This window comes from Tupaia chinensis, unplaced genomic scaffold, assembly GCF_000334495.1.
Source record: "Tupaia chinensis unplaced genomic scaffold, TupChi_1.0 Scaffold000242_1, whole genome shotgun sequence".
Taxonomy (NCBI): domain Eukaryota; kingdom Metazoa; phylum Chordata; class Mammalia; order Scandentia; family Tupaiidae; genus Tupaia; species Tupaia belangeri.
Genome location: NW_006159720.1, coordinates 9,101 through 81,189, shown reverse-complemented (window position 1 = coordinate 81,189; position 72,089 = coordinate 9,101). Strand labels below are relative to the sequence as shown.

At 36.3% G+C, this 72,089-nt stretch overlaps 4 protein-coding genes, 1 non-coding gene and 3 pseudogenes across 6 annotated transcripts; 4 read left to right on the top strand and 4 right to left on the bottom strand.

Moving 5' to 3' along the window:
- Positions 1–8,577: 8,577 nt before the first annotated feature.
- LOC102477978 (olfactory receptor 8K3) lies at positions 8,578–9,549 on the bottom strand. The gene has a single exon (XM_006148735.2). It carries the CDS (start codon positions 9,547–9,549, stop codon positions 8,578–8,580), a length of 972 nt encoding a protein of 323 aa, XP_006148797.2.
- Positions 9,550–20,019: 10,470 nt separating this feature from the next.
- Positions 20,020–21,746, bottom strand: LOC102477545 (olfactory receptor 8K3-like). Of its 2 annotated transcripts, none has more exons than XM_027771962.1 (2): positions 21,046–21,746; positions 20,020–20,260 (listed from the first exon to the last, which is right to left on the bottom strand). In XM_027771962.1, the coding sequence occupies exons 1-2, from the start codon at positions 21,744–21,746 to the stop codon at positions 20,020–20,022; spliced, it is 942 nt and encodes a 313-aa protein (XP_027627763.1). The 2 variants fall into 2 exon arrangements, with proteins under 2 accessions (XP_027627763.1, XP_027627762.1); XM_027771961.1 differs by having other exon boundaries at positions 20,020–20,267; positions 21,050–21,746.
- Positions 21,747–36,929: 15,183 nt separating this feature from the next.
- Positions 36,930–39,003, top strand: LOC114007840 (signal peptidase complex catalytic subunit SEC11A pseudogene; annotated as a pseudogene).
- Positions 39,004–42,543: 3,540 nt separating this feature from the next.
- On the bottom strand, positions 42,544–43,491 carry LOC102477135 (olfactory receptor 8J2). Its single transcript, XM_006148733.2, is given in 1 exon segment — positions 42,544–43,491. A coding segment is annotated over 1 exon segment (948 nt).
- Positions 43,492–51,056: 7,565 nt separating this feature from the next.
- On the top strand, positions 51,057–51,628 carry LOC102476725 (chromobox protein homolog 3 pseudogene; annotated as a pseudogene).
- A 3,225-nt stretch (positions 51,629–54,853) lies between these two features.
- Positions 54,854–55,851, bottom strand: LOC102476309 (olfactory receptor 5T2). Its single transcript, XM_014587906.2, has one exon. It carries the CDS (start codon positions 55,784–55,786, stop codon positions 54,854–54,856), a length of 933 nt encoding a protein of 310 aa, XP_014443392.1. The 5' UTR covers positions 55,787–55,851.
- A 3,050-nt stretch (positions 55,852–58,901) lies between these two features.
- On the top strand, positions 58,902–59,008 carry LOC114007846 (U6 spliceosomal RNA). Its single transcript, XR_003549430.1, has one exon. It is a non-coding gene; the product is annotated as a U6 spliceosomal RNA (small nuclear RNA).
- A 9,067-nt stretch (positions 59,009–68,075) lies between these two features.
- Positions 68,076–68,603, top strand: LOC102470399 (ADP-ribosylation factor-like protein 1 pseudogene; annotated as a pseudogene).
- Positions 68,604–72,089: the final 3,486 nt, after the last annotated feature.

Sequence of the window (72,089 nt, the reverse complement as noted above, 5' to 3'; positions counted from 1 at the left end):
CCGGGACTCGAACCAGGGTCAACTACGTGAGAGTCCAGCGACATAGACATTACGCTAACTGCTGGTCCCAAAGGAGGACTTTTATTCATCAGCTTTATGATTTTATCCAAATTAACAAATTTACTCTTCATAGCTTACTTTCAAGGCTTATTATCTGATTCTTATATTTTTAAGCTGTACTCTTTCAGAAAATAATTTGTTTTCTGTTGAACGTTCCCCTGAAAATTGCTTGCCTTTCACATCTCAATGCAAGATGAAATCCTACATTGTTTCCTCAACTACAGATCAGGGGAAGAAATGGATGTTCATAATCTTACAAAAACATACATTAATGTGTTCATATGCTTTGAAAAATAAATATATAGGGTTTAGAGTCATTGAATGACTAAGGGTTTGGAAAGATATCAAATTACAAACAAAATACCTGAAACTTTGTAATTCTGCTACATATATGTCTTTAATTTTTGACTCCTTGGTTAAACTTTATTTACTCTCACTTTTCACTTCTATTATTTATATACTTAGCTATTTATTTAAAATATAAATGTTATATGAGCCATGTAGCAACAATATTCCAAAGTGTTTTATTAGCATTTGTAAAATGATGTGAAAAATTAATCTGAAGATAAAGAAGAGCAGCCCTTGCCCAACTGATATTATGCAGGGTGTAGGGAAGCTGCTATGTGATGCTATAGATCACATGGAAAGGCTTTGGGTGGTATGCATCTGAGGTCTACCCGAACAACTTCGGTATTTCCACCCAAGCCTGTGACAATCTCTGGCTGCAGGACTCAGGCAAAGATATTGACACAAACATTGGAATAATAATAATAATCGGGAAAAAAATGAAAAGCTATTGGATGATGAAATGGAGATTTTAATGTCTCTGTATTGACTGATATGCATGGTATTCCTTCTGGAAAAAGAAATGTAATACACTATAAAGTTATATGTGATTCAATGCAATATAAACAAGATTATGATTATAATTAATTAATTTTAAATATTGACACAGAGACTGTTGAGGTCACCTGTCTCTACCTCTTTTTGTCCCCTTTGCTCTCTGTCTCTCTGCCTTTTTCTATAAGGAAGTAAATAAGTAATACTTTAAAAAAGAGCATACCTAGGGCCAACAGGTGGCATAGTGTTTGAGGCACTAGCCTCTTAACATGGCCGACCACTGTTAAAGTCCCAGACCTGGTGGCTTACTTTCTCTCTCTCTCATCTCTGTCTCTCCTGTGAGCACATGTGCTCTATGGCAAGTTTAAAAAATGACAAAAATATGTTTTTAAAAAAATTGAATAAATAATTCTTGAAAAAGAAAGAGCACATCTATTTTCTTAGGTATTCTCAACTTCTAGAATGTATAGTGAAACGAATCAGAAATACTGTTATTTTGCAATGGCTTTGCCATAGAATCAGTTAAAGTGTTATTTGTTATATGTCACTAAGATTTTAGATATTTGGATATTGTCAACATATGGCATCACATGAAATAGAAATATTCTACCTTTACCTGTAATGAAGCCTTGACTTGATTTCTTCAGGAGCTTCTTAAAATGACATAGTGAGCCTCATTTATTTATTTTATCCCTAAGACTCTCCCTAAGGAGATTATTCAAATGCAGAAGGGTTTTTATTAATTTCCCAGAGCAATTTGTAATCAACAGAAAATGAGTAAGATTGATATGTTTGTCTGCTTATTGCATTCCTAAGAAGCTTTTACTCCTGGTTAACGTTCTTTCCTTTCTTTGTTTTTGTTTTCATCCACATTTTGATTATTTTCCCCCTTGAGTAAACTATTAGTGCCCAGTTGTTTGGTCAAGTATCAGTTTAATTGTTACTATGGAGGTATATTTTAGATGTGATTAGCAATATGTACAGTTTACTCATGTTGAAGTCCCCAGAATAAGAAGCTTCTTGCAGAGTGGAACATGGAAATTCTGCCTGAGTTTCACCTTTGTGCTCAAGACTCCACATCAATTCTTGCCTGAACATTCAATATGGCAGCCCGGCCCTCAGGTTGCTACCTTACGAGGCCCCACATTCACATGAACCATCTCCTTAAAGTCAGATATACATAATCCCAGAGAGAGGAGTCAGTTAAGCATCCTTCCCATTTCTCTTTTCTCATTGCATAGTGAACTGTTGTTATCTGTCTGTCGAGGACTTTGCTTTCGTCATATTTGTCTTTGTTGCCTTTTAGTATTTTTTGCATTTCCATAATGTTCATAGCCAGTTCAATTTTTTTTGCCCTTCTTGACACATACTCCCTGTGTTTGATACAAGGTCTGCATTACCACAATTGCCTAACCGAAATGTAATATTTTATGTGCAAGTTTTATTATACATGTTATTTGCTGTAAATGATATGGTTTAAATTTTAAGTAACTTTAATTATTTGGAAGTATCCATGTTGTGACTTTTTAATTTTTTCTTCTGTGTTACATGTGTACGTCTGTGTCTGTGTGCGTTTGTGTGTATGTGCGTGTACACAAATTTTACTGCTCTATTTTTATTGGCAGAGATTTTTGTCTATCACAAAACTGACTCTCCGTGTGTGCATACATGTCTACATATAGATATAGATATATCTACACTTTCATCCAAAGAGATGCCCACACAAGTGCAAATAATAATGAAATCCCTTGTACAGAGAGATAACATAGGAAACCATTTAGTTTAGTTAAATATTTCAGATTGGTTGTACCAAGGTCTCTTCATAGCGCTGAGAGGGTAGCTGAAATATTGGATATTATTTTAATGGAATATTAATGTTTCTATGTTGCATTTTACTTTTGTTTTGATTTTTTGATATGTTTGATAAATAAATCAACTATATTGAGATATTATTAAAAATAAACGTCCAAGACCAGCATGTGGTATGGAGGTTAAGATGGTTGGATCTTCCATGGTGACAGCAGTTGGAATCCTGGACTTAGGATGCCCCAAATCCCAAGAGAACAGAGGAGAGCAAACTATGGTATTGGAGAGTGATTTCCCCCTCCCTCTCTCTCTCTCTCTCTCATGCATGTGCATGCACCCTATACCAAACTAAAAACAAACAAAAAGACCCCCAAACCAAACAAATGAAAAATTTCACTTACATGAAATATAATTATTTACATGTGTGTGAAACAATGAGATAATTTTATTTATTTATTTATTTATTTTGAGAAATTTTTGCCATAGGGTGCATTCACTCACAGAAAAGAGAGACGGAAAGTGAGAAATCACCCGCAGGGGAAGATGGTCACACCACAATCCTTTCTCCTCCCTTCTCCTCTCAGGATTTGGGCATGCATGCACACAAGCTGGTGTGATTTTTAAGCTGCCAGGTTTGGTACTTGAACTCTGGCTGACTACTTGGGAGTCCAGTGATATAATCATTACAGCATCTGTTGGTCTCAAAGTCATTTCATATTTTTTAAAAATTTTAATTAGTTAGTTAATTTTTTAGAGAGATTTTTTGCAATAGGGCACGCATGCTAGCCAGAAAGAGGGAGAGACAGAGAGAAAGAATGCAAAAAATTGCCCCACAGGAGGGATGACCACAGTGCAATACCTCCTCCTCTGTTCTCTCCTTGGGATTTTTGGCACACATACACACATACTCAGTGTGAGTTTCAAGCCACTGGGTCCAGGACTCACACCTCGGTCAGCCATGTAGGATTTCAGCTACATAACCATTACTCCATCTGCTGGTCCCCATGTAATAATTTTTGTTTATTTTTTAAATCAAAATAGCTGACATACATATCCCTCTAAAGATTCTTACTGTGTTTGAACATCATCCTTCCACTCTAACACTTCCTGCTCCACATGTGCCAGACAGCCCGTGATTTGCATTTTGTTACTTTTATTTTGAAATACAAATTTACTAGAGGTTGCAAAAAAGTAGAACAGAGTTCCCATGTCCAATTAGTTTTTGCCAGAGGTAACAATTAGCATAAATATAGTACAATATAACATCTATGAAAAAAAAGAGAAATTAACATTAGCATAATCCCAAAATATTCATATGGCTAGGTTTACATGCACTTATTTGTGTGTGTTGTGTGTGTGTGTCTATGTGTGTGTGTGTGTGTGTATATATATATCTATATCTATATATATAGATATTTCATGCAATTTTATTGTTCGTGTACATTTGTGTACCTCCAACAATTGTCAGCATTCAGACCTGTTTCATCACTGCAGTTTCTTCTTGCCACTCATTTATAGTCACACCCCTTCCCTTCCTTTTGTTCCTGTGTTAAATCCCTGTCAACCACTCTTTTTTTTTTTTTTTTGGGAAGAGGGTTTTCTTTTACGGTGATTGCCCTCGTTTTTACTATAGGGTGCATGCACTTGCCAAACAGACAGCGAGAGACAGAGAGACAGAAAGCGAGAAATCACCCCCGGGGGGATGGCCACGCCACAATCCCTTCTCCTCCATTCTACTTTCCAGATCTTGGACACACACACACGCACACACACTCAGCGTGAGTTTAAGCCACCGGGTCCGGGACTCCAAGCGCAGCCAACTTCATGGGAGTCCAGCGACATAGCCATTACACTAACTGCTGGTCCCTCAACCACTCATTTTCTATCACAGAAATTTTATCAGCTTAACAAATGAAATACCAATTGGAACTTGTCGTGACTAATTCACCATACTACTTTTATGATCCACTACTGTGCTTTTGGGTATATATTTTTTTCTTCTAAATGAATTTGATTTAATTATTTAAATAAACCTAAAAGAAGTGAAATTACATAGAAGATACTATCTAACAAAAATGAATTAAACATCAATAAAAGAAAGATATCTAAAAATACCCACATATTTCTTAATTAAACTATACACATATAACCAAAAAGATATTACAAAGAAAATAAATCTACCACATAACACAATTTGTGAGATATAGCTAATGCCGTGCTTACGGCAAAATTGTGACCTTAAATGTTTTTTATCAAGAAAGAAAAAATGTTTCACTCAATAATGTAAGTATTTTACTTCATACACTGGGGAAAAATTAACAACAGGTCAAGCATAAGAAAGAAAAGATAAGCTAGAATTCTCTGACAATTTTAAAAATTAATAAGATTAGTTTGACTTCACAGAATTAAAATGTAAATGAAATAATCTGCTGAGGTTGAGAATAAAGAAGGAGATACCAGTATAGACCCTTCAACATTAAATGATAATACAGAAACATTATTAATTTTTTATGACAATAAATTCAGCAATTTAGTTAAAATTGGCAGCCTCCTTGGAAGTCACATATTACCATAGTGGATTTAAGAATTAAAACACAATTAATAACCTTAAATCTTTTGAAATGAACTTTAATTAGTGAAGCAAACTTAAAAACATTTTTTCCTCTGCTATTGCTAAGTAGTATTCTGCTTCATTGGTAATGCGTTTTGTCTGACTTTTGCTTACTGAAATACATATTGCCTTCAGTTTTTAACTATTGTGAATAAAGTTTTATTAGTATTAACACTAAGGTGATCGTGTGAATATCAGCTTTCTTTTCTGTGGATTACTGGCTAATAGTTTGATTGGTAGTTTGATCTCATTTTGATGAAATCTAATCTTTCACTTTGCACTTTTATGTCTCTTATTGCTAGTATTGTATCTATAAACTATGCTCAGCTCTAGGTCCTGCAAACAGATTTTTCTCCTGTGCTTTTGATAAAACTATGTATTTTTGCATTTATATTTGTGTCATGATCTGTTCTAACTTTTGTACAAGATTTACATCAACTTTCAGTCTTATTTTCTTCCTCCTTACATGAAGACGCTCAACTGTTTTAGCATTAAAAAAGTTATTCTTCTATTGAATTAACTTTTGCACTTTTATGAAAATTTTTTTTTACTGTTTTTGGAGAATTAATTTATTCTTCTCTTTTCTCTGTCATTGATTTGCACCAATGGTATCGAAATCAGTCTTTTTGTTTTCTTTTTCTTTCTTCCTTCTTCTTTCTTTTTGTTTTTAGTTTGCTTTAAATTTATTATTTCTCTACTTAATTAAATTCATACCCTAGTAAATACTTTGGTGTTCATGTATGCTTGGGTTTTTTCATGGTATTTCAGCAGGGTTTTATTGATCTATTTACTAACTTTCTGCCAATGTATTTAATGATGTTTACTTAAGCTTGTAAGTCTTCATGTTAGTATTTGTCTTCCAACTTCATTCTTTTTCTTAGTTGAGTCAGATATTTTAGGTCCTTTTCATTTCCTTATGAACTTTAGTTTCTGCTAATCAACTTCAAAAACAAAAACAACAAAAACTGAGACCAGCAGTTAGCGTAATGGCTATGTCACTGGACTCCCATGTAGTTGACCATGGTTTGAGTACTGGACCCAGTGGCTTGAACTCACGCTGGGTGCATGTGCGTGCATGCCCAAGATATAAAAAGGAAGATGGAGGAGAAGGGATTGTGGTGTGGCCATCCCCCCTGGGGGATGATTTCTCGTTTTCTGTCTCTCTGTCTCTCTCTTTCTCTCTGGCAAGCACACGTGCCCTATAGCAAAAACCTCTCCAAAAAAAAAAAAAAAGAAAGACTAACAACAACAACAAAAAAAACTGTTCAGGTTTTGGTCGTAATTGCATTGACTATGTGTATACATTCAGGGGAAAATTATATTGGAAGAGCTAAAATGTGTTATGCTACATATTGACTATTTAAATTAATGTCACATTAAAATCAGCATTTCCAAGATCACTTTGATCTTTGTGCTTTTCACAAATGCAGAAGAAATCCTTGTGTGAATATTACTCCCTGCACTAACAGGAATTCCTGTCCTTGGAGGACAAAAAGTTTAAATGGACGGCTACTGCACAAACATTGATACAACAACTATTTACCTTGTAAGTCTCCCCATATAATTTAGTCGTGATTTCACAGTTTACTATTTGTTTGATCTATTAGTAACTGGTTTTAACTGTTTATTTGGGGTCTCTGCTATTACCTTTTGAAAGTTTCAATGCCACAGAAAACTTGTATTATGGTTTGCTCCTATTAATCTATCTTATGTTAATTTAATACTCAGATCTAGAAAAGATCCTAAAGGGTTAGAGGTGAAGTTTTTCTGCCTCTACAATATTTATCAGTACTGTCATTTGACTCATAAGCACAATGCATCGCTCTAAGTGTTCTTAGGTCTTACATTTCTTTCAACAATCGTTTTCTAGTCTTTCATATACAAGCCTTGTGAAAATATTTTTTCAGATTTATCTATGTATTTCATATTTTTGAAGTTCCTGTAAATCAAATTTGTGGATATTATACACTCTCCATCAGGTATCATTTATGTGACTTTTATTATATACAAATACTTCAAAGTTTGTGAGCTGTCTGTGTAGCCTAGTGGTTAATGTAGTTGGATCTCACATGGTTGACTCCTGGGTTCTAATCCTGTCAACCATTGAAAAGCATGCTTAACTTGCATGCCCCAAATCTCAACGGAATGGGTAAATGGAAGAGAAGGGATTGCAGCATGACCACACCTCACTGGGAGGTCTTTATCCATCTCTGTCTGTGTCTCTTTGTCTCACTCTGATGAGTGCCTGTACCCTATGGTCAAAATAAAAAAAAAGTTTATAAAAAAATTAAAGTACAAATATATTTTCATACTAAAGCTTTTAAACCCATGCATAATCTTTTTCACAATATTTATTTCCATGAAGTTTCTAAAATCCCCTCAGAAAAGACATAACAGAAAAAAAGTAGTGAAGAAAGTATGGAGAGTCTCAAAAAAAAAAAAAAAAAAAAAAAAGTAAGTTTGCGACCAGCAGAGGGCGCAGTGGTTATGTTGCCAGACTACCATGTAGTGACCCTGCAGCTAAAAATTCATGCTGGGAGTGTGTGCATGTGTGTGCCCAAGATCCCAAGAGAAGAATGGAGAAGAAGGGATTGTGGAGTGACCATCCCCTTGGGGGGTGATTTCTTAATTTCTCTCTCTCTGTCTCTGTTTTTCAAGTGAGCACTTGTACAATATAATAAAAATCTCTTCAAAAAATAATAAATAAATAAACAAATAAGTAGAAGTTTAGAGGAAGAACATGAAAACAGGATGTATGAAAGAACTTGTAAGAATGGCACCTAATCTACACTGGAATTTTAATTTGGATTAACACGTGAAGTATGAAAGTAATAGTCACATGCTAGTTATCAATTGGTTTGAAAATAATAAAATTTCTGGGACCAGCAGTTAACGTAATGGATATGTCGCTGGACTCCCACGTAGTCGACTGCAATTCGAGTCCTGGACCCGGTGGCTTAAACTCACGCCGGGTGTGTGTGCATGTGTGCTCAAGATCCCGGGAGGAAAATGGAAGAGAAGGGATTGTGGCGTGGCCATTCCCTCTAGGGGGTGATTTCTTGCTTTCTGTCTCTATGTCTCTTTCTGTCTTTCTGGTGAGTGCCCGTGCCCTATAGCAAAAACCTCTCCAAAATAATAATAATAATAATAATGAAATTTCTATCTGTTCTTATACATTCATTCATTCTCATCTGACGGCATTGGTACAAGGCTAAACAAATATTCTATGAGCTACAGATTGGCTGGTGCATAATTTAATGTTACCATATCCTATGATAAATTTTAATTAGAGTATTTGCGCCCTTTTTCCAGGTTCTACCTAGGGCATTTTTTACCTCTTTGTTTCTAAAACTGTAGATCATGGGATTCAGCATGGGTATTACCAAAGTATAAAATAAAGAGGTTATTTTACCAGTATCAAGAGAAGGAAGGGATTTGGGCTGCACGTACATGAAGAACAGAGTACCGTAGAATACAACTATCACCATCAGGTGAGATCCGCAGGTGGAGAAGGCCTTGTTTCTGCCTTCCGGGGAGTTCATCCTGATGATGGCAACAAGGATCAGAATGTAGGACACAAGGACTATCAGAAGGGAAGAAAACAAATTAAAAGCTGAAAAGATGAGAATTACTAATTTAATTTCACGTGTGTCTGAGCAGAGCAAAGATATCAACGGCAGACTGTCACAGTAGAAATGCCTGATGACATTATGGCCGCAAAATGATGAAATGAAAATTTTTATGATGGTTAGCAAAGACACAAATACGCTATAGACATAAGGTATTGCCACCAGCACTTGACACAGTCTTTGTGACATGATCACGGTGTAGAGCAAAGGGTTGCAGATGGCCACATAGCGGTCATAGGCCATCGCCGACAGGATGAAAATTTCACTAGTAATAAACGTACTGAAAAAGGTAAGTTGGGTAGCACACCAATTGTAGGAGATTGTGTGTTGATCATCAACAAAATTTACTAACATTTTGGGTCCTACAGCTGTTGAATAACCAAGATCCGTGAAAGCCAGGTGTCTGAGGAAAAAGTACATGGGTGTTTGCAACCTGGAATCTATCTTGGTGAGGAGGATCAGGCCCAGGTTTCCCACCACTGAGAACAGGTACACAATGAGGAAGAGCCCAAATAATGGGGCCTGCAGCTCTGGGAGGTCTGTGATTCCCATTAGGATGAACTCTTTCAGAATTGTTAGGTTGTGTTTATCCATCCAGGCCATGCAGGGAATGTATACTGAAAAAAAAGTAAGAATGATCGTTAACTTCTATGACATATGAGTGAGAAACATACGTGTATGAATGTGTGTTACACAAACACTCAAATATATTTTATATATAACATTGGACACTGAAATTTAAATTTGGATTAATATGTGAAGTATAAAAAGTAATAGTTACATGATAGTTATAAATTGGTTTAAAAATTATAAAATTTCTCTTCATTCTTATACATTCTATCAATTCTTATAACATTTATATATAAAATATATAAACAAACATATTTATGGATAAGATTATGTACCTAATTATTTATATATGTATTATGTATGTATTTTAAACATAAAAGTACTTAATGTCTCTAACATTAGGGCTATCACATAAATATTGAAGGTTAAGGAAGCAAAATTACCATTTTATAAATGATAATATTATCCCACAACCCACCCAGTATCACACTTTCTCTTTTTTTTCATACAGGATTAGCAATGTTAAGCATTGTGGTGTGACCATGACCAGTGGGCGGGTGCTCTCTCTCTCTCTCTCTCTCTCTCTCCACTCTGTTTCTCTGGCAAGTGCACAGGCCCAAGAGGGGTGGAAAAGTTTAGTCAATAATAAAAAATCTCCCAAAATGAAAAAGTCAAGTTTTAAGATTAGCCAATTGCATAGTGCTTGTATCACTAGACTCCTTTATGGCCGACCATGGTTTGAGTGCCGGACTGAGTGGCTTAAAACTTAATCTCTGCACATGTACATGTGTGCCAAAGATACTGGGAGGAGTGTAGGGAGCAGGAGATCTGAGCAGAACTATGGTAATCTTTAAAGTCAGACTGAGGCTTAGTTCGGCTTTCTTGTGCCTACACTGCAAGGCCAGCAGAGGTTGAGGGAAACTATGTACTCGACCAGAGTAGACCAGGGGACACAAGAGGAGATTAATTTAGAACTGCAAGACAGAAGCTGTTCCACAGCATCCTCTCACAATTGCTACACGTGAGAAGGCATTCAACTCCACATCCAGCTGCCCTCCCCTTTTGCCTATGAAAGAATAAACCTGAGAATGGCTCAGGACTATGCCTATCTCCATCAGAGATGCCCGGAGCACCCAATCCCTGCTTTTCTCTGCTTGTGTGTCTGTGTGTTCCTTTCCAATCCACAGTCACTTCCCCTCAAGTTCACATCGTGCATCACAGGTCACAGAAAGTGCCACCCCGCCTGAGTATGGGAGATCAGCTGAGTGGACACTCCTGAGTCCTGGCCCAGAACTGATATATTAAGGTAAAGAGTGAGTTAGAACTGAGTGCAAAACATAGGGACACAGCTGTCTAAACAAAAATAAGAAAAATTATTAGTGAATTTGAGTTGGGTGCAAAATATGGGACACAATTGTCTTTAAAGAGAAAGATACGTATGTCCAAATGAAATCTTGCCGGGGTGATAAAGTCAGTATAAACAGTTATATCAATTTTGGAGTCTCTGCTGGAAACATGTCCTCAGTTCCTGGAAGAGGGGACAGTAAATGAGACCTGGGACAAGGTCAGAAAACAAATCAGGGAGCAATATACAATAGAGAGAACAGACAGAATTCCCATGTTTGCCTTCCTGTGGTTAATTAAGGAGTGTTTGAGACAAGATTCTCCTGAAGGACTGGGAGCAGGCCCAGTTACTCAACTACAATCCCTGGAGGGATATACATCCTTGCAGCCTAGGAAACCAGAGTCTGTTACTAAAGGTACTAGCAGTGAGGCAGGAGCCGACAGTAAAAGTGACAGGATTCCAGATATAGACAAACTCATGGCTGTGGCTTCTGAAGCAGCTGAAGAGGAGGAGTAAATGGGAGCCATTGTCCTTTTGCCTCATGCTCCCCCAATGTGACCCACTGCCCTTCATATAGATCTTGCCTTCATAATAGATGGCGCTAGGAGGGGAGGGTCTCTTCCTCCAAACTTAATCCCCCTCAAAGAGTCTTATATTACATGACAGATAGAAGGGAGGGCATTTTGGGATTTAAATTGTGTCCGGTTATAGCGGCTCCCTGTCCCAACAACCTGGGACAAACTCAGCATCAACATGAGCCAATATCCTTCAAACCTCTAGGGAATATACAATATATATAATATATACAATAGGTGTATTAGAAACAGCTACTCAGGGGGCCAGTAGCCAATGTTAATGGCATTGGACTCCCACATGGCTGACTGCAGTTTGAGTCCCCGGGTCTTGCAGCTTGCTTTCTCACTTTCCCCCTCTCTCTCACTCTGTCCCTCTCTGGTCCAATTAAAAATAAATAAATAAATAAATAAATAAATAAATAAGTTTAAATAAAGCAGTTCTTAAAAAAGAACTGGAGGGCATGGTGGGAAGTTAATAGGCCAGGCACAGAAGCACAAATAATGCATAATCTCACTTTTATGTGAATTCTAAAATAATGAAATTCACAGACGCTCAGAATATAACTGGGGTTGACTAGAGACTAGAAGAAAGGGTAATAGAGGAGTAATGGTCAAGTAACAAAGTTTCATTCACACAGGAGAAATAAGGTTTTTGTGTTTTTTTTCTTTTTTTGAGTTCTATAGCACAGCATGGTGACTATAGTTAGTAATACTCTATCATATATTATCAAATTGCTAGTGTAAAATTTGAATGTTCTCACCAACAAAAATAATAAATACTTGAGGTATGAATATTTTACTAGTTTTATGTAATCCTTCCAAATGCCCTCTCTTTCTTTCTTTATACTCCATCGGTACATGCAATTTGAGTTGGTCACTTTACAAGAAAATTAACTTGCAAAGTGTGCAATGAACAGATATTTCTCATCAAAGATATACAAATGATCAATACGCCCGTGAAAAAAAATGTTCAATGTCATTGTTTCTTGGAGAAATGCAAATCAAAACCATAATGAGATACCACCTCACATATACTAAGATGGCTATAATAAAAATAATTTATGAAATCTGGCAAAGATTTGGAGGGATTTGAATCTTTGTATATTATTTTTGGGGATGTAAAATAGCATATCCACTATGAAAACATTTAGCTAGTTTTCCCTATTTGGAACATAGAACTGTCATTATGACTCAGCACTTTCACCTGTAGATATATTCACAAAAGTGTTAAAAACAACAGGTGTTCACATAAAACTCATACACAGAAGCTCATAGCAGCAGTATTTAAAATGACCATAGGTATAATAACCCACTGTCTATCTACTGATGAATGAAAAAACAAAGCTGGCATATTCATAAAATGGAACGGCATAAAAAGGAATAGAAAGTATTTATACATGCTACACCATGGAAATATCTTGAAAACGTTATGCTAAGTAACATAAGCTAGACATGAAAGATCACATCTTGATCAATTAAATTTATACAAAATATCATGAATACGTAAATTCACAGGGACAGAAACAAATTTGTTGCTTCCAAATTGAGAAAATGGGAGAAGGGGCAAGGACTACTTTGTCAGTATGAGTTTCCTTCATAATTGGGGTGATGAAAATGATCTAGAACTAGATATTGGTAATGGTTGTACAACATTTTGAATGTACTAAATGGCACCAAATTGTTAATATTTTTTTAGAGATTTTTGCTATAGGATATGTGCACTTGTTAGAGAGACAGAGAGACAAAACGTGAGAAATCAGCCCCCAGGGGGGATGACTATGACACAATCCTTTCTCCTCCATTCTCCTCTCAGGATCTTGTGCACGCATGCACACATGCCCAGCCTGAGTTTAAGCCTGGGACTGGGACTCAAACCATGGTCGACTATATGGGAGTCCAGCAACATAGCCATTATGCCAACTGCTGGTCTTATCAAATTGTTCATTTTTAAATGATTAACTTTTCTTTTTTTATGTTTTTTTTTTATGATGTGATTTGTAATAAAAGACAAACATGAGACACAGTTTTAGAAATAAGGCAAGAAGAAATCGAATAAAGAGATGATTAATACAATTGAAAAATCCTACCATAAGATATATTCCAGGTTTTCAACAGAACTAGCTATGCATAAAAATAGAATAGGCTACATTACTTTTATTAATTTTTTTAGAGATTTTTGCTGTAGGGCACCCACGCTCGCTGGAGTGACAGAGAGAGACAGAGAGATAGAAAGCAAGAAATCACAACCTCCCCATTCCCCTCCCAACCTCCCTCACCTCCCACCACTCACCCCTGGAGGGATGGCCATGCAGCAATCCTTTCTCCATTCTCTTGAGATTTTGGGCACACACACACACACACACACACCTCGCATGAATTTTAAGCAGCTGTGTCCAGAATATGAACTGCCATCAACTATGTGGGAGTCCAGTGACTTAAGCATTATGCCATCCACTGTTCCCTTAAATGAACATTCTTACACTATGCTATCAAGCAATACGAACTTTATCTCAAGAGTAATAAACTAGATTTTTACATTAAATATACTAACCTCAATGATTTATGTGATCGATAGTAGTTGTTTTAAAATACAGAAATGATCAAGAGTGGTAGGTAAGTTCTGAAGATAAAAGAGAGTAGGGGAATTTTCCACTATATCTTTTGGCTAATTTTTTTTAATATTTATTTTTTATTTTAGTAGTAATAGTAGTAAAAAAAAATATTTTTTTTCTTTTTTTTTAACTTTTTAAAATTAAAAAAAAAATTTTTCGTTTTATTTTCTTCCATACATTCAATCACATCCTTTGGTGATTTCACACACACCTCGCATGAATTTTAAGCAGCTGTGTCCAGAATATGAACTGCCATCAACTATGTGGGAGTCCAGTGACTTAAGCATTATGCCATCCACTGTTCCCTTAAATGAACATTCTTACACTATGCTATCAAGCAATACGAACTTTATCTCAAGAGTAATAAACTAGATTTTTACATTAAATATACTAACCTCAATGATTTATGTGATCGATAGTAGTTGTTTTAAAATACAGAAATGATCAAGAGTGGTAGGTAAGTTCTGAAGATAAAAGAGAGTAGGGGAATTTTCCACTATATCTTTTGGCTAATTTTTTTTAATATTTATTTTTTATTTTAGTAGTAATAGTAGTAAAAAAAAATATTTTTTTTCTTTTTTTTTAACTTTTTAAAATTAAAAAAAAAATTTTTCGTTTTATTTTCTTCCATACATTCAATCACATTATTCGTCTTACAAAATAGATATTTCAACAGGTGAACATTTCTCCCTAGTACTGTTGATAAAACTACAAAATATCTTCAACAGATAATACCACACCTCTTTGTGTCATTAATGCTTTGCCTCCCTGTCCCTCCCCCAGATGTCCTTCCTCAGACCCTCCTCTTCCACACACACTATATCTGGTAACTTTTGAACTTAATTTTATTCTTATTTTACCATAATAAAAATCCTTTCACATCATGAACTTTTTGTTTAAATTCATTGTTACAGCACTTGGTCACTGAATATTATGATCTCTAGTAATTACTATTTTAATTAGATTTTTAAAAATATTAAACATTTAATGTGATTATATATTATAGTTCATTATTTCTTTGGTTAATGCAAAAATCAAATATTTTTTTCAGAACTAATTCATTTTTCACTCATCTAGTAAAATGGAAGTTTATAATCATTGTGAAATTATGGTAATGAATGTAGTATGGAATAGGGATTTGATTGAATCAGCAAAAAAAAAATACATCAGTTCTATAAGAAACCTATGAAAAAATAACTAACCTATGATTATCTCACATCAGCGATGACTTCTAATATACTTTCCTGGTCTCTACCAAAACATTGGCTTATTTAGGAACCCTAAATCAATTTCTAAGAGACAACATATTTAGATATACATATCAGCAGGTATGAAAAAGAGCATAAATCAGGGGACTGGATTGTGGTACAGTGGGAAAAATAACCGCATTATTCTGTGAGGCTGACCTACAGGGGAAGATTCCAGGTCCTGTCCATACTTCCTTCAATATACCCACGATCTGAGGATGGCTAGAGCTGAGAGTGGACCATGACCTTGTCTTTCTATCTCACTGTTTCTTACTCATGGAATAAAAAATAAATGAACTTACAAAGTAGCATTAATAATATCTGACTACATAAATAAGAGGTTGAAACAGGTGGGTTTTTTTTCTCTTAACTCATGGAAGTAATTGCTAGTTTCTCTATTTGTCAGAAAAGAAAAACACGAGCTATTTATCTTTATAGTTGTATATAAAGAATGACTCTTTTTCACGTTTCTGTTTATATTTCCATCTTTATACGATTATTGAGGATGATCGGGTTCTGACCTTTTAAATATGCTTTTTGTCTTTCAATAAAAATATATTTTCATTTTATTGGACTCAAAAAACTTATTAAAAAACAATAGGCAGACCTTAGCATTGAAACCTAATTATGAAATTAGTCCAAGTTGAGAGGTTAGAGAAATGAGCTCATCCCCCAGTCCTGTCACTTCCTTATCCTCTGCCAAATATGGCTTTCAACACTAAAACACAGAGTTGGCCACAACTGTAGTATAAAGAGATAAAAATATTCATTTGCAGTCATTTAAACATCAAAATAATTGATGAATGAAAAAAATAATTTTATAGTCACTAATGAAATCTTCATTTAAACAAAATACACAAACCTGCTTTGTGTTTTTGGAAGAACTGCTTTTAGTTAAGCATCTATTTGTGAAGGTTTAAATATTATTTGGCTTTATTAATTTTCTAAAATATTTTTATTATATTTGTTAGATTTACAGTTAGTTATTCAGGGCACAATTTTATCACATTTTAAGGATTCCTCTGAGTCAGGCAGGTAAGGGAAGAGACCTATCTTCTTTCTAATATGACATTATAAAGTGAATGAGGCATCATATATAGTATAATAGATGCCTTATTGTTATTATTTTTTTTTTACTCTACCAAAGGGCATGTGTATTTGCTGGAGAGAAACAGACAGAGAAAGGGAAAGTGAGAAAGCACCCCTCATGGAAAAGGGGCATGTTACAACCCCTTTTCCAGTTTTTCTTTCAGGACTTTGGGCATTCACCCCAGAGTGTCTAAAGCTACCAGGTCCAGGACTGACACCATTGTCAGCCATGTGGGATCCAGCAACCTTAATGACCATACCACTGGCTGGCCCAGATACATTAGTAATTCAGTTTGGTCTTACCACCAATTAAAAGTAATGCCTTGAAAATGATATTGATTTCTTCAGTATCATTGGTAAACTGGGAAAATATGAAATACATATGACATATATGGAATAGAGAATGCAAGAATCATAAAATATTTATATACGCCCTTTAATTTAGAGCATAATGTAAAATTCTATAGAAATCTGTTGTTCGAGGTTAAAATTTTGAGACAAATCTGATAAACAACAAATAATGATATCTTATTTGTGAATTTTATTGAGAATCTAAGTGAAAGAAAATAATTATAAAGCTCTTAGGAACATAGGGGTAGAATTTCCTAATAATTATTAGCTCTCTTTTTAGATGTTGACTCTATGTTTTTGGCTTTTGTTTTTGCTATTCAAAGAACATCAGTGAATTATACGGAAGTATATGTTTAGTAACAAAGATGGTTATAATATTGTACAAGCCTAAAACCCTCAGTGTCAATTCCAATTGTTATGCTGTGATTGAATTGCCTAGATCAGGTGGTAGTTGCTAGAATTCTGAGGAGTAGTTACAGGAACAGGCAGTCTACTCACCTCTAATGAGGAATCTCGGTGCACCCTGTGTATTCCTAACATAACCCACTAAGAACAATTTATGGGCTTCTTTCATCCTTTGAGACTCTCCCTGAGGATAAGGGATGCAATTTGTAAATTACACCTGAAGCATTTGAAAGCTTCAAAAAAGCCAGTGGATGGATATCTGCTAATTACACAGAGCACCTTTATACTCCTACCCAAGAAAAGTCGTGTTAGCCGACTTTCCAGAGGTGCTTGTGGTTGAGTTCCGGAGATACAAAATCAAAACATTGTTATTGCAGGACATGGTTCTTTTTTTTGGTGGTTGTCTTGTTTCAATTTTTGCTTGGTTTGTTTGCTTTTCTTGTATATCTTTGTAGTCCTTTTAAATTACGGTGACTTTTTATGGCTTTCTAGGTATTGCAGTTTTTCACAAATTCACATGAAGAATGTTGATATATGTAGCTGATTTCCACTTATTTTGTAGTGCTTTGCATTTGTTATTGAAATAGAAAATACATATAAACAAATGCAAACAACATGCATAAAAGTGTTCAAACTTACCGTATTTATGTAACTGGAATCCAGAGTAAACAGCAGCAACAATATAAAACATCAAGACCCCAAAAGATTTTTTTCATTCTTTCTACCATGAACTGCTATCCCCAAATACACAAAAGTATATTATCACCATTCTGACTTCTTATTTTCATCTATATTGGTTGCTTTTTCTGAATGAAATCATATATACATGTTACCTTTTTCTGGCTGAGTATTGTCATTTAATGTATTATTATGACTAGTTCTAGATTGTTCATTGCCATTACTGTGTATGATTCAATATTATAAATACACCAAAATTAGTTATCTGTTATTCTATTTTTAAATATTAGGATCGATTCCATTGGAGGTTTTATTCATAGCAGTACTACAGACTTTCTAGCTCACATTTTGATGAATGTATACCTGAATTTCTATTTGAGTCTATTTTTTGGACTGATGTTGTTACAGGAAGATTGTGATTCTCTATTCTTGGTCACTGACAAAGAATAGAAGATAGACATCAGCAGATAAATAGTATGGAAACTTTATTTGGCTAAGCAAAGAAAAGCAAACTCTCAAGAAGGGAGAACGAGTTGGCTGACTGACATCAGATTAGATAGCCAGACTAGGGTTATCTGAATGGATTTCCTTTATGAAAATAATTTATAAATGATTTTTTCAGTTTTTGGAGCAATTTACATCCATCAAGCAAGGTAAATAAATGATACAATCATTTCTCCACAGCAGCACTTTGAATTGTTGTTCAAAACAATGTATATATTTATGATGTATAACATGATGTTTTGATATATATACACATTATGGGACGCTAAATAGACCATTTAACATGCACTTTCTCACATACTTACTTACAATCAATTGATTTTTGTATACAGAGGAAGTAAATGACTAAGGTTCACTGTTTTACAAAGAAAATTTAATTGAAATGGGTCCATTTACTTAGCTTATAATTTCTTCACTAAACTACAAAAAAGACAGATTTAAGTCAAGTTAAATTTCACATAAAAGTCTGTTTCTACACTTCTTTCTATTTATTTTACTGCTCAATTTGTCCATACATACAACAATGACACAATTTTAAAATAATATACCTTTAATTAAAGTACTCAGGACCAGGAGTTGGCATAATGTCTATGTCGCTGGACTCCCATGTTGTCGACCGCGGTTCGAGTACCAGACTTAGTGGCTTAAACTCACGCTGGGTGCATCTGTGTGCATGTCCAAGATCTTGAGAAGAATGGAGAAGGGATTACAGCATGGCCATCCTCCTGGGGGGTAATATCATGCTTTCTGTCTCTCTGTCTCTCTCCGCATTTCCGGCAAGTGCACGTGCCCTATAGCAAAAACCTCTCAAAAAAGAAATACATTTTTAAAAAAGTACTGATATGTGTTATTCAATGCCCTCAAGATTTTTTTTTTTCTTCTCAATATTGCCTAGGCTATGCTAGATACCTTGCATTTTAACATAAACTTTGAAATCATCCTGAGTATTAAAAGAATTGCTGTTTGTATTCTGACAACTACTTTATTAAATATATAGAAAAATTTAAGAGAAACTGAAACTTTTACATGACATTTGTCTTCCAATCTAGGGGTGTGGTGTATTGGTACATTTACAACAGATACACACACACATTAGCTAGACAGATACCACAATTTTACAGAAATCTAAGATTTCATATCACCACAAGGGAAACAGAATTGAAGTGTCTGTAAGTCAGTCACTTGGATGCTTATTCCCTTTCTGTAGGCAATTAAAATTTAAGATCTAGTCATGTCTTTGATAAAGAAAATCTGATGAAAATGCATAGGAAAAGGCTTCCTTGAAAGTGTAACATACCTACTTGGAGATCTTAACACAATAATGCAGACTTGAGGCACATACAATGAAATTAAGGACAAATGAAATAGATACAGAAAGGATAACTAATACTCAGAATTCAGATGTTGAAATCAAGGAAGACATCTCTCGTTTCCCTTGCCTTCACGCATTAGTGTTTTCTGGTGACTTAACCCATATATAAAAAGTTGTCCACAATCTTACTGTGTTTACTTTCAACATTGAAATTTTTAAATTTTATTTTGATTATGATTATTATTATTTATATATTCAATTGCTGTACATCATTTAGATTGTAAAGAGACTTTACCCAGCGTGATATACACCTCAGTCCACCCTGGTTGAGAATACTACACACGTGATTATCAACAGGTAATAAACCATATCTGTGTCCCACAAGTTAAACAGGAAGTTTGCGCACATTTTTCCATATCCTCTGCAAGGCACCTTTTACCTCTTTGTTCCTCAAGCTGTAGATGATGGGATTCAGCATGGGTATGACTAGAGTGTAAAACACAGAAGCCATTTTATCTGCATCAAAGGAGTGACTAGACTTAGGCTGCATATACATGAAGGATAGAGTTCCATATAGTACAACTACCACTGTCAGGTGAGATCCACATGTAGAGAAGGCCTTCCGCCTACCCTCTGCTGAATTCATCCTGAGGATGGCCACAAGAATCAGAATGTAGGATATAAGAACTATAAAAAGAGATGAAACCAAATTAAATGTGGAACAGATCAATACGAATAACTCGATTTCAAGTGTGCTAGAACATAGTAAAGTTAACAAGGGAAGACTGTCACAGTAGAAATGACTAATGACATTATAGCCACAGAAAGATGAAATAAAAATTTTGATGGTGGTTATTAGAGAGACAACAGCACTGTAGAGATAGGGGATTGCCACCAGCACCCAACATACTCTTCGTGACATGACAACTGTGTAGAGCAGAGGGTTACAGATGGCCACATAGCGGTCATAGGCCATTGCAGAGAGAATAAAAAGTTCGCTAATAATGAAAAAGATGAAGAATGTTAGCTGTGCAGCACACCAATTATAGGGGATTGTATTTTCATTAGCTACAAAATGTACTAACATTTTGGGTCCCACAGCTGTTGAATAGCCAAGGTCAATGAAAGCCAGATGTCTGAGAAAAAAGTACATGGGGGTCTGTAGTTTGTCATCAGTCATAGTGAGGATGATCATGCCCACATTGCCCACCGCTGATGTTGCATAGACCAGAAAGAACAGCTGTAGATGATGGGATTCAGCATGGGTATGACTAGAGTGTAAAACACAGAAGCCATTTTATCTGCATCAAAGGAGTGACTAGACTTAGGCTGCATATACATGAAGGATAGAGTTCCATATAGTACAACTACCACTGTCAGGTGAGATCCACATGTAGAGAAGGCCTTCCGCCTACCCTCTGCTGAATTCATCCTGAGGATGGCCACAAGAATCAGAATGTAGGATATAAGAACTATAAAAAGAGATGAAACCAAATTAAATGTGGAACAGATCAATACGAATAACTCGATTTCAAGTGTGCTAGAACATAGTAAAGTTAACAAGGGAAGACTGTCACAGTAGAAATGACTAATGACATTATAGCCACAGAAAGATGAAATAAAAATTTTGATGGTGGTTATTAGAGAGACAACAGCACTGTAGAGATAGGGGATTGCCACCAGCACCCAACATACTCTTCGTGACATGACAACTGTGTAGAGCAGAGGGTTACAGATGGCCACATAGCGGTCATAGGCCATTGCAGAGAGAATAAAAAGTTCGCTAATAATGAAAAAGATGAAGAATGTTAGCTGTGCAGCACACCAATTATAGGGGATTGTATTTTCATTAGCTACAAAATGTACTAACATTTTGGGTCCCACAGCTGTTGAATAGCCAAGGTCAATGAAAGCCAGATGTCTGAGAAAAAAGTACATGGGGGTCTGTAGTTTGTCATCAGTCATAGTGAGGATGATCATGCCCACATTGCCCACCGCTGATGTTGCATAGACCAGAAAGAACAATACGAAGAAGGGAGCCTGCAGCTCAGGACGGTCTGTGAGTCCCATCAGTAGGAATTCATTCAGCACAGTTTTGTTTTGTTCTTCCATCCAGGCCATTAAGGAACCACAGTGAAAAGAATCACCAAGTCATTGAGCTTCAGGAGAGATCACCTGTTAAAAAATTAGTATTTAAACCATGATGTGTAACATTTTCTTAGGTGAATAATTAAAATGAAACACATTTCCATCATTGAACCAAGATCATTACGGCATAAGATTCAGAGTAGCTATTTTATTTTTATATACTAATTATTATTCAAGCTATATAGAATGATATCATGATTGTTAACAGTATATAACTAGCAAAAGTTTGGCCTGATCTTTCTTTCAAAGATATTTTTCAATTAAAATACACGTAATTGAGACCAGTTGGTGGATGGTGGTTAAGATGGCTTGATTCCACTTGGCTGACTGTGCAGTTTGAGTTCTAGACTCAAATCACTTAAAATTCCACCTGGTGCATGTACATGAGGATTCAAAATCTTTTAAAGATAAATAAAAAAAAAGCAATTGCATTGTGGCCATCCCTTCACATAGGATTTTCTTTTTCTTTTTCTCCTCTCTCTCACTCTCTCTCGAACATGGAACCTTTAACAAATTAAAAACACGTGTAACTTGTTGAAGTATATCAAATATTTAGAATAGCTTTCTGCTTCTCACTTTTGCAATTTCTGTCCCAGTTTCCAAAGAAAACCATTATTAACTCAATTAATAGACTTTGATTTACTACTTCTCATTATAACTCCACATATCCATATACATAAATAGTATTTTCATTCCATCATTCTATTGATCTTTTAAAAATGTGTTCTTTGGCCAGCTCCATGGCATGGTGATTAAGAGAGCCAGATCTCATATGGACAACTGTGGGTCAAGTTCTGGCCATAGCAACTTGAAGAACATGCTGGACATACATGCCAGTATATCCAGAATCTCAACAGGATGCTAAAATGGAGACAGGATAACATCATGACTGCGCCCCAGTGGGATGTGACTTACCTCTAATTTACTCTCTCTCTCTCTCTCTCTGGTGAACCCACATGCCTTCTGGCAATTTTAGAAAGAGCTGCATTCTTTCTTTAGTGCATACCTTTGTGGGTTTTCATATATATAGATATAGATATAGATAGATAGATGATAGATAGATACAGCGAGCATGTGTGTACTCATGGGCAGAGAGAAACAAAGCGGGAGAGAGACCTCCAAAAGGGTCTGCACGACTGTGATGAGCTTGCCCAGTACTGCAGCTCTCAGAATCTGAGTGGCGTGCGAGGTTGTTTCAGGTTCCTGGGCATGAGAGCCATACAACCACATGTGTCTCCTAGCACTGCTGCCTGGTGTACTACCAACTGTTCCAGAGACTGTGCTTTAAACATTGTTCAATGGTATTTTATAATGACTGAAAATAAGTGAGTGGGACTGCAGTAATCCCCACCATAACATATAAACTCTATATAACACATAAACTCCCACAAAAATACTCCAGAGCTTCTCAGTGTAATCTTTCTGATTTTATCCCTGCAATAAATTAATATATCAACCAAATTCTTAATCTCTAATGTATTCTGTGTGAGAACGAATTACTAGCAGTGATTTCAGTATTTGGCTGGTCTCAGTAGTATCTTTGAAATCATATATTTCATGCTGCAGTTATATTTTGTCTAGTACATTTTAAGATTAAAAACTTATTGAAATGAGGCTGGGAAGTAGTATGGTAGTTGAAGACACTGGACTGCCACATGGCTGACCACAGTTCAAGTCCCAGACCTAGTGATTTGCCTTCTCGCTTTCTCTCACTTTGTCTCTCTATCTTGCTCACTGTCTCTCTCACAGTCTGCCCCACTCTGGTCAAATTAAAATAAATAAATAAATAAATAAAGTTAAAATAATAAAAATAATTATTAAAACAAAGTATTGAAATGTATTTTTGAATTCGTCATCTAAAATTTCATGAAAATTACTACCAATATACTAATCCCACAGCAAAATAAGAAATATCACTATAAAACAGGGCATGTTATTTTGATTTTCTCAGGGGTAGGCAAATAATATTTTATAACATAGGATGATAAATGAAAAAGCAGGTAATAGGGAGCAAGAGGAGCCAGGTGATAGATGAATAATACAAAGTACTAAAATTTGAAATGTAAATAAGACAAAAAGTTATTTGATTCAGTAAAGACAACTGGGCATGGCATTGAGAAGAATGATGTAGATTTACCATAGTTTTATTTTTATAATTAATTGTTTTTACAATTATTTGTGTACATCTTTTTTTTTTTTTTTTTTAGACGAATTTTTGCTACAGGGTGCGGGTACTCACCAGACAGACAGAAAGTGAGAAATCACACCCAAAGAAGGATGGTCATGCTACAATCCCTTCTCCTCTTGGGCTTTTGGGCATGGGCACACATGTGTTTGATGTGGGTTTCAAGCCTCTGAGTCCAGGACTCGAACAATGGTCTGTCACATGGGAGTCCAGTGCCTTAACCATTATAACACCCAATAGGCCCCATTCATTGTACATCTTAACAGTGTATAAATGGCTTTACATTTTTTTTAAAGAATTACTTATTTAATTTAATGAATTCATTATTAGTTTTTAAATTTTGACTAGAGAGAGAGAGAGTGAGAGAGAGAAAAAGAGAAAGTGAGAAAATAAGCTACCAGATCCGGGACTTGAACTAGGTCAGCCATGTGGGAGTCCGGTGTCTTAACCACCATGCCACTTGCTGGCCCTGGCTTTAAAATTTTCAATCCTATTCTTTTTTTTTTTTTAGAGAAATTTTTGCTATAGCGCTCATGCACTCACTGGAAACAGGGAGAGACAGAGATAGAAAGCAAGAAATCAACCCCTAGGGTGGCATGGGGATAGCCATGCCACAATCCCTTCTCTTCTTTTCTCTTCTTGGAGTTTGGATATGCATGCACACATGCCCGGCATAAGTTGACAGTAGGTCTGGGACTTGAACTGTAGTCAGCTACGTGAGAGTCCAGTGACGTAACCATTACAACATCTGCTGGTTCCCTTGAATCCTATTCTTAAAACTTTTTTTCATTTTCATCATGTATAATCAAGCATTTTGAATAAACATTTGCAATTAACTTTGCATTTTCTTTCCCTCTATTTTCCCAACTTGTTTTCCCTTCAGATTATTTTAAAAGGAGTTACTTCCAATCATTCAAGGAAAACAAGCACATATGTTACACATAAACACTTCCACAGCGTATAAAAGTGAGGCCCACATGGCAACTCATAAACATCATTTTACTTACATAGATATATAAATCCTGAACAATATTAACATATCTAGATATTAATTTTAGAAATAAATTAAAATTATAATACACTCCAAGTAGAGTTAACCTCAAGTTCATTAAGGAATTTAACTTTTGATAATGTAAATATAATTAATAATATTATCAAGGTAAACTTAGTAACACAATGGATATTTGAACAGATGAAGAAATAACATCATTAAGAATGCCCCAAAACAGTAAATATTTATAATAAAAGAGAATTTTCTTTCCTTAGGGTTTTTGCCATAGGATGCATGTGCTTGCCAGAGAGAGACAGATAGAGACAGTCAGAAGAATGTGAGAAATCATTCTCCTCAAAGGGAATGGCCATGCTGTAATCCCTTCTCCTCCCTCTCCATTCTCCTCCTGAAATTTTGGGCAAGCACATGTGTCTGGCTTGATTTTCAAGCTACCAGGTCTGGGACTTGAACCAAGATCAGGCATGTGGTAGTCCAGGGTCCTAACCACTGTGACACCTACTGGTCCATAATAAAAGGGAAATTTTAGGCTCTGATAAAATATATTATAAATTCTAGACCGAGGACCAGCCTCGTGGTATAGCAGTGATTCGATCTTCAAGGGAAACTGAATATCACATGGCTACTGAGGTTTATATACTTATACCATGCATGAGCGTGCCAGGATGTGATGGGCCAGAGGACTGGAGGAAACCAGTTGCAGAATTACCAAGCCTTGTGAAGAAGGCTCATCTCTATCACTCATTTCTCTCTCTCTCCAGGTCTCTTGCTCTTCCTCTCACATGCTCTATTAAGAAAAAAAATATATATATATATTTTTAAAATTCTAGACTGCACCTACTCATCAATGAAAAAAATGAAAATGTTATTGAAAATTATAGAGATCCTAAATAAATTCATTGAAATACTACATTCCTACATTCCTACTGCTCAGTGTTTAAAACTAATCATCTAGGTACCAGCAGTTGGCATAATGACTATGTTGCTGGACTCCCATGTAGTTGACTACGGTTTGAGTCCCAGACTTGATGGCTTAAACTCACACTGGGCATGTGTGCGTGTGTGCCCAAGATCCCAAGAGGAGAATGGAGAATAAGGGATTGTGGCATGACCATCCTCCTTGGGGGTTGATTTCTTGCTTTCTGTCTCTCTATGTCTTCCTAGCAAGTACATGTGCCTTATAGCAAAAACCTCTCAAAAAAAAAAATTTATGTATGTATATATGTATATAAAATAAAACTGATAATTTAGAGGCCAGCAGGTGGCGCGGTGGTTAAAGTGCTGAACTCTCACATATCTGATCAGGCACAAGTCCTGAATCTGGCAGCTTGCTTTCTCACTTTCCTTCTCTTTCTCTCTGTCTCTCCATCTCTCTGGTAAATGCACATGCCCTTTAACAAATTAAATACTACAAATAAATAGAATTAATTTGAAAAATAATTATCTATTCACTCTGTATCTTTGCAATCAAAATGTTACTAAGAGATTTTGTGGAATTTGACACTGATATGTATATAGAAAATCCCAATGATAAATAAAAGAGCCAGACACTCATAATTGTTAGCAGATACATGCATTATCAGAAGTTAAGAAGTATAAAACTAGAGTTTTGGAGATAAAATCACATTCGCACAAGAATGGACAAACATACCAAGTTACTGAAAAGAAAAAGAAAACAGAAAAAAAATAAGAAAGACCATGATTGTGCAGGACTATGTGAATGACCAGCATGACATGTATGGACAATCTGTTAAAAAGGTCTAAAATGGAGCCTAAGAGATTACTGAACCCCATAGATGAAGAAGGTACATGTTCAGTTAACCTATATAATGTGATATAGATTGATTAAGAACTCAATGTCAAAAAAAAATAAAAATTCAAACTCTTGTAGCTTAATAAATAGACCCTCTGAATGTCCCTACATAAACAGAAGTTTTTTTTTTTAATTATTATTGTTTGAGAGATTTTTGCTATAGGGTATATGCACTCACCAAAGAGACAGAGACAGGAAGTGAGAAATCTCTGCCCAGGGCAGGTAGCCAGGCAGCAATCCCTTCTCCTCCATTCTTCTACCAGGATTTTGGGCACTCATGCACAGAAGACCAGCATGTGTTTTGTTGTGGTGATTGTTATGTTTTTGTTTTGTTCGTTTGTTTATTTGTTTGTTTTTGAGAGATTTTTCTATAGGGTGTGTGCACTCACTGGATAGACAGAGAGAGACAGAGACAGGAAGTGAGAAATCTCTGCCCAGGGCAGGTAGCCAGGCAGCAATCCCTTCTCCTCCATTCTCTTCTTGGGATCTTGGGCACACATGCACACATGCATGGTGTGAGTTTTAAGTTGCTGGATCTGAGTGGTACTCGAACCGTTGTCGACTATGTAGTAGTCCAGTGATATAACCATTACACCATCAGGTGGTCCCAGAGGTCAACCATCTGAGAATACAGTGTCTTATCCACTATACCACCTGCTGGCCCCAAAAGCAGAATTTTCAAAAATATCAGAGTACAATATATAGATTAATTAGGTAGAGTGCAACTGCCCATAAAATTTACTTTAACCAAAAATCTACTCATAATGTAAGCAAAATATGTACAGAAAATTAAATAAATACTCATTGGCAATAACTTAATGAGGAAAAAGACAAAGTCTCTTACTTTAAGTTAGTTAAAAAAAAAAAAAAAAGTTAATATCCAGAGAAAGGAATTGTCCAAAAAAGTGTGGACAGTTTGGTCAGCTTCTCCTCCTACCATCCATTATATTGTGATTTCACGAATCCCTGGAGTTCTTTTAATATCTTTTTCCCCTCTTCACCATCACTACCCCATCACTGACTGGAAGGAAACTGGAAAAGTGATAACAAGTCGGTGACTTAGCTCATGGAAGCACAAAATCCATAGCTACATCAAAAATTGGGTTATGCACCTGAAGGGCAAAGATGCCCCCTTATGCAATTGGTAACCACTAGTCTTAACTGGGTATGATACGAAATTTTGTAAATAATCTCAACTGAAATAAATGGGTCAGTCAAATGGAGAATGTGCTCCTACTCTACATTTTAATTTTTTTTTTTTTTTAGAGAGAGAGTGAGTTTTTTGTTTGTTTGTTTGTTTGTTTTTGCCACAAGGCATGTGTGCCCACCTGAGAGACAGAGAGACAGAAAGCAAGAAATTTGCCCCCTGAGGGGATGGGCATGCCACAATCTCTTCTCCTCCATTCTCCTTTCAGGATCTTGGGCATGCATGCATGTGCTCCTTATATGAGTTTTAAGAGTCTGGGTCTGGGACTCGAACCACAGTTAACTACATAAGAGTCTAGCAACCTGTTACTCTATCTGCTAGTCCCTGGGCTACTAAGGAAAAGGGGACTGGGCAAAGAAGGAAGGATAAAGGTAGGGAAAATTGTGAATAGCTCTAGAAATACATCAGGCTTAGCAGACGTTGGGTGAGTTAGCATTGGCAAATATATGTACACATATTAATTATTTTAAATTACAAAGCTAGGGCAAAAATCTATAGTTGTCTCATGCAACACAGCTGACAAGCTCATGAACCCTGGTTCTATATCTTATTATGAAAAATGCACTTATTGTCTCAGTATAGAAACACAAACTGTAAGGAAGAGGCATTTGTAACTAATAAAAAATCAGTATAAACATTTCCTAATTTGGAGTCTAACGAAAGTGCTGCTTGGCAACTCCTTCTTAGAGAATATCAAGTTTTAGTAACTTAAGAAAACATGTGCATTACTACATTCATGAGCTTTAGGATTTGACGATAATCCACAAAGAACTAATGTTGTTCATAATAATCACTTTTTTATTTCAATATGACTATATTTCATCATACTAGATTCTCACATACCTAAGAAAAACCTATAGTCTGTGATAATGTTGTTTGTGCCATAAAACTGGGACCTTCCTTTATGAAAAGAAAGGTTTCCTGCTCTCTTCTTTCCATCCTCCAACTATACTTTTCCCTACTCAGTTGTGATGTGTGCAATTTAAAACATGAAGAATAGATCGGTGTGAAGACTTTTTAAAATGTATGTAGATACATCATGAAAGAGGAAAGAGAACATCCAAACCCAGAATTAGGAATGTTGGTAGAATAATCAGAAATACGTATTTCATCTTTGCTAGCACCTCCTACTATAAAACTCATAAACCCCTTGACTTGACTTGGTGGCCAGCAGATGGCATAGTGATTAAGGTGCTAGACTCCTACATGACTAACCATAGTTCTAGTCCTAGACCTGGAGGTTTAAAGCTTATGCTGGGAGTGTGTATATGTGTGCCTGAAATCCTGGGAGGAGAATGGAGAAGTAAACTACAGAGTGGCCATTCTCCCTAGAGATGACTTCTCACTTTTTCTCTCTGTCTCTTCAATGAGCACATGTGCCCCATATTATAAACCTCTATAAAAACAAAAACAAAAACAAAAACAAACCAAAAAGACCTTGACTTGAGGGCCAGCAGGTGGTATAGTGGTTAAAGTACTAGACTCTCACATGGTCAATCAGGGTTTGAGTTCCTGACCTGATTTCTCATTTTCTTTCTCTCTGGTGAGTGTTCATACTCCATAGAAAATTTAAAATAATAATAACAATACTAACAGTAAATAAAATTAAATAAATAATTCTTAAAACGAGAGACAACACAAAAACTTTGAGTTCTTGAACAATAGGAATTACAGGTGCATCTTTTAAAAATGTTTGAACTCACTTACTAACACATAGCTCTAAATACCTGGTGAAAACTAGTTCAAGATGAAAATTTCTATTAATGAATTCAGATACGTGATTTGATCAGAAACAGAATACCCAACCCAAGACCATGAAATATGTAAGGCCTGGTAAGTTCACCAATGTTGAAACAGAATACACAAATTTGTTTTATAATTATTCCAAGAATGAACAGTTCCTAACCCCTTGATTGTACTCATTTTAAACTTATTTTTATCCCTGTTAAAAATATATTAGGATATACTTCAAAGCCTTGACTCTCACCATCCATATAGAAGGAACTGCAAATTTAGATAATAAGGGCAAAGGCAAGACCATTATTGTGGTGTGGTAAACAATTAAAATACTTGAAATAGTCTATTATTTTTATTTGAGTTTTGTCATTGCTTGATATAGCAAAAATTGTGATGCCAAAATATTTATTTCCTCATCTCTTTCACTTTGAGCCACCTCTGACTTGGTCAGCACAGTTGGTAGACTTTTCTTGGCAAGCTGGCATCTTTGCCCATCAGACGATTTTGCTCCTTTTCCTAAAGGCAAAGTGTCTGGAGAGCTTCTTAGAACTTTATGAAAAGAAATGAAGAAGTGCCTGGATTTAACCTCCTAAGGAACAATACTCAAACAATGAGGAACAAATATTAATGGAAGAATATGCAAGCTTTTTTTGCTTTACATGAGATAACTCCTAGAAGATTTCTGTAAGACATCTCAAAGTTTCATGAGTGACTCCCCATTGTTTATTACAGTATCCTGTTCTTGGGTGAATCCTTTATTAGCTTTACCCTTTCTTTGTCTCATATTCCCCATTCCCTCTTTTATGCTGCCTAAATAGCTAAGTAAGTAAACATTTTATAGAAAAGTCATTTATTCAGGGGTTGCTCATGAAAGAAATTACAGTCTAACCAACCTAGTCTTGTATTAGTAAGACAAGGCCACAAACAGCTATGGTACAAATGAACCTCTAAGAATCATGATAGTAAGAGGCAATACTATCACACTAATGAATACCTGAAAGCCCTATGAGAAGCCAAGTGAGGAACAGATCCTCAGCTAATATTAATATCCCACACCTGAGCAACAACAGACCCTCACTTAACATTAGTGCTCCACCCTGAACACTAACGCCTTTGTTTAGACAGCATCCTAGGTGGGGCTTTCATGTAAAGCTTACTCTTCTTTTAAAATTTTCCTTGTTTAGAACCCCAGTACACAGTATGAATAATAACAAAAAGAAACAGGTCCCTTACTGCCTTTAGAGAACATAGTAATAGTGTCAAAACATTATAATTTCAGAAAAAATACATAGTTATGAAAGGGGACTATTATGGTGTAGTGTACTAAGTCTCATATTTATGACTGTATTAATATCTATATTTTAGGTTGAAGACAGACGTCTAGAATAGTCATTGGAGCTCACCTGACTGTCTTAATGACCAGCACTGACTACTCACCTGAATGAGGAGTGGGTTCTTGTTCTCTCATGTGATTACTACCTTGGCTGCAATCATAAGAACTTATGAGTGTCTGTCCTTTCTGAAACATACTCCTGGGAGGGAGTGCAATTTCTTGGTTATTCCCATAGCAACTGAAAAATGAAAATGATGTCACTGGGTGTTTTTTTAAATATCTAGGGTATCTTTGATTTCCCTGTTGGAGAACTAGTTGTCTCTTTACGAAAGTCAACTACTTACCTTTTTTTTTTTTTTTTTTTTTTTGTGGGGAGGTTTTTTCTAAAGGGCGCGGGCGATTGACTTATGATAATGGAAAAGAAAGCCAAAGTGGGATGGATGGGAAGTACAGAGGAATACTTCTTCTATTAAAAAACTCGGACTTTGAGGGAGTTGCCTTATCTCAGGACCTTATTTTCCTCCTCTATCTATGATGCAATTTTATAAAGTTATTTTCTGAAAAAACTACACTCATATATGAGAAGCAGGCATGAGCCTTATAAATAACACTGTATACCATTAATAAGCAAGGCTAGGGTTATTTCAATAAACAATGAATAGATAAATCAGTGTTTGTAATATCTGATCTAATAATGCCTTTAAAATCAGTAGAAATTTACTGATTAGTTTAAAGTAAATTTGTAGAAATTACAGGCATTTGTAGGGTATCATGAAATGTCAGTGTGCATGAACTATAATGAAAGCTAATTTTTTTTTTAGAGGTTTTTGCTATAGGGCGCGTGTGCTCACCAGACAGACAGACAGACAGAAAGCGAGAAATCACCCCCCAGAGGGGATGGCCACGCTGCAATCCCTTCTCCTCCATTCTCCTCTTGGGATCTTGGGCACGCACATGCGCCCCGCGTTGAGTTTTAAGCCACCGGGTCTGGGACGCAAACTGCGGTCGACTATGTGGGAGTCCAGCGACATAGCCATTACACTAAGAAAGCGAGAAATCACCCCCCAGGGGGGATGGTCACGCCGCAATCCCTTCTCCTCCATTCTCCTCTCGGGATCTTGGGCACGCACGCACATGCGCCCGGCGTGAGATTTAAGCCACCGGGTCCGGGACGCGAACCGCGGTCGACTACGTGGGAGTTCAGCGACATAGCCATTACGCTAACTGCTGGTTCCCAACTACTTACCTTTTTGTTGTTATTTATTTATTACTTATTGGAAGACAGAGGCAATCATCCTTGACAAGGTCTCACTCTCTAGTACTTCCCCAAGTCTTGCCAATCACCCAGATCAGCAGATCAGGGGAATCAGAAAACTCACACTTAGGGTTTAAAAAAAAAGTTTTTCCCTGTGGCTCCCAGCATTACAGAGCTGCTCTTCCAGTGCACCCCTGCAGCTGAGCCTCAACTGCTTTCCATTCTTATTAATTTTACTTCCCCCCATGCTGAGTTAGCAGGATTTAAGAATTTTACCTGAATACTGTAGATATCCCAAAATTACTTCAGCATTCGGCATTTTCCACAATGACTTCTGTCATGTTTTACATCTGTGGACAAAGAGAAAACCCTTTAAACGTGTCCTAGAGTGTTTGTAGAGATTCAGGAAAAATACAAATTACAAATAAGTGGATCACCCTGATTTTTGTTTCTTTTTCCTTAAGAAGCAAAACTTAGACACCGGCAGATGGCATAGCACTTATGTTGCTGGATTCTCACATGGCTGACTGTGGTTAGAGTCCCAGACCTGGTGTCTTGAAAATCACACCTGGTTCATGTGCTTGCATGTCCAAGATACAAGAGGAGAATGGAGAACGGATTGTGTCATAGCCATCTCCCCTGGGGCTGACTTCTCACTTTCCCTCTCACTCTCTCTGTCTCTGTCTTTCTCTGTCTATCCAGTGAGCACATGTACCCTAAGGTAAAAACTTCCAAAAAAGTTATAAAATAAAATAGACAAGAGTTAATACCATCCCAATTCCATAAATGTTTTTCTTTTTAATTTTATTTGTTATTACCATAATTTTTATATTATATTAATCACATGTATCTTTACATGTATTTCTTTTTCCAGCATGACTACCATGCATATCAGTTCTAATTCCATAAATTCTGAACATCATCAATCTTCATTTCCCATTCTCACTTTAATTCTTCTCCACATAGGTATTGGATCCATGTGTCCTAAAAGAGAAACAAATCCCTACAAAGTAAGTATCAATATGACGTATGTTTTAACACATGTTGTGTTTCTCATTTTGACACCTAACATTCTCACACAGCTACATGTTTTGGAACTACATTCAATTCACTACATACACTCAGAACTTTACTGAATTTCATTAAATCAACTAACGATAATGCAGATGCATCTCCATTGAATAGATGCTGTTCTCATAGTTATAGGCATTTAGTTGGATACCAATTCTGGACTTCTACATGTGGTACCACAATTAGCAATTTTGTGTGTGTTTCCCTGCTGGTCCGTAACTAAATATCTCTGTGAATATCTCTCAGGGTCCCTGATTTGGAAAAAGAATAAGCAAATTTAATCAATTAAAATAAAGGTGAATCTATTTCAAGCTTACATTCACTAACATATATTTCATCATCAGCCTGGTAGAGTTGTCTATCCCTGGCATCCATTATGAATAAGTATCACTCATACATGTGGTAAGAGAGTCCAGTAAATAGTTAGATCAGGGCCTGAGCAGTGGCACAGCAATGACACAGGATTATTTGGTGCTATAACCTCATGAGTGGGTTCAGGGTTTAGAACAATGCTCTGGGCTAGGGTAAATTGTCAGGTGAAGATTCTGTTGATGTTGCCTGTCCTTCTGCCTGTCTTTGTCTATTTCTGCCTCTCTCTAGCACCTGATTCTCTCTCTCATAGAAGGAATAACTTTTAAAAGTATTTCGATCAGGGCCAGCAGGTGATGTGGAGGTTGGGGCACTTGATGCCCACATGACTGAATATGGTTGCAGTCCCAGACCCAGTGGCTTGAAAATCACAGCAAGCATATATGTGTGCATGCTCAAAACCCCAGAAGGAGAATGAAGGAGAAGAGATTGACATAGTCATCTCCCGGTGGGGTTGGCAGGGGAGAGTGGATGATTTTTCGTTTTCACTCTCACTCTCACTGTCTCTCTCCAGTGAACACACATGCCCTATGTTAAAAAAATATTTTTAAATGTAATTAGATCAAATTAAGCTTTATAGAATCAAAATTGTTTTACTTGTTTTGATACTTTTTTGTTAAGCAATCTAGTTACTGGCCTGGATTTGAAACAGAAGGATGCATTATGCACAATCCACATTAACAAAAATATTCATACATTAAAACAGAGATATGCTAATAATTTTGATACAGTTTTAATATTTGAGTATCTATAAAAATGGTAAAATGGAGGACATTTTAGATAATAGTAATAATGTAGTAGTCGAAATGCCAGGATATATTGATAAACATACTTTAGCAGAGGTGAGACTTCTGACACCCAAATCATTTTTTAATTTTCATTCTGGGCACATAGCTGGATTCTTTCTCACCCTACCTGTGGTTAGTTTTGGCAAAAATGGCTGACATGTTGCCTAAATCATGATTGGTATCACAGCATTACATTCACTATAAACCACTTTTCTCATCACTTTGTGCTTGTCCTGAATGACATTCCTCAATATTATTGATTTAGAACCTGTATTTTCTGATTTTTGAACAAATACTGATGAAACACTGGTAACTCATAAGATAGAATATGATCCATCCAAAAAGTGATTATAACAAAAGAAAGATGCCTCTTGTGGAAATAGAGTGTAGGAGGGGAATACGTAAAAAAGGAAATTTGGGGGGAAAATGGAGAGGTAAGACATTTGTGGGACATAGATAAGGTTTTTATCTATTGATGAGGATGTGTATAATAGTCTCAAGTGGGCTGGACTGAGATGTATATCATGCTCTTCACAATCTAAATGATGTATAGCGATTTAATTTATGAATAGTAATTTAAAAAATTAATTAACAAATGATAAAAAAAGATGCCACTGCAATCAAGAAACTTATTTCATTGCCATATTGATTTTCTGGTGAACAAGAAGCAAGTATTTATCATACATATCTTAATACTACTACTATATTTAAATCAATTATTTTATAATTATGTGAACATTAATAATCAGTACATATTTCATATGTGTCTTTGAAATATATAATATATAAAGAATGTTTTAATGATTAGAAACCTATTTTGACCATTTTAGCTCAAACTGCATTTGTGGTTAGAATTTCTTTTTTTAAAAGTGGAGAGTTGGGGCCAGCAGGAGGCATGCTGGTTAAAGCACTAGACTCCTTCGTGGTTGACCGTGATTCTAGTTCTGGACTCCGTGGCTTGAGACACTCTGGGAATATGTGCAGATGTGCCCAAAAATCCCAAGAGGAGAATGGAGGAGAAGAGATTGCAATGTGGCCATCCTCCCGGTGGTGATTTCTTGCGTTCTGTCTCTCTGTCTCTCTAGGAAGCACATGTGCCCAATACAAAAAATCTCTCAAAAAATAAATAAATAAAATAAGTGTAGGACCAGTCCATGGCGTTAAGACAACTGGATTCTACATGACTAACCATGTAGTTCAAGTTCTGGACCTAGGGGCATGGGAAACATACCAGAAGCATGTGTACACATGCCCAAGTTTCCAGAGGTAGGGAGGAATGGAAGAAAGGGAACTGTGGCATGACCATTCCTCATGGGGGTTACTTTCTCTCTCTCTCTCTTTCTCTCTCTCTCTCTTTCTCTTCTCTCTTCTTCCTAGTGAGCTCACATCCTCTCTAACAGATTTTAAAAATGTAGATATTTTGAGACTGGCCTTATAGCTCAATGGTTACATGAGCCGAATCCCATATGACTGACCAAATTTTCTGATGGCTTGGGGGCATCATGCCAGGCACTTCTGCATGTGTGCCCAGAATCCTGACAGGAGGCAGAAATGGAGAAGGAAGATTGTAGCATGATCAAGCACCTTCATGGGGTGGTCTTTCTATTTCTTTCTCTCTGGTGAGTGCAATTAAACCAAAACAACAAAAATAATAGAACTTTTTGATATTTATATTTCAATTAAGATGAGTTCATATAGTATTTATTTATTTATTTGCTTTAGAGTGAGTGCTGTTGCTAGGGATTTTTAGGGAAAGACAGAGAAAGATAGAGAAAGGGAAAGTCAGGAATAGTCCCTCAGGGGAATGGCCATGCCACAATCCGTTCTGTATTTGTTCTCAGGATATTGGGCACACATGCACACATACTCAGAGTGTTTTTCAAGTCACTGATTTGGTACTTGAACTGATCAGTTGGCCATACGTGATCCAGCACCTTAATCTCCATGCTTCCTGCTGGTCCCATATGCATTTTATAAGAGGAGATAAAGAATTTTTCATTACAGCTACTGTATCAACAAAATTGTTCCAATGGACATCATGGGTTGTTGTTCTAAAATGTATCTTTAGAAGTAGTAAAAATGCAGAACTAATGAAGAAGAAGTATGTGGAATAAAAGGGAAAATATATATGTGGGAATAATTAGTGAGAGTACCAGGAACATTATACAGAAATGGTTCTGTTTTATAGAGAGGAAAAAAGGTATGGAATTTGAGATGAAGAGAGAAAAGAAAGGAGGACAAGAAAACAGTAAAACAGTATGATGTATTAAATCTGGGAGAACATCTAAGTGGAAATGGGAAGGTCTTTTCTGGTCAGTAGGAAAGTACTCTGAAAGATCGTGCCCTTTCTTCTGCCAGTGTCCCTCTCTCCGAGCCGGCCATGCTGTCTCTAGGCTTTCTGGCGATGTGTGGCAGATGAACAAGAGGCGGCTCTATTCTTGAGTCCTAAATTTCGGAATGATTGTCTCCTCAGCACTATTGAACTTGAAGGGGTTAATGGTAATAACTGGAAATGAAAGTCCAATTGTAGTGGTGCTCAGTGGCAGCATGGAACCGGCATGTCATAGAGGTGATCTCTTTCTAACAAATCAAGTTGAAGATCCTAAATGAGTGGGAGAAATTGATGTTAATAGGATAGAAGGAAGGGAGATTCCTATAGTTCACCAAGTCCTGAAAATTCATGAAAAGCAAAACGGGCATGTCAAGTTTTTAACCAAAGGAGATAATAATGCAGTGGATGACTGAGGCCTCTATAAAGAAGGACAACATTGGCTAGAGAAAAAAGGTAGCATGGCAGGAAGAGTGAAGATCTTCGTGAGGTACTATCCTAAATTTAAGTATACAGTACCCGTTTTACTGGGTTTATTTTGCCGGTCCATTGTGAGTAAGAAGTCTGCCTCGCTGTTCCTGGGAAGATGCTGTATGTTCTGTTACTGAATGTTAGAGTAGATATTGGTTTGTGATTGGTGCAATGGAGAACACACATGTTGGCATTTCTTGGTAGCACTGGTTTGTATTGGTTTGTTTCCATGCCAGAGTATGTGCTGGCAGGTGCGTGTGCACTATAGTGCACTGGAGGGGACTTTCGATCATAGAATTTCATATATTGTGATTGTCACATTTTCACATATTTGTACATCAGTGAACTTTTTATATTAAAAGGTTGAGCAAAAGAGAGAGAGAGAGAGAGAGAGAGAGAGAGAGAGAGAGAGAAAAGAAAAATACTCTAAGAATAAAGAGGACTGGGACCAGCAGTTGTAGTAATGGCTATGTGCTGGACTCCCATGTAGTTGACCACAGTTCGAGTCCTGGGCGCATGTGCATGCATGCCCAAGATCCTGAGAGAAGAATGGTAGAGAAGTGATTGTGGCATGGCCATCCCCCAGGGCAATGATTTCTCATTTTCTGTTTCTCTGAGCACACATGCCCTACAGCAAAACCTCTCCAATAAAAAAAAAAAAAAAAAAAAAGAGAATAAAGAGGACTAATATTACAATATAATTATAAGACTGTACTTCTGCTGTTTCTACCATATTGCCAATTGTCAGTGATGTCTATTTTATTTGTAATTATTTCTTTGAAAGAGTGGTTTCATTTCCAGAAAGTGACTTATAGAATAGCACTTTAGAAAGCAGAGATAATAGACATAGCCTATGATGGAGACTTCAAAAAGTTCATGGTTTTAATGAAATTTAATTATGAGTTTATTTTGGTGCCAAACAATTTTGAAATGTATGAATAACAATTTTGAAATGTATGAATAACATTGAAATGTATGAATAGCTTTTCTTTCTGTGAAATCTTTTTCAGATTAATTTTACATGAAGTCCCCATCATAATATACACAATATTTTTTCAACAAAGAACTTTACATTTTTCGTCTGTTAAATGTTTCTTCCTTTTGCACCTCATGCCCAATTTCTATAACCCACTCTTTACCACCCACTCTGTCCCTTATAGTCTCTGGTACCTACATGTATCGTGTATTCTCTCTCCTGTCATATCCAGATCATTCATTTCTGCCATGGAGGTCAGATATTTGGTACAAATTGAGAGGGGATATACAGCGTGTGTCTTTCCAAGTTTGGCTCATTTCACTGGACATTTAGTCTTCTATATTTATTCATTTTGAATCCATTGATAAGGTCACATTGATTTTTTCTTATAGCAGAGTAATATTCCATAGAACGTAGGTGCCACAGTTTTTCAGCCCAGTCATGTGTCAGAAAGACACTTGCACATCCATGTTTATTGCAGCATTATTCACAATTGCTGAAACATGGAATCAACCTAGGAATCCAAAAACTGATGACTGAAGGAAATTTTGAATATTCTTAGTACTGACAACCAGAATGGAGGACCGGCCTGTGGACATCCAGGGAGAAGACATTAGCTGTTCAAACCAAATATATCTAGAGTACAAAGGGCAAGAAAATCTCCAATGCAAATCTTAAAATCCTGAATATTGCTTGTGAATTTAAAAAAGTCTAAATAATGCCAACTGGGGAACCAGCAGTTAGCTTAATGGCTATGTCGCTGGACTCCCACAAAGTCAACCGCGGTTCGCGTCCCGGACCTGGTGGCTTAGAACTCACGCTGGGCGCGTGTGCGTGCGTGCCCAAGATCCCGAGAGGAGAAAGGAAGAGAAGGGATTGCGGTGTGACCACCCCCCTGGGGGGTGATTTCTCGCTTTCTGTCTCTGTCTCTCTCTGTCTGTCTGGCGAGCGCACGCGCCCTATAGCGAAAACCTCTCAAAAATAATAATAATGCCAACTGCAATTACATGAATACACATTTTTTAATGGCTAGAGTGCATGTACACTCACCAGAGAGCGAGAAAGGGAGGTTACCTCCTCCACAATGGGGGTAATCACACCACAAACTTTTCCCTTTATTTCTTTTTCCTTTATTTCCCTTGATTCCATCAGCATTGTAAGCACAAGCTCCTGGTGTGTTTTTTAAGCTGCTGGGGCCAGGATTCTAATCATGGTGATGTGGGATCCAGTTCCCTGGCCACAGCATTTAACCCTTGCACTGCCAGCTGTGCTGTATCTTTAGTTTTGGTGTAGTGAAAAATTGTTCAGAATTAGTGTTGGAGCAACTCTGTGTGCTCATGATTAAGGCAGATGGATCTCATCTGGTGGACCACACAGTAGGAATCTGGGCCCTAGGATTCTGAAAAACATGCAGGTTGTGTGTGTGTGAATGTCACAAGTCCCATCAGGATGGAGAAATGGAGGAAAGATCGTAGCATGACAATGCCCGGTCGGGGAGAGTGTTCTCTGTTCCCTCTCTCCCTGTCTCTCTGTCAATCTGTTCAGTCTCTTCCTCTGATAAGTGCACCAGTCCTCTAGTTAAATTAAAAAATAAACAATTAAGAACAATAAAGACACAAAAACCAGTTAAATTCTCCTGTAATCTATTGAGATACATAACCACCGTTCATCAAAACAAAATGAATCCCTTAGAAAGATGCATGGTCCTTTTGTCAGTTCTAGAGTTTAAGTTTATGAAATGGAATTTGCGTCTCTGCATTTGGAGTTTGATGGATCACCCTTCTTCCCAGGGTGTGTGCACTCATCAGAGAGAGACAGAGAGAGGGAGAAGGGGATGTGGTCATGCCACAGTCTCAACTCCGCTTTTGCATTCTGTTGAGATTTTGGACATGGATGTACAAGCCTGGCATGATTTACAAGCCACAGGGCCAGAACACCAACCACATGATTGACCATGTGGGTACAGGTCCCTGAACTACCATGCCACAGGCTGGCCTGATAGCTTTTTGTACAATCAAGTTTTTTAAGGGCTTTAAATGTGCCCTAGATTTGCATAATCGTATGACATTTTGTCTAGGGAACTCCTATGTTATGAAGTTGGATCAGAGTATCTCTCTCTGCTGTAGCTACAAGATGAAGGGCCCCTGTAGTTTTTTCTTCTGGTCTTTTCAATTTTCACAGGTGTGGTCAGATAATACCTTGCTTCATTAAGATACCATCTATATTCTATCTCCCCTAATTCTAAAGAAGGCTTGGGCACAAAATACCATGAAACCTCCTCACCACCTGGAGAGGTGTAACAGGGAGTTATCACCCAGTGAACTGAGCTTTAACCAATAAGAGATAAGCTTGAGGAATTGTTTTTCCTAATGGGTTTCACTGAAAACGTGGGCATACAGATGTATGTGTTTCATTCTCTTAAGTTGATTCATCACATCACATGTGTCCAGTGTGAGTTTTAAGCTGCCAGGTTCAGAACTCAAATGGTGGTCAACTATGTGGGAGTTTAGTGGCGTAATCTGTGGTTTCCACAATTTTTAATTTTAGAGAGATTTTTGCTATAGGGTACATATGATTGCCAGAAAGATAGACAGACAGAATGTGAGAAATCAACCCCCCCCCCAGGGGAGATGGTCACACTGCCTCCATTCTCCTCTCTGGATTTTGAGCACACACACACACACATGCACCCAGCATGAGTTTAAAGCGGCCAGGTCCAGGACTTGAACTACAGTCGACTACATGGGAGTCCAGAAATGTAAGAATTATGTTATCTGCTTGTCCCACTACACAAGTTTTAATATAAAATGGAAAAATTAATGATGTCTTCTATGAACATACATCAACCTTTTGCATTTTATACATGTACTAGGTGAGTGTAACAAAAAAGGAGAGTCCCCCCCCTTTTTTTTTTTAATTCCTTTTGCTTTTTAAAGGTTTTGCCAGAGAAAGAAAGACATAGAGAGAGAGATACGGGGAAAGTGAGAAAGCCTCCCCTGCCCCACAGGTCATAGTCATGCCGTAATCTCTTTCATTTCTCCCTCCTTTTGGGATTTTGAGCATGTACCAACATACAACCAGCTAATTTTTTAAACCTGCAGTGTTGGGTTATATTTCAAGGCTGGCCACATGGGCAGCTGCCTTAACCACCAGACCACAGATTGGCTTGCCCTTTCTTTCTGATGGTCCATTTCAATGTGTATTGAGTTTTTATGTTTTTATTTTCTCCTATTATTTTATTTTTATCTGTAAAATAATTTTTTGTACAGAAAAAAAGAGAATTAGATAGATAAAATGCTGCAAAATTAAAATAGAATCTTCATGTGTTGAACAAAAGATAAGAGTTGTAAGAAGCACATTCTAAATTTTGAACAACCATCCATAAAATGGTAATCACATACTAATACCACTTGCTACCAGACTTTCCTTTCTTTTTAGCTAAAAATTATAAAAACTCTTTAGTAACTTGATTTTTTTACGTATGAAAATGTCCTTCTTTTTAGAATGTGTTTATTATGTATATATGTTGTTTTTGTGTGTGGTATGTGAGACTGTGGAATAAAATTAAAATTTTTGCCATTGAAATTAATAGTTTGCAATGACTAATTTCTACATCTTTTTTTTTCTTTAATTTTTCTTAGTTTCCCTGCCCCCACAATAGGGCACATGCGCTCACCAAGAGAGACAGAGAGAGGGAAAGTGAGAAATTATCCCCTTGAGGGGATGGTCATACCACAATGCTTCTCCTCCATTCTTCTCTCAGAATTTTGGACACACATGCACATGCACCCAGTGTGATTTTTTTTTCTTTTTTTTGAGAAGTTTTTGCTATAGGGCACATGTGCTCGCCAGAAAGACAGAGAGAGACAGAGAATCAGAAAGCACGAACTCACCCCCCATGGGGCACGGCCATGCCACAATCCCTTCTCCTCCATTCTCCTCTCGGGATCTTGGGCACACACACAAATGCACCCAGTGTGAGTTTAAGCCACCAACCAGGTCTGGGACTCAAACCATGGACAACCACATGGGAGTCCAGTGATATAGCCATTATGCCAATCACTGGTCCCCCCAGTATGATTTTCAAGTTTCCAGGTCTGGGGCTTGACCCACGGTGGACCACTTAACCACTATGCCACTTGCTCGACACCTTTTTAAGGCAATGTTTATAGGAGGAAAGTGAAACTCTTACAGATAGTTTTAATTTTAAATGTACATTCATTTGAACAATTGGCATGGGTTACCCAGGAATCTCTTCAAAGCATTTTTCACGTCTTTGTTTCTCAGGCTGTAAATCAGGGGGTTCAGCATGGGTATCACTAGAGTGTAGAAGACCGAGGCCATTTTGTCAGTATCCAATGAGTGGTTGGTTCTTGGTTGCAAATACATGAAAAGAAGCGTCCCATAGAACACAGTGACAGCCATCATGTGAGAAGCACATGTGGAAAAGGCTTTTTGTCGCCCCTCTGAGGAACGTATCCTCAAGATGGCAAGGATAATGTTGAAGTAGGATACTAGGACGATGACCATGGAGAAAAACAAATTAGTTCCTGAAAAGGTAAACACCGCTGTTTCTGGAATATAGGTGTCAGAACAGGCCAGTGCTAACAAAGGCACATTATCACAGTAGAAATGGTTGATGAGGTTGGAGGAGCAGTATGACACAGAGAACACACAGGAAGAGACCGTCAGTGCTGTTGTCAGACTATGAAGGTAAGTGAGGGCGACCAGCAGAAAGCACACTCGTGGAGAGACCACCACCATGTAGAGCAGGGGCTTGCAAATGGCTACGTAGCGATCATAGGCCATTGCAGACAGCATGAAAATCTCAGCCACAATGAAAACTAAGAATCCTCCCAGCTGCGCTGCACATCCATAGTAAGATATGGTTTTCTTGGTAACCAAGAAATTAACCAGCATTTTAGGGGCAATGACAGTTGCATTTCCAAAATTGATGATAGCCAAGTGTCGGAGGAAAAAGTACATGGGGGTTTGAAGTCGAGAGTCCACACTGGTGAGGGTGATGATGCCCAGGTTCCCTGTCACAGTCAGCCCGTAGATCACCAGGAAAACAAAGAAGAGGGGAATCTGGAGCTCCGGTTTGTCTGAGACTCCCATAAGAATGAATTCAGTCACTCTGGTAAAATTCTCTGAGGCCATTTACATTATTCTGTTCATCTTCAGTGGAGAAAATTAAAAGAACGGTGAACTTGCCTTTCCTGTTTCTGCTAAGTTCAATGTCTCAACTTATTTTGGTTGGCAAACCTTGACAGTTACAGATCTTAATTGTTTCCTCCTATCTTTTCACAAACTTCATTAATACAAATTCTCCAGTGACAATTGAGATTCCCAGAACTGTTTGGAAAAAAAAAATCATTGTTGCATATAGTTTATATGAAGTGAATACACATATATTAATTTCATTATCCTATGCATTAAAATATTACAATGTGTATATGAATTATATTATCAGATTGGTGAATATATATGTATGAGATTGGTAAATATATATTTATTTGTGTGTGCATGTGCTTGCAAGGATAAAAGTGAACTTCCTTTAAGAAGTTAACAAGCAGGCCAGCAGATGGCAGAGCAGCTGCATTGTTGGACTCCCACATGGTCTAGTGCTACTAGAGTCCCAGACTCATGGCTTGACACTCACGCCTGGCATGTGTACATATGTACCCAAAATATCCGGGAGGAGAATGGAGAAGGGATTGCAGTGTGACCATCATTCCTGATTTTTTTTTTTTTTGAGAGGTTTTTGCTATGGGAGTGTGTACTCATCAGAAAGGCAGAGAGAGACAGAGAGACAGAAAGCGAGAAATCACCCCCCAGGGGGGATGGCCACGCCACAATCCCTTCTCCTCCATTCTCCTCTCGGGATCTTGGGCATGCACACACATGCACCTGGTGCGAATTTAAGCCACTCTGGCACTTGAACCACAGTCGACTACATGGGAGTCCAGCGACATAGCCATTATGCCAACTGCCATTATGCCTGGGCGGGGGGGGGGGGAAGAATTATGGCCTAACTGGAGCTCAATAGGGGTTGTTCTCTCTCTCTCTCTCTCTCTCTCTCTCTCACTATGGCAAGCACATGTGCCCTAAAACAAAAACTTCCAAAAATAAAAAGAAGTCTACAAGCTAGAGTGACCACTATGTGTATTTTTCTCAAGTTCCACAGGTGTCCTCTCCAGCCTATGTTTGTTAGCAATCATACTTAGGAATTTCATTATTTCTGAGGGAAACACTTTCAGATCCCTGGGGTATTTCCATAGCAGGTATATTTCTACCATATCAATCTGCTTCAGTTACCCACAAACAAGCCTATGTCTCAATCAGTATTGTTTGTTCTGAAAATCACTTTGAAACTGTGAATCCTCCTTTGTAGGTAGCGTCCTTATTTGGATAGAACACTTGGGCCCTTTAAGTAAATATGGGCTTTATGCTAATGCTGCAGGGCAAGTGAAAGCTCTAATAGAGACATGATCTATCTTTTGCAATGCAGGGCAGTGTAAATTAAAGCTGTGTGTCAACCAGAGAAGGTCAGGGAGGCTTGTTTTGAACCATGGGATGAAAAATGTTCTACAGATGCAGTCGACAATAGAAAATACCTGCTCTTGGGAATCAGCAGTTAGCGTAATGGCTATGTCTCTGGGCTCGCTCGTAGTCGACCGCGGTTCACGTCCTGGACCCGGTGGCTTAAAACTCATGCCGGGCGCGTGTGCGTGCGTACCCAAGATCCCGAGAGGAGAATGGAGGAGAAGGGATTGCAGCGTGACCATCCCCCCTGGGGGTTGATTTCTCGCTTTCTGTCTCTATGTCTCTCTCTGTCTGTCTGGCGAGTACACGCGCCCTATAGCGAAAACCTCTCCAAAAAAAAAAAAAAAAGAAAAGAAAATGCCTGGTCTCACCTCCTGCTTTTTTCCCTCATTGCTCTATAGAAGAATAAACCTAGGAATGGCTCAGTGCCATGGTGATCTCCATCAGAGATGCCTGGTCTGCCAGCTCCCCGTTTTTTTCCATATCTACTGCCACTTCCACTCGGGTCCATGGCCCCTCACTTCCCAGGCCAAGGCACTCTTTAGGTAATTTCAATTTCTTTCTTCTTCCAAATAAGTCAATCTTATCCTCCTACTCTAACTTCTAATTATTCAGACTCCTCTATTATTTTGCTTCACCAGCCTTTTCTTCCCTTTTCAGTTTTGTATCTTGTCCTTAAATTGCTTAAGGAAATATTTTAAAGCCTATTTTCATTTTTTAAACATTACTACTTATAATTTTTACTGGTTAAAGTTCAATTACTTTGATTAGTTTGACTTAGTTTAACAGAGACATGAATGAGGGAGAGTGCTAATATTTATTTAGCAAATAATTTGTGCCCAGAATTATGCTAAGTATTTTGAAGTAATATAGTTAGTTTCATAGCAGATAAGACAATTGAATTTCAATGAGGTAAAATTACTGAAATAGTCTTTGTAAGATATTGGTTTGGGTCAGCCTCATAGTTTAGTGATTAAGGGGGGCAGAATCCATACGATCAACCAGGGTTCAAATCCCAGCTCTGTTGACTTGAAAACATACCACAAGTATGTGGATGCATCCCACAGATCCTGACAGGATGGAGAATGGAAGAAAGGGATCATGGTATGACCACGCTCCTTTATGGAGTGCTTTCTGCCTCCATTTGTCTCTTGCAAATGCATTAACACTCTGGCAATTTTTTAAAAAAGAAGATATTCATTAAAGTTATGGTCAAAACCTCATAATTAAAAAATAATATTTAATTTTAGTTATTATTATTATTATTTTAGTTGGAGTAGGACATATGTGCTCACAAGAGAGAGAAAGACAAAAGTAGAAAACGAGAAAGCAATCCCCCAGGTCTAAGACTCAAACCATGGTTGGCCATGTGGGAGACCAGCACTTTAACTACTATTCCACCCTCTGGCTCTTAAACTTCATGCTTTTATGAGTTTTGTTTTGTATTATTTTGTTTATATGTTTGTTTCTTTGGTTGGTTGTTTGCACCAATTCCTAGCTGAATAACTTTTACCAAGTACTTATTTTCTTATATTGTCCATATTCAAAGAGATAATGCCCATATATAGTTTTGTTTGTTTTGCACAGAACCTGGTACCAAGTGGTTGAAAAACTGATGTTACCTATGGTTATTGTTATTGATATTTCACCTCTGCTGAAGTATGGCTGATGTCATAGCTAGGGATGCTTTTCATTTCAATAAGTATATGTCACTGAAATAAAGTTTCTGTAGGATAGTCCCAATTTGTTTGCTCCTGCCTTTTTTCTCAGAATCTTTTTATTTTAGCATTTACTCCTGTTAAGGGCAAAGATCTATTATAATTTTGCTACAATATTTGAGGGAGACATATTAATATTTTTCAGAGGTTTCTGCTCTTAGGGCACATGTACTTGCCAGAGAGAGACAGACAGTTAGACACAGTGAGAGGGAAAGGGAGAAATCACCTCTCTCAGGGGGGATTGGCATGCCACAATCCCTTCTCCTCCATTCTCCTCCTGGAATCTTGAGTATCGATGCACACACACCCAGCATGAGTTTTAAGCCACTGGGTCCAGGACTCCAACCATTGTTGGCCATGTGGAAGTTCAGCTACGTAACCACTACACTATTTTCTGGCCCTGGGCAAATTAATTTTTAACAGAAATATTCTATAGGTCTGACTTCTCAGTAAATGAAAATGTGAAAATTGACCTAATGTTACATATTTCAATATTCCATTTCACTTTCAAAAGTCTCAGAATTTGGATGAAAAATTATATTCCAAATTAATTTTTAGTACTATCTGATAATTTCAAGAATATATGAGGGCTTCTAAAATTCTATGAAAAAATGAAATTACATTATGAATTAATTTTGATGCAAAAGAAAATTTGAAATCTATAGTTTCCTTCATAATTTTCACTCATGCATGTTTGAAGGCCTGCTCTATACTTCATTGATTTTCAGCTGTGGACTTCATCTTCAATCTGTTAAGACATGGGTTGTATTTGGAACAAATTCTCTCAACATGAGTTCTTAATGTCCACTGGGTGCATAGAGACTGACCGTTGCTACCAGAAATCCTGTAATCCTAAGGATTTTTATTCTGGGCAATGAAAAAATTAAATATAGGAGAAAAATTCCTAACATTACTGGGTTTATGTAACATTTTAAGTTTTTCCTGGAAACACAGAATTGTATACTTCAGAGACATTCAAGAAGCTTCCTATCTTGTGCAGTGTGCCCTGTAAAATACTTTTCAGTTCTAAGGTAGAAATGCAGAAGAATCAGTCTTCATACTTAAATGAAATATACTTTCTTTATTGACTATTCAGTATTTTGTGTACCATTCAAGCAGTGCATTTCTCAGTCAGGATATTGAATACTACTGTTATGTCACGTCACCATTGTATTCACTAAGCAATCAATAGGAGGAGAGTTATGCCACTTGGAATAGGAAATAGAACAGCTATAATTTCAGTCCTGAATTTAATAGAAAAACACAACACTTTAACAACTCTTGGTCCTCATGTTTAGACTTAGCATTAAGTAAAATATTTGGTATAGCATACCTGTGCAGAGAGATCTGTTGAGACCCATCTCTAGGCTGTTGCAGGAAGCAGGCTGAAGGGCTTTCATAGGCCTGAAGTCTCTGAAGACCTTCACACTGAAGGACTTGTTTCTAGGTCCCAGTCCCCAAACATGAGTATTAGAATTCCCAAATAAATGTCTAATTCTCTTAGGAAAGAAAGACAATTTAAATGCTCATTAGCCAAGTTTCCACTCAAAATTTTGCCCAAGGAGTGAAAATGTGGACTTTGCCTAGGGATTCACTTAGTAATATTGAATCCCAAACAAATGCAGTGTTTCCATCTTTTTTTTTTTTCTCTTTTTAATTGTTTACTTATACTAGCTGGAAAGTGCTATTACTACTGCCCCTGAAAGGAAGAGCATCCAACATCTAGAAATGGTACACTAATATGAAATTAAGAGTAGAACTGAACATAAAACCTCCATTCTGTGTCAAGAAAAAGCCCTGGCGTAGTTGCCATAAAAAACCAGATGTAAAATGTAAATTTAGTATGTGAATGGTTATAGAGACTTAGTGTCAAATTTCCTTTGGAATTTTAAGGCACTCGTAATAGACATGGTCTTATTTGTAATGTTTAACAAACATTATTTGGATAGAAAATGTATTTTCATATAAGCCTGTGATCTTCCCTCATAGCACAAATAAGTATCATAGTTAAAGATGGACAACATTTAAAAAAAATTATGGCTTGAATTTTTTTATTAGTTTATAATCATTCTATGAGGGGACTTTTAAAAGTTAATGGAAACATAGCATTCAAGTATGAGTTAATTTTGGTGCAAACATTTTTGAAAACCATGCATAGTGGTTCTTTATCTTATGTAGAAACTATGACTTTCCATGAATGATTTGAATATTAAAGTCATGTTGATTATTTACTTTTATTACCAACTTCAGAAAAGAATGGATATACAGAATACTTTTGCTGACAAACTGATGAAATTAAAGAATGAATAATGAATGAATGGATGAAATATTCATCATAAAATCCTGAAATCAAATACATATGAGTGTTTTATTCCACATAAATATCAATCTTTAACTTTGCTAAAGATACACCAACAAATCACATATCATTCTGTAGAATATTTACTTTATTTACTATGTTAGAGTAAGACTTAACTGTTTTATTTTAGTGTTTGCTAATTTGCTATGGGGTAGATGAGTTTGGGGGAGGTAGAGAAAGAGATAGAAGCTCCCCAGGGAGATGACCATGTCACAATCTCTTCTCCATCCTCGTCTCAGGATTCTGGGCATCAACGTACGCATGCCTGGCATGCCCCTCAACCTCCCAGGTCTGTGACATGAACTGCATAGTAGGCTATGGGGAAATCCACCAGCCTCAACTACTACATCCTGGCTATCCTGACACTTCCATTTTTTTTCTTTTATTTTTTTTAATTTGCATACCCATGTTTATTGCAGCATTATTAGTCCAACTCTTTTCAATCTTCGTGTGTCTAATAGTAAATTAGAGGCTGACACATTCTAGGCTCTAAGATACTATAGAGTAAAATAATTAAGAGACAAGTTGTGGAAAATATAATCTACCATACCAACTATATGTTATTCTTTGCAATGAATTCAAATCCTAGAGGTTTTTTCCAGAGTCAAAACAGATGAAATTATTGTTACTTCCTCTGCAATGTGAAATGAATCATGTTTTTCATTTGGGCAAAGAGAATTTATACAATTTAGAGTAGTGGCTCAGCACAGAAATATCCTGCCCTTATCAACTCTGCCAGCTATCTATTTGGCATTTGTTTAACACTGCAAAGAGTATTTTTAAAAAAATTTTTTTAACTACTGCTTTTACACTTTGCGTTGTCAGTTCTTCCTATGATAGACTGATCTCTCATTTGAAGCTTATTCACTTTGCAAGAGATATTTTCTAATTCTTAAAATGTGTATATGTTATCCAATAAACTTATCTGGGTCATGTAGACAAAACTGTAAGGCTAGGAGCAGTCTTTGTTCATATAATTTCACCTTTTGAAATAGCTGGATCACTCAAGTTAAGTAATAGTTCTATTATTTTAAATAAATATGTCATTAATGTAAACTTAATTTCAGTTATACAGCCTCCCTTATTCCCATTCCCTCCACCCTACGTAGAGACAGACACCTTATCTTCATCCTCTCTGAATAACACAATCTTTTTATCTCTTTTCAAATATATTTTATTTTGGTAAGAATACTAAACATGAAGTAAATAATTTAAAAAAAATAAATATACACAGCAATAATATTAATAATAAGGGGAATAATGTACAATAATTTTCAAAAAACTAATCATCATAAATCAATGTTATGTTCATTGAATAGTAACTTGGCTTTTACTCCTTCTTCTGAATCCTGAAAACAGCCATTCTCTGTTTCTATGTTTGATTATTTTAGATACTTCATATAAATGATACCATAGACTATTGATTCTATAGTTGACTTATTATACTTGACATCATGTCTTCAAGGTTAATTCATATGACTAAATGTTTAAAGAAGAATATTTACTGTCATATTTTTGTTATACAAAATATAGTATGTTCACAGATATTTTCAATAAAACTCTATGATTGTTTCTTCACTTATTCATACTAATTTAGCTATAAGTTAGTCTTTAATTTTGATGAATATATAAACATATTAGATGTTGATGAACTGATTTCCAAAGTACTTGTAACTTTTAAGCTTCTACCAGTAGAGGGGAAATATATTCTTTACTTCATCTCCTCACTATCATATTAAAGTCATTGACTTTTACATTTGTGTTGATTTTCTGTTTGTGAAGGCTATTTTGTGCCTACATTTCCATTTAATATTATTATTGGAGTAAGACATATGAATTGTCCATAAGAGCTTCTTGGTTTGTGAATTATCTATATGTATGTGTTATCTAACAGTCTGTGGATTTTTAGTCTATTATTTATTAATTAAATAGATGCATAACTTTATCAATTTTCTCCAGTTTGTGGCTTTTAAAAATAATGTTTGTGACTATTTCTATAATGCAGACTTTAAAAATTTAAAGCATAGAGGCGTGTAGGGCCAGAGACACCACAGACCTACCACCCAGAGCAGCGTGAAGCAGTGAGCTCCTCAAGTCTGTAATAAAAAATGGCTTCTAACAAAACTACATTGCAAAAAATGGGTAAGAAACAAAATGGGAAGAGTAAAAAAGTTGAAGAAGCATTTCCTGAAGAATTTGTAGTGGAAAAAGTACTGGACCAACATGTAGTGAATAAGGTGGAATATTTCCTGAAGTGGAAGGGGTTTTCAGATGCCAACAATACCTGGGAACCAGAAGAAAATGGAGATTGTCCAGAGTTAATAGAAGTATTTTTGAATTCTCAAAAAGCTTGTAAAAAAAAAAAAAAGGTGGTACAAAGAGAAAATCTGATGATAGCAAATCAAAGAGAGATACTGCTGATAAACCAAGAGGCTTGGCAAGAGGTCTTGATCCCACATGGATAATTGGTACCACAGACAGCAGTGGAGAGTTGAAGCTTCTCATAAAATGGGAAGATTCTGATGAGGTAGACTTGGTACTGGCAAAAGAGGTAAATATGAAGTGTCCTCAAATTACAATTGCCTTTTATCAAGAGAGACTAACTTGGCATTCTTTTCCAGAAGATGAACACAATAATTGTTTGCATTGTTACATATATAATATATTTCTTCCTATATAAAATCTAACCATGTTCTGATGAAAAAATCAAGTTTGGTATGTTTGTTTTGAAAATAGTATTGAGGGAGTTAAGGAGAGTATTACATCCCAATAGCACTGGTTACTTTGAACAAATAAAATCACAGCTTTCTGTAGTCACTTCCTTTTCCTTATTAGAAAAGTACATTCCATACCATGGTATTTTATTTCCTCTGCCTTTGGTAGCAGGTTTTCTAAACATTGGGGAAATTTTTCGTCATCATTACTCAGTCAGAACTTAGAACTTGTGTTTAACTTGTATGCCTCAGTACCAGTCTGGGATTCTTGCTTGTGTCTTTGTGTGTGTGTGTGTGTGTGTGTGTGTATAAAATAATATGTTAATGGCCTTTTGTTTTTGAAACCGTCATCAAAACAAAAACTGTATCTATCTACAGTCATATAAATATAATAGTTTATTTTCAGAATTCCTGAAAGGAGAAATTTTACTATTAACAAGTTCCCCTTCCAGATGACAAAAACAGACAAATCCTAGTATTTAGCTAAGACAGACTTAGTTAAGTGGACATTGGAATAATCTAGTGGATTTTTCCTTTACAAAAGCTGAAATCCTTATGCTATTTTGATAAAAGTCCATATTCATGAACTATCTAAGGTTTGGCTCATGGAAACCTAATTAGATGATTAAAGATGTTAGCAGTTTATGACTTGTGGGGGTATAAATGAATGAACAAATTTGTAATCTAAACTACTGAATTGCATGTTTCATATTCCAACTCACTCCTGACATGCATGCCTCAGTCTTTTGAGTGTTTATGTTATTGGTTCAACAGAAGCAGGAAAAACCAATAACTCTGTAGTAATCAGAATACAGTTACCCAACTGTATATTGTTTATTGTAAATACTAGTGAACAGTGGTCAATAAATAGTTTTGTATTCCTTTAAAAAAAAAGTTTAAACAAACAATTTATCCTTCCTTGTGATTTTTGACTTGTGCTTAAGTTCTTCCACAATGATAAATAAGATATATATACACACACACAGAGAAGGGCAGTCTGTACTTGCAACATTTGGATATGCAAAGATAATGGGTATCAATGACCATAACTTGTCATTATCAGTGATAATGGGATTTGGAGGAAGGAGTCATGTGTCATTAGAGTAGAGAGCCTTCCAGACAGAAGAAAGCGAATCCAGAGGATTTGTGTTGGAATCTACTGTGATAAGAGATGCTCAACGTCTGTATGATTAAATGTATTAATCCTACTTTAGGATAATATCCTTTGGTTGTACTTTGTGTCCTAAGGATGTTTTGCTATAATTAACATATACAGGGAACACTTGAGAAAGAAAATACATTCACAAAATAATAATTATAAAGCACTAAATAAAATGAAGGAAGGAAGAGAAAACACTGCCACTTAAACTTATCATTGAAGAAGACATTTATTTTCTTCAAAAATGAGGTCTAGAGGAAGCTGTACTAAACATGATTGTAGTAGAAACCCTGTTCTTGGCCATTCTTTTCGGGTCTGGGAAGTGAAGAATGATGTCACCTGTAAGATCACAGAATGGAGGATTCAATGGAAAACAGAGTTAAAAAATGAGCAGGGGCCAGGTTTCTAGAGAATCCCATAAAGATGGTGTCTTGGTCCATTATTGCATTGACAACAGAAATACCCGAGATTTGAATTTAAGAGAATATAGGTTTATTTTTATTCACAGTTCTGATAGCTCCAAAGTCCAAAGGGATCACAAAATTAGAAGAAAATATTTGAAGGGATTAAATGTTCAAGTGTTCACTTAACACTTTTTATAATACAACAAATACAATGAAGTTCCCACACATGAATTTCTGGGAGATATCCAGTCTCTACCCACTAAAATAAAATTCAAAAACATGAAACTGTGGGGGAAAACATGATACACACTATTAACAGAGAGCTGGAGTATAGTTCTAGCATGAGCCAGATCTGTCAGCAAGCTGTATCTTAAACTCCCTGAATAGTACTTCCTCTTTTCTTTTTTTTAATTCTAGGTTTTAAGATTGTATTGATAAATGCTAATGTCTAGTCTCTACCTTCTGTGAGTAATTAAACAATGGATTTTTGAGCCATCTTATGGGTTAGTGGTTAAAGTGACTGGATCCCACATGGCCAACTGTGTGATTCAAGTACCAGATCTGGCAGTTCGAGAAACATGTCATACACATGCGTGTACATTCCTGAAAGAAGGGAGAAATCAACAAATGATTGTGGCATGACCATTCACCATGAGATGTTTTCTCACTTTCCTTCCAGCTCTTGCTCTTTGGCAAGTGTATGTGCACACTAGCAAAACAAAACAAAAACAAAAACAAAAACAAAACAAAAAAAAAAGGAGGTTTCTGCCCATACTCTGCATAATACAGTAAAAAAGGAAGATAGACACTTTCAATCATCCCAGTTAATGATACCTAGGAATCTGAACACATTATCTGTGGTATCTAAACCACAGCTGTGATTATATTGCCACAAATGTAGGGACCTAAAGATGGAACAGATTGCTTTAAACTGGAATCCAATATGCATTCAAAAATTGTGTCAGCTTATGTGAATGTTGGTTTTTCTGTGGATTAGGTGGTATTGATCAATACAGTCAGATATAACTGTAAAGTCTTCTTTTTTATTTTAGTGTTTCATTTTAAACATTATAAATTGTGTAATCATTAATGGTTGTTATTAAAAATTAGGGAAATGAAAAGAAACAAAGAGAAAAAATAAGTAGATCCACAATTCCACATCCACAAATAACCATTGTTGATATGTTGAAGTGTATACTTGCAAACCATTATTTCCATGTATATATTTTAAAAACTAATATGTAAAAATACTGTACACATTCTTTTATAGCCTGTGTAAGTAAAAACATTAAAATAACATATTACAGTGGCATTAAAAATTTTTCTATTTCGTATTTAAAACTAAGATAGCCTACACTTCTATAAAAATAGGTGAGTATATATATAGAAATATAATGCATGCATACATATATCATTATGAATATAGTAAAAAGCAAATGAAAGACACCGTTTTTTTCTGTATATAAAACAGTGTGGTAAAGAGTTCCCTACAATTTTATTTTGAAATATTTAAGAACAGAATTAAACTAATAAATTAAAGTGAACATTCCCATCATATCTTATTGATATGGAGGGACAGACTATGACTCTAGATTTCTTTCAATTCAACTTCAGAGTGAAAAATACATTTAATTGATAAACCAAAATTTCCCAAACACTTTTCTCATTGCCTCCTTTACATCTCTATTCCTCAAACTGTAGATAATAGGGTTCAGCATGAAAATCACAACAGTGTAAAATAGTGATGCAATCATGTCATTCTCCAAAGTATAGCTAGAACTTGGTCTCGCATACATAAAGAGTGCAGTCCCATGAAAAATGGACACCCCAGTTAGGTGAGAACCACAGGTAGAGAAGACTTTTCGCCTCCCTTCAGCAGAGCGCATCCTTAGAATGGCCAACAGAATGAAACCATAGGAGATCAGGACAATCAGGATAGTGACAATCTCAATAGAACCAGCAAAGTAGAAGAGTAGAAGCTGGTTTATGTGAGTGTCAGAACAGGAGATAGCAAGGAGAGGAGGGATGTCACAAAAGAAATGTCTGATTTCATTAGATGCGCAGAAAGACAGGCTGAAGGTGGCCCCTGTGTGTATAGTAGCATGTAAAATGCCTGCAACATAAGAAGCAATGATGAGCGGCACATAGACCCTGGGTGTCATGCTCACTGAGTACAGGAGAGGGTTGTAGATTGCCTCATAGCGGTCATAGGCCATGGCAGCCAGGAGAAAGCATTCTGTGGTCCCAAAAGTTACGGCAAGAAACATCTGTACTGCACAGCCATAGAATGAAATTATTTTAACCTCTGACATAAGATCTACTAACATGTTGGGAGTAATAACTGAAGAATAACAGGCATCCAAAGAAGATAGCACACTCAGAAAGTAGTACATGGGGTTGTGGAGCCTTGAATCCCCAATGACCAATACAACCAGTCCTACGTTCCCCACGAGGGTAAAGAGGTAGATTGCTAAGAATAGGAAGAAGAGAATCTTCTGCAGTTCAAGGTCATCTGTGAAGCCCTTCAGTATAAACATGGTCACTCCAGTGATATTCTTCATGTCAAAACTCTGGGAACAAACTTGAAGAAATTAATAAAACTACAGTTTATGTTACTACAAGAAGAATGGACATAACTGTGTCTCAAGGAAATGTGAACTATATATGTTCCTTTCATGGCAGAATTATATCATATGGAGGATATTATTCATGCACTGGCTGACCTTATGCCAATGCGAAAATCATCTGGTCAACTAGTTAATTTGTCACAGAATTCTAGTAGTTTCTTTTATATTATGGATAAATAAAATTAAAACATAATAGGAAAGGGAAAAATCATTCTGACATGCAATTATGAGTGGACAAAGCATTGAAATAGAATGACAGAATTCTAGATATTTATGCTATTGTGTACAATGATTTGCTATAATCTATTAAACTGTAGATTAATAATCTTTTACTCACTTTATAAGACCATAATAAACATTGAAAAACATATTATGTTAATAAAATTGATCCTTTAAAATAACTTTAGTTACAGAATGTACAGAATTCTGTTTGATCGACAGACTATTCTAAAAGGATAAAGTCTAATGAAAATTAATTTGAGAGTAATTTTTTTTCCTATATCCAATCTCAGTTTTTGAATTACTCTTTCAAGAATAAAGAAGTTTCTGAATTGTGTGTTCACTAGATACCAAGGATACACATGCATATTACACAATTCCATTTCCTATGTCAGAGTGGGCATAATTTTGTTTTGGGAAAATAAGAAACTACAGTTAAAATTCTCCTGTCACAGGTATTTCTCCTTGATACCAAACAAAAAGTTACATTGAGTAGAGCTAAGCTAGTTGTAGTACATAAAATATTCACAGATATAAAAGTAAAATGACTATGATGTTAAAGATTTAATAATGTTGAATCAACTTTTAAAATTAATGCAAATCTACTTGTATGGAAACAGAAAACTTCAAGTATTTTGATCTCAAAAATGGAACATGAAATTTTCAAGAGTGAAGAGAAATGACAGCCATTTAATTCAGAACTTGCTACAGGAAAGGACTCAGGAGTACATTAACATATTTTATCTTTGTAGCAACTTTCATAGCTACTAATTTCCACAACCAAAGTTGAAATTCTGATCTTCCCCACAGTGCAGGAAGTTTTCTTTTTCACTAACTACTTTTATACCATGGCTTTGTTCTTCACCTGAACTCCCCACCCAATCCCTGTGAATTAAAGCAAAACATGATTCTTTATTCATTTGGATATTTCAAAACTATTAAAACTAGATGAACTGAATAAGTAAATTGTAATCTGAAGTGACTACTGGAAATGATTGATTGCTTTCTATATTATATCAAAATATAAGATCCTAGATAGCTCTACTGAGAATTTATGATGGCTCTTACTTTGAATTTCCTTCATCTATGAGAAAAATAAAAACACTCTTACTTAGAGCTCTTACTTAGCTCTACAAAAAGATTTCAGTTCTTCCTTGTTTTCCAGTGTCAGTTTTTAATTTTTAGATCACTAATAAATCAGATGTTAAAGAATTCACTTAATTTCTACATGCAAAATGAAAGAGTTACAGTGTTTAGTGGCTAACATGCTTTATTAAAAATAATATAGTGATCATTGACATTTTAGGTCCTAGCCTCTAAAATATTATTCAATTGATTAAAATTTTCTGTTACCTGTGGAACAGCAAAAGCAAGTTTAGGCACACTATGAATATGGCTAATTAAGATTATTTATATGCACTTGTTCAATTGTTGATGAAAACCGCAGGAGACACCCCAAGAGGACTATGCCTTAATTATACTCTGGTTTAAGATGACAACAGAATAATTTGCCTTGTAATAATAAATAGTTCTGAAGTAAGGCACTATATGCTGCTTCTTTGGGTTTTTTTGTTTGTTTGTTTTTGTTTTTGTTTTTGTTTTGTTTTGTTTTTTTCCTGTAGGACCCAGGCACTGGCCAGAGAGGGGGGCAGTGTCACATAAAACTCCAGGATGTACAACTTTATACAGTACATAATATTTGATATTGATAATAGATGACTATATTACAGATTTCTATGTGGAATATATTTCTTTTATTATTTTAGAAAGGATTGTTTCTTTAAAAATTAATATAAAACAATACTACCTTACACCAGTAGCAGCCTCATACCTCTGTTTACCAAATCTTTGATTTCATGATTCTCTTCTGTGCTAGATTGTTGTTTAGTTCATCATGGCTCTCATAATGGGGCGTGGGGGGAGACAAAGCGTGGAAGTAGAAGACAATAAAATTGATGATCCTAATCCTATGAAGGCCTTGGATAATGTGTGTGTTTCATGTCTAAGTTTTTAACAGAGAAGAGCTTTTTGTGTTTTGCATTTGTTTTATTTTGCCTGAGGGTATATGTGCTTGCCAGAGATAGAGAGAAGTAGAGAAAGACTCTCCCAATGGGGAATGGTCAAGCCAAATCGTTTTTCATTTTCTTTTCCCTTTCAAGATTTTGGGTATGTACACACATATCCATGTTTGGTTTGTCTTTCTAGCCACTGAGTCTGGGACTTGAAATAGTCAGGGGGAATCCAGCCACTTTAACCAGAAGTCAACAAATAGGCCCTAACAGAAAGTTAATAATAAATAAATAATTTTAATGGAATAAAGCTTATAAAGTAATGAGATAGAGGGCCAATGCCATGGATTAGTGGAGGTATAAATACAGGTGAGTTGTGTAGTAGGCTATACCATCTAGGTTTGTATATCCCTGTCTGAAGGAAACATGGCTCTGCATGTGTGGGATTGTTTCTATATTTTTTGTCTTTAGTTTTATTGGTCTACTATGGGAATTCACAAAGTTCATAGACAAAATGGAATTAAAATACAAACATAAAAAAAATAAACTTTAGGGATCAGCAGTTAGTATAATGGTTATGTCGCTGGACTCCCATGTAGTCAACCATGGTTCGAGTCCTGGACCCAGTGGCTTAAACTCATGCTGGGCGCATGTGCATGCGTGCCCAAGATTGGAAGAGGAGAATGGAGGAGAAGGGATTGTGGCGTGGCCATCCCCCTAGGGGATGATTTCTTGCTTTCCATCTCTTTGTCTCTGTCTTTCTGGTGAGCACACGCACCCTATAGCAAAACCTCTGGGTGGGAGGGAACAAGCAAACTTTAGTGCTCGCTTCGGCAGCACATATACTAAAATTGGAACGATATAGAGAAGATTAGCATGGCCCCTGTGCAAGGATGACACACAAATTCGTGAAGCATTTCATATTTAAAAAAAAAACAGAAACAACAACAACAACAACAAAACGTTATTTCTCAACATAAGCACCATGAAGTTCAAGACAATTTTGTAATACTGATACCAGCTATTTACCTTTAAAGAACTGAGAATTCTGGGAATTTAACTGTGTCAGTGTAATCACTTTTGTATTACTAGCAGAAGAAAAATTAGTACTCCTTAAAGATCATTCAGGATTGGAAAACATAAACACCAAAGAGCCAAATTAGTACTTGTAGGGAAAAGCTAGATCTGAGCACAATAGTAACCTTTAAAAACAAGACAGGATCTTTGTGCTGACACTGCAGGGCTAGCAAAAGCCTAACAAGGACATGATCTGTTTTTCTTATATTTGCACTGCAAAGCAGTGTAAATTAAACAAAATTATGCATCAGCTAGAAGGAAGGTCAAGGAAGGCTTGTTTAGAAACACAAGATGCAAGATGTTCCACACTTGTGGTCAATAACAGAAAACACCTGGCTTCACATGATGCTTGCTCCTCTCTTCCCATTATCCTATAAAACAATGGTAATGACTCAAGGCTGCAGCTATCTCCACCAGAGATTCTTGGTCTACCCGATCCCTGCTTTTCTCTGCTTGTGTTTCTTTTCCAAATCCACCGTTGCTTTCACTCTGAGTCATGTCTCCCTGCCTCTTAGGTCAAGGCAAGTACTTTAAGGTGTATGCTTAATGATTTCCCATGGAAAGTCTCATAAAATTGCCATGTTTGATAGAGTACTAATTCAGGTGCATTGTTGTGGTAGATAGATAGCTCTCTGATGGAGCTCCCCATATATTTTTCTGCTGAAGTTTTGGCTAATTTTTGCAAAGCACTATTATAATAATCAGATGTTAATATTCTTTGGTACTCCTGCAAGTCAAAAACAAAGTGCCTTGAGCATCCCAAGATGTTGCCATGACCTTTGCTCTTCATCAATCAACTTTTGCTTTAACTAGACCACTTCTATCTTCTGGTGGCCATTGTTTTTATTGAGCTTTGTCTTCAAGACAAATTGGAAAAGCCATGAATTGCCTTCTGTTCCAACTCTTTGGAGAAATGCTTTACGATCTCAATTCTACTTGTTTAACATTTGTGTTGGACACTAGGCTCTCCTGTTTCTGATCTATGTGAAGCAGACTTGGTATCCAAAAGGCAGAAAGTTTCCTCAACTTTAACTTTTCATCCAGAACTATGTAAGCTAAACCAATTGTAGTGTCTAATATTGTTTAATGTTTCCACCTTTTAATCATCAGTGCTTTTCAGTTAGGGCATAAACAGGGATAATTTTTCCACAGAAATTGATGTGGATGGTTTGCCACTGTGGACATTACCTTCAACAGTGTCTTTTTCCCACTTAAACGAAGTTATAAATTTGTAAACTCCTGATTATTTAGGGAATTATATGAACTTTCCATGAGCTATCAATTATTGCTGCGGGCCTCAATTCAATCACAGACAGCATTTTTAAAAATGTATGTCTTTCCTTTTCAGTACTTTTGCATGAATTTTTGAAGCTCCCTTATGTACATCTGTCTTTGTGGCAGTGCCGTATTGTTTAATTACTATAGCATTGTAATATATTTGAAATGAAAATGTGTGATGCCATCAGCTTTACTCTTTCTGGAGATTCCTGTTGTTATTCAGGGTCTCTTGCCATTGTCTATAATCTTCAGGACTGGTTTTCTACTTCTGAAAATTATACCACTTAGAATTTTTAAAGTTAGTATTGAAGAACGTAGTTTCAGTAAGTGATATTGATGAACTGGTTCTCCTGAAGAAAAATAAAACTGTCCTTAGTTCTCATTATTAAAAAATCAAATAAAAATGGATCAAAGATCTAAGTGTAAAACCCAAACCATGAAAGTACTGCTGGAAAACATAGGGGAGACAATTGAAGACATCAGAATAGGCAAAGATTTGTTAAATAAGTTCCCTAAAGTACAATAATAATCCAAAAATTTACAAGTAAGATTACATCTAGATAAAAGGTTTCTGCACAGAAAAGGAAACAATAATTAAAGGGACAACCCTCAGAATGGGAGACATTTGCAAACTATGATTAAGATAAGAGATTCATAACCAAAATATATAGGGAACTCAAGTAGCTCACCAAAAAAAAAGCCCCCAAATATCCCAATTTGAATATGTGCAGAAACTTCTTAGTCTGATGTAATCCCACTTATTTATCTTGGGAATTATTGACTGTGCTTTGGGGGTCTTATTTAAGAAGTGTTTGCTGAGCCCAATGTCTCCAAGAGTTTCCCCAGTGTTTTCCAGGAGCAGTTTTATAGTTTAAGGTCTTAGGTTTAGATCTTTGATCCACCTTGACTTGAATTTTGTCAAAGGTGAGAGGTACGGGTTCATATTCATCTTTCTGCAGGTAAATCTGCAGGTAAAACTGGATTTCTGCTGGAAATCCAGTTGTTCCAACACTATTTCCTGAAGAAATTTTTCTTTTCCCACTGGATTGACTGGTATCCCTTATCAAAAATCAGTTGACTATATGTTTGGTAATTTATTTCTGGGGATTCTATTCTGTTCCATTGGTCCACATGTCTGTTTCTGTGCCAGTGCCATGCTTTTTTGATTTCCACAGCTTTGTAGTATATTTTTGGGTCAGGTAGTGAGATGCCACCCACTCCACTCTTCTTGTGCAGAATTGCTTTGGCAATATGGGGTCTTTTGTGATTCCAGACAAATTTTATAATTGTCTTTTCTAGATCTGTAAAGAATGTGTCTGGTACTTTGATTCACATTGTATTAAATATATAGATTAATTTTGGTAGAATTACCATCTTGATTATATTAATTCTTCCATTCCAGGAACATGGGATGTCCTTCCACGTTCTTGTGTCATTTTCATTTTTTTCCTTTTTTTTTTTAGCTTTTCATAGTTTTACTTGTGGAGATCTTTAACTTCTTTGTTTAGATTTATTCATAAGTATCTTATACTTTTTGTGGATATTATAAATGGAATTACTTTTTTCAGTTCTATCTCAGTTTGCCTATTGTTCATACATAAAATTGCTATAGATTTCTGTCTGTTCATTTTGTATCCTGCAACTTTACTGTATTCATGTATAACTTGCAGATTTTTTTCATGGAAACCATTGGGTCTTCTATGTATACAATCATTTCATGTGCTAATAGAGTGTCACCTCTTTTTTTCCTATTTGAATGCCTTTTATTTTTTCTTCTTTTATGATTGTGTTGGTGAAGGCTTCCAGTATTAATTGAAATGGAGTGGAGAAAGTGGGCATCCTTGTCTTGTACCATGTTTTTAGTGATAAAGCTTTCAGCTTTTCTCCATTCAGGATGATGTTTGCTATAGGTTTTTCATAGATAACTTTTATTGTGTTGAGAAATGACCCTTCTATTCCAATTTTACTGAGAGTCTCAGTAATGAAGGGATGTTATATCTTATCATATGCTTTTTTTCTGCACTAATTGATAACGATCATATTGTTTTTATCTTTCTTACTGTTAATATAGTGTATTACATTTATGGTTTTGCGTCTGTTGAAACAATCTTGCATTCTGAAATAAAGCCTACCTGATCATGTTGTATAATCCTTTTTATAAGTTGTCGGATATGATTTGCTAGTATCGTGTTGAGAATCTTTGAAAATTTTGTAGAATTCAGAGGTGAATTCATCAGGGCCAGGGCTTTTCTTTGTTGGGAGTTTATTTATTACTGATTCCATCTCCTGGCTTGTTATGGGTCAATTCAGACTTTCTATATTCTCCTGGTTCAATCTTGGTATATTATATGTGTCCAGGAATTTGACCATCTCATCCAGATTGTCTTGTTTCATGGCATGTAGTTGTTCATAGTATCCTCTAATGATGCTTTGAGTTTCTACTATTTCTGTTGTTATATTGCCTGCTTCATACAGATTTGATTTACCAGGTTCCTTTTTCTCTTCTTTTTAATAAGTCTCACTAGTGATGTATCGATTTTGTTTATCTTTTCAAAGAACCAGGTTTTATTTTAATTTATTTTCTGTATAGTTTGTTTATTTTCTATTTTATCTATTTTTGCTCATATCTTTATTATTTCCATTCTCCTGGAGTTTTTTGGATTTTCTGCTGTTGCTTTTCCAATTCTCTAAGGTATGATGTTAGGTGATCCATTTGCCTTCTTTCTGTAGTCTTCCTTTTTTATTTACATTTTTAAATTTCATTTTCTTTTGTACATTCAATCACATTATTTAGCATACAATGTTAATATTTCAACATATGAACATTTCTCCCTAGTCCCATTGATAAAACTATAAAATATCTTCAACAGATAATACTGTATTTCTTTGTGCCATTAATGCTTTGCCTCCCTATTTTTCTTTTAAATGTCCTTCCTTAGACCCTACACTTTCACACAGACTATATCTGGTATATACACCCATTTACTGTGTTTCTATAACATTTAGTCAATCTGTTTCAGTCATAGATAGAGTGCAGACACTCAGTATGTATTAAGTGTGGCCATACAATGTATCTCCTTCATAGCCTGGCTTGCTTCACTCAGCAGTAAATCTTCCAAATTCATCCCCTTTCTGTCAATAGACAGGGTTTTATTTATTTATTTTATTTTATTTTATCTTTTTTAATGGTTCAATAGTATTCCATAGAGTATATGTGGCACAGTTTTTCAATCCATTCATCTGTTCGTGGGCATTTGGGTTGGTTCCATGTCTTAGCCATTGTGAATAGTGCCACAATAAACATAGATTTGCAAGCACTTTCCAATTAAGAATTCTTCTGTCCCTTGGGTAGATACCAAGGAGTGGGATTGCTGGATCATATGGTAGTTCTATTTGTAGATTTTTGAGGAATCTCCAAATTGTTCTCCACAGTGGCTGGACCAATTTACATTCCCACCAGCAGTGTAAGAGAGTTGCCCTTTCACCACACCCCTGCCAGCACTTGTCATTTTTTTTTTTTAATCTTTATCATTCTTACTGGGGTTAGGTGGTATCTCATTGTTATTTTGATCTGCATTTCCCTTACAATGAGGGATGCTAAGCATTTTTTCATATGCCTTTTTGCTATTAGTATATCATCTTTAGAGAGTTTTTTTTTTTTTTTTCCAATTCATTTTCCCATCTTTTAATAGGGGCAATCATCTTTTTTTTGGAACAGTTGCTTGAGCTCCTTGTGTATTCTGGTTATCAGTCCCTTATCTGATGAATAACTAAAAAAAATATTTTCCCATTCTGAGGGCTGTTGATTCACTCTAATTACTGTCTTTTGCCATGCAGAAACTTAGTCTCATGTAATTCCACTTGTCTAATTTGGGGATTATTGACTGCACTTTAGGGGTCTTATTTAAGAAATCTTTCACTACCTAATGTCTCCCAGAGTTTCCCCAGTGTTTTCCACCAGCAGTTTCATAGTTTGAGGTCTTAGATTTATATCTTTGATCCACCTTGACTTGATTTTTGTCAAAGGTGAGAGGTAAAGGTTCAAATTCATCTTTCTACAGGTGGATATCCAGCTTTTCCAGCACTATTTGCTGAAGAGATTTCCCTTTTCCCAATGGGTTGACTAGTATCCTTTGTCAAAATTGTGGTGAAAGGGGAACTCTTTTACACTGCTGGTGGGAATATAAATTGGTCCAGCCACTGTGAAGAATAATTTGGAGATTCCTCTAAAATCTACAAATAGATCTACCATATGATCCAGCAATTCCACTCCTCAGTATATACTCAAAGGACAGAAGAAAACTTCATTGGAAAAATGCTTGCACATCGATGTTTATTGTGGCACTATTCATGATTGCTAAGACAAGGGACCAACCCAAATGCCCACATATGGATGAATAGATTGAAAAACTGTGACACATATACTCTATGGAAAACTACTTGGACATAAAAATCAACAAAACCCTGGTCTTTGACAGAAACTGGAAGAATATGGAAGATTTACTGCTGAGTGATGCAAGCTAGGATATAAAGGCAAGACATTGCATGTCACCACTTAACATATACCGAATGTCTGCACTCTATGACTAACAGTTGTACAAACACAAGAGATGGGTGTGAATGTCAGATGAGGTATATGTGGAGGAGTGGGGCCTAACGAAGGACATCTGGAGAAGGGATATGGAGGTAGAGCATTGACAGGATGGGGAGGTGTGGTGTTATTTGTTGAAGATATTTTGATTAATGGAACTGGGGAGAAATGTTCACATATTGAAATGCTCACATTGTAAGCTAAACAATGTGATTGAATGTATATACAAAAATAAATAAATAAATTTATAAAAAAACCAGTTGACTGTATGTTTGGGAATTTATTTCTGGGGACTCTATTCTATTCCATTGGTCCACATATCTGTTTCTGTGTGAGTAACATGCTATTTTAATTACCACAGCTTTGTAGTATATTTTTATGTCTGGAAGTGAGATGCCACACATTCCACTCTTCTTGTGCAGGATTGCTTTGGCAATATGAGGTCTTTTATGATTCCAGACAAATTCTGATTGTTTTTTCTAGATCTGTGAAGAATGTCTCTGTTATTTTTATTAGAATTGCATTAAATATGTAGATTAATTTGGATAGAATTGCTATTTTGATTATATTAATTCTTCCCATCCAGGATCATGAAATGCCTTCAACATTTTTTGTCACTTTCAATATTTTCTTAAGATTTTCTTTTTATCCCCCTCTTCTCACACTATCTCTGGTGTCTACAGCTGTCTTTCATTCCTTCCTCCTGCATTTTACTGATCACACAATTTCTTAAATAGTCTACTTTCAATAGCAAATTCAACTAGTAATTTCAAGAAAAGCAGTTTAAACTTTAATAAATCAAAGAAATGCTAAGGAACTTTGCTTAAAACTTAAAGCCAGGAAACAGGTTTAGGATTTTTCTCAAGTAGTATGTACATGAACCTATGAACACCTTAAGACAGGACATAAATCTTTAAAACCTGACAAAAAAGCCTAGAAGAAAATCAGCAATATTTTATTCAAAAGTCATAAAATGCTATTTCACCAGTTCAGTCTCATGTACTTAATCTACCTTCTGTTGTGGTTCAATCTTCTCGATTGAATTCTGGGATATAATATTCAACTCCAGACTAGTCCTTGTGATTAAACTGGCCATTTTCTTAGTTTTTGAACTCTTGTTTCTGTGTGTCTGTATCTAGTTTTTCTGATATAGCACTCCCTTGAGAACTTCTTTGAGATCTAGTCTGGTGCTGGTAAATTCTTTCAGGTTTCTTTTATTTGAGTGTGTTCTTGTCATTCTTTGGGTCTTTTAAGTATACCATCATGTCATCTGAAAATAAAGATATTTTCAACTCTTCTTTACCTATTTGAATGCCTTTTATATTATTCTCTTTTCTTTTTAAATTAAATTTTATTTTAATTTCTCTTATACATTCAGTCACATGTTCCACTTAGCTTGTAAAGTGAATATTACAACATGAATACATTTCTCACCAATCCAGTTGGGGATAACATACACAGCATCATCAACAGATAATAACCCCTTTCTCTGACGGACAAATGTCTTGCCTCGCCATTTTTCTTCTTAATGTCTTTCCTCATATTATCCTATTTCTCCAACCCTCTTTTCATGCTATATCTTGTACCTATAACCACTTTCTATGTTTCTATATCCTCTAGTCATTTAGTGTCAGCTATAGAGTGTGAACAGTCAATATATATTAAGTGGAGACATACAATGTCTCTCCTTCATATACTGGATTGATTCACTTTGCAGTAAATCTTCCATATTCATCCATTTTCTGTCAAAAGCTTTTGTTTTGTTTTGTTTTGTTTTGTTTTGTTTTGTTTTGTTTTTTATGGCTGAGTAGTATTCTGTAGAATATATGTGCCACAGTTTTACAATCCATTTCTCTGTTCATGGACATTTGGGTTGGTTCTAAGTCTTAGCAATTGTGAATAATGCTGCAATAAACATAGATGTGCTAGGATCTTCCCGATTAAGCATTCTTTTGTCCTTTGGGTAAATACCATAGAGTGAGATTGCTGGATAATATGGTATTTCTATTTGTAGATCTTTGAGGAATCTCGATATTGTTCTCCACACTGACTGGATCAATTTACATTTCCATGAGTAGTGTAGGAGAGTGACCTTTTTAACACATCCCCATTGGCATTTTTCTTTTTTTTTTTTTTTAATCTTTGTCATTCTGAATGCTGTTAGGTGGTATCTCATTGTGGTTTTTATCTGCATTTCCCTTATGATGAGGAATGTTGAGTATTTTTTCATATGCCTTTTGGCTATTTGTATGCCTTCCTTAGAAAGATGTTTTTCCAGCTCATTCTCCTATCTTTTAATTCTGTTGCTCATCCATTTTGTGTAACATTGTAAAACATGATTCCTGATTTTCTATGGAGTCACCAAGGGGCCAGACAACACAACCTGCAATTTCAGGAAAGTACAGTTCTCATAAGGTAAATTTCGGGGAAGCAGAGCAGAAACAGATGCTAGAATAAACAAAGCTTATAAATAACTTTCCTTCTCTCCATGGACTATTCCCTGGAATGCTTTCTCTTTCCAGAGGAATCACACATCCTCAATGATCATATGTGATGAGTAATCTTTGGATCTGCCATGCTTATTGTGAACAATGACTCTTGAAGTGATACATTTTATTGTACTGCTTTGCTTTTGTCCCCGCCTCAGTTCCCTCTGTTTTATCTCTTGATTTCCTTGGGGTTTTACTTTCCAAATAATGTCAATGCTTAAATTCTTGCATATGACTCTGCTTCTAAGAAGGTCTACACTAAGATTTTAATATGAGAAGAACAAGTTACAGAAAAAAATGGTTCTGATATCGCCCACTTTTCCTTGCTACCTGTGATAAGCTTTATAAATAGATAATAGAAATAACAACTTATCACCCCTTCCTGGAACCCAGGAGTCTGACGTGGAACTTGCTGACTAACATGGCTGGCTAGGAAAATGCTTTGGTCTGGAGCTGGAGCCAAGAGGAGTGGAAGTGGAAGTGCCCAGATTCAAACAGCAGGAGCTACTGAGGTTAGGGCCTGTCTGTTAGGATCAGTAAGTATAGACAGGCAGTTCATCATGGGTGACTTTTTCTGTAGTATTTTTTCCAGACTGTCTGGAGCCTGGGAAACAAGGATTTTGTTTTTAGGCCTAGAGGGAGTGGGGAAAAGCACAACTTTGTACAGATTACAAGTTGGAGAAGTCCTACTATTGGATTTAATGCAGAGATAGTGAGATGCAAAAACCTTAAATTCCAAGTCTGGGATCTAGAACAGACAAATATCAGGCCATAGTGGACATATTATTAAAACACAGGTGCAGTTATTTATGTAGTAGACATTTGTACTTGAGATCAAACTGGCAGTTCCAGGCCAAATTAGCTGCAGTGTTGGAGGAAAAAGAGCTCAGAAAAACCATTTTTGTAGAGTGTGCAAACAAAACATGGAAATGGCCTTGACTCTTTCAGAGATGGCAAATTCACTTGGGTTGCCATTCCTGAAGGACTAAAAATGGCAAATATTCAAAACGTCAGCCACTAAAGGCACTGGGCTTGATGAGGCCATGGAATTATTAGTTCTAACATAAAAAATATATAACAGACAGTAATTCAAGCAATTCAACCTCTCTGAAATAAAGGCTACATCACATATCTCTTTGGAAACAATCACACGTGCTTCACACTTCTAAATGCTAAAGCTGTCTCATTGTTAGTATATGTTGAACTGATTACAGCATTTATAATCAATATGAAGAATAACTATTTGGTTGTATGAGTAACTCAATTGAATCATGTGAATGATCCATATAATGTATAATATTCCTTTCTTGCTTGTGCTAATGTTTTTGTGGATGGAATTCTTATTCATCTTTATCCTTATTAAGGAATGCACTTGGGCCATCCAGGTAATTAAGGCAGTTGGATCCCACAAAGCCAACTTCGTGGTTGGAGTCCCAGACTTGCAGCTTACACTGGGTATCTGTGTGAGTACCCAAAATCTCAAGAGGAGAATGAAGCAGAAGAGATTGCAGCATGACCATCTGCCCCCCAAGGTGATTCCTCAATCTCTTCTCTTCTCTCTCTCTCTCTCTCTCTCTCTCTCCAGGGAGCACATATGTCCTATAGCAAAAACTTTATTTTTTCTTTTTTTGGAGAGGTTTTAGCTATAGGGCATGTGCGCTCACCAGACAGACAGAGAGAAACAGAGAGAGAGAAAGCAAGAAATCACCCCCCAGAGGGGATGGCCACGCCGCAATCTCTTCTCCTCCATTCTCCTTTCAGGATCTTGGGCACACACACACACACACCCGGCGTGAGTTTAAGCCACCAGGTCTGGGACTCTGAACCGTGGTCAACTATGGGGGAGTACAACGATATAGCCATTACACTAACTGCTGGTCCCTAGCAAAAACTTTTTTTAAAAAATTAAGTAATGAACTACTTTTATGGGGGAAAACTCCTATTTTTAAATTAATGGTAGCAGTTTATCTGTATAAACACTAACAAATATCTTAACACACATTTTTTTTCTCTTAAATTAAGTCTTTCCAAAAACTAGACTCAATAGAGTAGGCTAGGAAAATTCTGTATGTAATGTAGTCTTCATTTGCTTAACTATTTTATAATAAGCTACTTTTATTAAAACCTTTTAGTTATAGGTGTGAATATTATTTTGGTGGTTAACTTTACTAACTTCTCTGTAGTTGTCATTTTATGATATCTCATATTTGCCAAAATATTTCAATGTTTACTGACCTTGCTGATCTGTGCATAAACTCTGTGAGGTAGATAGGATAGGTTACAATGCCTTCACTTTATGGACATGGATCCAGTATTCCAATAGCTTGGCTCATGCAAGATTACCTGCTTATGAGACAGGAAGAGGGATAAAAATGAAACTTTTGGGGCCAGGCTGTGGTGTGGTGGTTAAGGCAACTAGATGCCACATGGCCAACTATGTGATTGAAGTCCTAGATTCAGGGGCTTAAAAAGCATTCTGAGCACATGGATGTGCATGCTCACAATCCCAACAGGAAAATGAAGGGATTGTGGCCTGGCCATCCTCCTTGGGTTGAGGGCATGGAGTTACTCTTTTTCTAGCTCTCTCTTTCTCTTTCTCTCTCTCTCACTCTCTCATCTCCAGGAAGTACACACACTCATAGCAAATTCAACAAATAAAAAGTAAGATTTTGGGGTAAGAAGCTTGTTTCATCAGTAATTCCTAAAAATATCAACATTATAATACAGACAACCTAATTCTTATATAAAATTATGCTTATTAGCCACAGTACATTCAAAATAATGTCTATAATGTTATTTGTTATACTAGTAAATATGATCATATGGCAAAGGAAAAAGCTATTCTAAATGGTTATATTTTATGGAATTCCCAACACATTAAAGAAGAATGTTCACATTTTAAAAAATTTTAAAGATCTATTTAAAAAAAGAATAATAACTTACCTTCTCTTTCTTTTCTATTACTTTGGTTATTTTCAATGTTAGTCATGGCCACAGACTATTTAAAACATGCCATAAATACAGTTACTACCTAAGTTGAGTTGTTTCTTGGTGAGAAGGATGCGAATGGCCTTATATTATGAGGCATGTGCAAGCACTGAGAAATAGGCTATTTGATTTTGGCTCTATTTATAACTGTGCAGCCTCCCTTGCTCCTATCCATTTCAGTGCTTTTTTTTTTTTTCATTCTTTCCAGTGCATTGTAAGCCACTTAATATCACGTCACTATGTTTCTTTTCAATATCAAGAGTTCAGAGTTTATTTCCTTAGTTTGCAGTTAAGAGCCTTGAGCACTGAATCACTGTCTCCAGATTCCTTTCCAATGCTGATGTTTATTCAAATGGTTCCAGGGTCATAGCCTATGCTCTCCTACTGGAGATAGCACACCATTAGAGTCGTAATCTCTCGTGAAGGAATTCAACTCAGTTCTCTAAGTATTTGCTAAGTTTTCCCCTGTAATAGGTACTAGAGAGGAAACAGAGCAAGAACTTTTAAAATATTTCCCTTATCCATGGAAGCATAAGACACACAGAGCAGTAAGTTCACTTGTTATGAGAGCTATAGCCAAATTACAATAAGAAATCACAAATAGGAAGACAATCTGAAGGGAAAAAAAAAAAAACAGTTACCTGTTTATTCCCCATTTACCTCATCAATACTGAAATGTAAAAATTACTGTTTATCTTGAGGAAAACACTTTGAGGATGTTATCCCAAAGGATTTAAAAGGAGCTGAAAGTCCCATGTGAGCCCAGTACTATGAATCTATTAACTCTGATGCTTGGAGGAAGAGTCCACTTCTGAAAAACACATATGAACTGCTCTCAACCTTCACCTGCTTCACTGTTAAGTACAAAAAGATCCACTGGGTCTAGATTCCAGTAACTTCCTGAGATTTCACCATAATTTAGAGGTAAGGCTTTTTAGAATTTAACTCTGATCTTAATCAGCTAGGCTGCCTACCTCAGAGACTCCAAACAATTTGTGTGGTGAGTGGGAGAGATAAAACAGAAAGGTGGGATTACAGATTGTCACTCAAAAATGTATAATTCCACTTTCCAGTCAAGCCCAAACTATCCCAGAGCTTAATAAGCACAGGACCCTCTAAGGCTGCTCTGTGTTAAGTACAAATACATGCCAGTTCTTTACCTCATTTTTGTTTAGTTGTAGAATCTCTTTTTTACAAATGCTTCCCCCTCACTGATTTTGAGCCAAGATTTTCAGGCATGAAAAGAACTCAGAGCTTCTGCTCCAGCCTCTACTGCCCTTCAGTTTCCCAGAATCCTAGAGGTAGAAGTTTACTGTTTTCTGTCCTCTTCATGGAGAGAAAGCCTTTGAGAAACAAGTGATTCCAGAGATGAGTGGAAGAGAGAAGGAAAAAAATGAGACTTTATGGAGAGTGGAAAGACAAGAGTCAACATCTCTTGGCTCTCAAGCTGATTCTATCCAATAGGTTGCAAGGTTCAATCTCCCTTCCCTGTTCCTAGGTGGGCTTTGAGATGTCCTTATGGTTTCCAATCATTTATGGCTTTATATAAATTTTACTTTAGTACTGAAATTACATTTCCATGTATC

Excerpts from the sequence above, each read along its gene's own strand:
- LOC102477978 (XM_006148735.2), bottom strand. The coding sequence starts at position 9,549 with ATGGCCTGGATGGATAAACACAACCTAACAATTCTGAAAGAGTTCATC.
- LOC102477545 (XM_027771961.1), bottom strand. The coding sequence starts at position 21,746 with ATGGAAGAACAAAACAAAACTGTGCTGAATGAATTCCTACTGATGGGA. Across the intron at positions 20,268-21,049 it reads CAGGATGAATTCAGCAGAGG|AGGGTAGGCGGAAGGCCTTC; the intron begins GTAGGCGGAAGG and ends TGAATTCAGCAG.
- LOC102476309 (XM_014587906.2), bottom strand. The coding sequence starts at position 55,786 with ATGAAGAATATCACTGGAGTGACCATGTTTATACTGAAGGGCTTCACA.